This window comes from Temnothorax americanus, unplaced genomic scaffold, assembly GCF_048541705.1.
Source record: "Temnothorax americanus isolate GAGA-0224 unplaced genomic scaffold, ASM4854170v1 Scaffold146, whole genome shotgun sequence".
Classification (NCBI taxonomy): Eukaryota; Metazoa; Arthropoda; class Insecta; order Hymenoptera; family Formicidae; genus Temnothorax; species Temnothorax americanus.
The window spans coordinates 101,553-173,641 of record NW_027509282.1 but is presented as its reverse complement, the minus strand read 5'-3'; the positions used below and the strand labels follow the sequence as shown (position 1 = coordinate 173,641).

The window sequence follows — 72,089 nt, the reverse complement described above, 5'->3', positions numbered from 1 at the left end:
ATACATGTTTTTTTTACAAGTTTGGAGCCGTCCCCGCGCCAGCTGTTAGCGAAACTAGCTGACTGACGGTAGACTATTGATATACAACCGATACATGACCTAATGTTAAAATATCAGCCTTTCTAAAACTGTTGCAGTTTTGGTCCCTCAGCTCTCGGACTATAAGCACCCGACACGTCGAGAAACGCAGCCAGTGTGTACTCACCCGAAGATATAGAGGCACGGATATCCGACACAATCTTAACTAGATTGTCTGCGCACGACTTCCCCCTGCGGAAACCGTTCTGAGATGGGTTAAATTTATATGCATTTTCCGCCCACCATATGAGGCGCTCGTTTATCATGCGTTCACACAGCTTGCCGACACAAGACGATAAGGATATCGGACGAACCTTCTCTTTTCCAGGCTTGTCGATGAAAACCACTTGGTAATGGAGCCAATCTTCAGGCAGCGAATCCGAGAGCCAAATACAGTTAAACAGCGCCAACAAGCATTTAAGGGCTGTGTCAGACAGTTCTTTGATCATCCTATATTCGATTCCATCCAGCCCCGGGACAGAGTTTTTCTTTATCATCTAGATGGCTCTGTCCAATTCCGATCTCCGGAACGGGGAATTCAGGGAATCATCCCCGCACTCAATGTTGAACGGCGTCGGATCTGATCCTGCAAAAGGAGGGGCCAGCTTGTCGATAGACCTCCTTATTTCCTCCTCTCTGTTCTTGACTCTCTAGGTATTCCATCAAACATTATTCCTAGCGTTTTTTAAGATCCTGATGGTATTCCAAACGTAAGTTAGGCTAGTGAACCGGTTGATTCCAGCACAGAATTCTTCAAAACATGTCTTTTTTTGGCAGCAATCGTTCTTCTGACCAGTGCACATGATCGTTTATAACTATCCAATGTACTAAGAGATTTATGGCGCTTAAACGCAGAAAACGCCTTTTTTCTATCTTGGATGGCCTTGTCGCAATCCACATCCCACTATCTATGTTGGACTTTATGCTTTTTCGCCTTGACATCAGAGGACTCCGGTGTCTTGCTTCTGCCGGATGCATGGTCGATCGACGATCTGAGGATATCAATATAACGCCTGTAGTATGCATCGACATCCTCGGGAAAGCGGTCAATGAAAGGAAGAAGTTCCTTTTTAATAGCCTTGTCAACGAATTTAGAAAACATTTGCCAGTTCGTCTTCTTTGACGTAATTCTATTAGTAATTTTTCTATAAGACTGAGGTTCACTATCCACTGTAAAAGAGATGGGATAGTGGTCGCTATCCCAGGCATCTTCCTGTTGTTCATATTCGGCCTTGTCCATGAAACCCGCCGTACCAAAGGCCAGATCAATGTTAGAGTCCCGTTGTCCTCTCGTGCCAATCCTTGACTTGGTGTCTGTATTAATACAGAAGTAGCCTCTGTCCAGCAGTGTATCATGTAGGGCTTCGCCACTAGGCGTAGAAAGGTCACAATTCCAAGTAGCGTTGTGGGCATTAAAGTCGCCCAATATGATCGACTCCAGAGTATCCGGGACTTGGTCCGCAACCACACCGATGTCTGCCTCAGTGAAGTCCCCTCGTGGGTGCCTATACACCGCCATAATGTTACAGTTGTTATCCAAGTTCTTTGTCCTGATGCCAACAATATCATAGCCGTAAAAAATATCCTCCGATAATGGTATAGCATCGAACTCGATGCCCTTTCGCACTGAGATCGATGCACCTTCGCTGTTCAACACATTCCTGCTTTGAATTGTCTTGTAACCTGGAAAGTATATACGTTTATCATCAGACCGTCTAGTCTCGGTCAATACAACAATGTCGTACTCCATAACACGTTTAGACAATTTATTGGCACTAGTCCCATAACCTCGACAGTTCCAAAGTAAAAGTCTGAAGGCTATGTAGAGGGGAGGAAAGACCTCCCTTCAAACTCAGACCGATTACCTGACTCACGAAGGAGTGAGGACCCACCCCTATCGCTCCATTTCTCCAACCACTCCTTCAACAATTTGAGGAGCGGAAATATTTCCATCATTCCGTCAGCGTTATCCTGCGGCACCTGTGATACATGATTGATTGATGGGGCATCCCCCGTTGGTTGTGTGGTAATAGCGTTCGACCAGGCCGCTCCATTTCTGGCCGACATGAATATGATACCATTTTTCTCCTTATTACCGTCACCTGCTTTAAGATCAAACTGTTTATAATAATCTTGAGTAGGGTTGTGTGGAGGAACCCGCCTCCTTTCCAAGCCCCTGTTGCGTTTTTTATATTCAAGGGGGTGAGATACTGTCGTCTCCGTGTTACGTCGATTGCCTTGATTTTCACTATTGTCGCGGGCCATCTCTGCATAAGAGGCCTTCCTCGGGGAGGGTAATCTCGGCCATAATCTCTCGCTCGTTCTAACATCCGCAGGGGGAGTAGGGCGGTCACCTCCCTCTACAATGCGTCTAGCACTGAAAAAAGATAAATTTTTATGAGCCATTACTATATTAATTTGTTTGTTTTTTTCAAACACCGGGCAGTTTCTAAAAGTCGATTTGTGGGGGCCGCCACAATTGCGACACTTGAGAGGTTTCTCGCATTGGCCGTGTGATTTGTCACCACATGCGATACAATAGGGCTCACTTTTGCAGGATATTTTTGTATGTCCAAACCTGAAGCAGTTAAAACATTGTCTGGTCTGCGGAACGAAAGGCCTAACCTTTAAGCCCACACTATTGAAAAATATCTTCAGGTCTCTGATACCGACTCCCTTGAAGGTAACAATAATATTGTCCGTTACCGATAAGATAGTTTTCTTCTCAATACTGTCCCACTTGCGTCGGTACATACGCTCCAGACCGATAATACCCGTTTTATTTTGTATTACCGACCAAAGATCTTTGATGGAGGATGGCCAATCCGCGATGACGCCCTTAGTAATCATGGACCGTTGTTCCATAAACGCTTTCAGTTTGCTCGGGATCTTTTCTATTGCTTCTAGGGCCAGATTGGCCTCGAGATAGTCCGTAAATTCCGCTTCAGCTGAAAAAGTGGTTCAACATCTCCAGGGAGGAGGGGCAGATACGGATGCTCGCTAGATGCATCCATATTTTAATTAAGTTTTTCCCCTTTTTTGCAGACGTTTGATCGGGAGGTAGTTTAATTGTTATCTTTGCTTTGCCTAGAAAGCTGCTGTCGTATCTGGTTATCGTCGGGCGAAGTTGTTGCTGTGTACATTTTTTCAGCTTACCATCGTAAACAGAGTATGATTCTCTATTTTCGTCAATAACATTGGGCACGGCCGGGTCACGTGATCGGGCTTCTCGAACTTTCTCCTTGTTTCTAGAGTCGATATGCGAGGATACTGAGTCGTCAATATTTTTAGTGCTATTTACCGCGGCAGCTTTGTTTATAAAAAAATCGCTTGCACGGGTGTCAGTATTACTTGCTATATTACTATCCTCCGTATCCATCGCATCGTCTGAGGTTTCTGGCAGTGGTGTCCCTCGTCGACTCTCATCCTGTCCCACGGCGTCCACCGCTAAATCGCCATCCATAATTCTTTGGAAAGCCGAGTCGAGATCCTGCTCCGTTATATCGACTCTCATTCGCTTATTTGGTTTGCCCGGTATCTCATTTCCGGGAGCACGTGGGTTACCGAGCTTCGACAAAAGATCCGAAAGATCCGCCATGCAACACTTTCTCAATTCTACGAGAAAAATTTACTGCTCCCCCTCCGAAAAGGGAGCGCAAAGACTACAAACAAAAGAAAACGGCCTGAAAGCAGCAATCAATCTAGCACGGGAGGCGTAAGCAATTAAAATCACTATTGCGAAAAAAGATAGGTTCTACGATTTACTCGGGACAGAAGCGGAAACACGTCCGATCACCGTGGCTGCTCGAACCGAACTCCGGGGGTGAGATCGCGGTTACGCGAATAGGCTATGTCGTGCTCGCGACACGCCGCGTCCAATGGATTAATACCTTGATCGCCTCTCGCCAATCGTTCTTGTAAACGAGTTCCCGGACCGCAAAATTGATAGCTGGGAATGTGTAATTCGAACGGAAGTGCGTTTATCGCGCGATTTAACAGGCCTCCAACATTTTTTTTCGTTGACATTCGCCGCAATCCTTTATCATTGGCGAGGGACCGTCGATGTGCGTTCGCTGCCACGGTTGATTGTAATGTTCGTAACAGCGACGATATGCTTGAACCTCCAAATCCGCCTTAATATGTTCCGGAAGCTTGTCACACACGTAGTGGACGTGATCGCCGCACATTTGCAACAGAACGGCTTTCGGCACAAATTGCAGCTGTTCGGCGCTCAAACCGCGAATATCGGAAGGTCTCGACAGTAGGACGAACATCTTTGCTATTGAGCGATTCGCGGTTCCGCTCGCCTATAAATAGGCGTTCGAGTCAGCCAGAGAGTCGGCAGTGTGGAAAGAAATGAGATTCGTGTGACAACCGTTGGCGATTCGCGTGACCAATTGCGACGACAAATCACGGTCAATGGGGGGCAACGTGGAGAAACGCAAGCACGGTACGATCACAGTATATACAGTAGCGCAACTCTCTGTCGGCACCTTTGATGTTAGTGTTGGCCAAAATGGAGTGCGCATGCGCGAGATAAAGCAGTATTCTGTCTCACTTCTCTCTTCGTCATCTCTCTCTCTTTCCTACTCGTTTAGTCCACCTTTTTCAAAAAAGGTAAAAAAAGGGCGCCAAGTACACGCGTGGTTGTTACCTCGAAAAAAAAACCCAAGTGGTAGTATCATTAATTTTATTCAAAAATAAATAAAATCTATTCTAACCTAGGTAATAGTAGCTTTAATTTTTTCAAACAAAATTATTCAATTACAAAATTGTTACTTTATTTAATCCAAGTGATATCTACTTCGAAAAAGCCTAAATAACAAGTAGTATCTATTTAAAAAAAAAAAAAAAGTGAAATCTTTTAATACTGCGCCAATTACAAAGAGAATATATACCTAAAAAAAAAACCAAGTGGTATGTATCTTTGTATTCCTGAGAGTCTTTCTATCAACTCAAGTGGTAATATAATAGTTTTAATTCTCCTTGATAAAATTATAATATTACAAAGAATTATTTTAATCACAAAGAATTAAAGAGGTAACATTATAAAATAAAAATATTTAATTAAAATAAAATAAATAAATTTTTCTTGTAAAAAACTTGGCGCTGCTTTGTCCAAGGTCAACCTAGACAAACTTGCATAGGTGCATATAAGCATATGCATAAAGAGATGGATTGGTCTATTTCCTTTTGCACATATACATATAAACCAATTAATTTCTTATGTTTATGCGCTATGCAAATTTGTCTGGATAAGAGCCTCCGCACAAGACTCTCGTATGATATCGTAGCGTAACGTAACGTGGATTAACGCACAAGAAACGTATCGGTTAGAGCCTCCGCACAAAATTTTCGTATGGTAACGTAACGTAGATCAACGCACAAGAAACGTATTGACGTATAAAGGGTCATCTACAATGGCAGCAGGAGTATACAGTAAGACGTAAGCAGTAAGTTATTGACTAATGGGATTTTTACAATTCAAGAATAATCGACTGTGATTGGTCAATAGAATAGTTTACTGCTTACGTCTTATTGCATACTCCTGCTGCCATTGTAGACGACGCTTAACGCCGTAACTGATACGTTTCTTGTGCGTTGACCCACGTTTCGTTACACTACGTTGCCATACGAAAGTCTTGTGCAAAGGTTCTAAACCTTAAAAAAGCAGCGCCAAGTTTTTTACAAGAAAAATTTATTTATTTTATTTTAATTAAATATTTTTATTTTATAATGTTACCTCTTTAATTCTTTGTGATTAAAATAATTCTTTGTAATATTATAATTTTATCAAGGAGAATTAAAACTATTATATTACCACTTGGGTTGATAGAAAGACTCTCAGGAATACAAAGATACATACCACTGGGTTTTTTTTTAGGTATATATTCTCTTTGTAATTGGCGCAGTATTAAAAGATTTCACATTTTTTTTTTTTTTTTTTTTAATAGATACTACTTGTTATTTAGGCTTTTTCGAAGTAGATATCACTTGGATTAAATAAAGTAACAATTTTGTAATTTAATAATTTTGTTTAAAAAAATTAAAGCTACTATTACCTAGGTTAGAATAGATTTTATTTATTTTTGAATAAAATTAATGATACTACCACTTGGGTTTTTTTTCGAGGTAACAACCACGCGTGTACTTGGCGCCCTTTTTTTACCTTTTTTGAAAAAGGTAATTTTGTACTGATATCATGCGTTTTGTAGTGTTACGCATCCTCTTCTAAAAAGGGCATGTCATCTATACGATCTATCGAATCTATCGAAATATTGTTGTCGCTTTTCCGCTTTTCTCGTCCTGCTGCCAAGAGATCATCCTATAAATACTAAATAAATTATATACATGTATAATATAAATATAAATAATTTTAATTACACACACACACACACACACACACACACACACACACACACACACACACACACACACACACACTACGTTTACGCGAACGTTACTTCTGTAGTAACTTACGATAATTCCTTCGCGTAAACGGGATTTTGTAGTAACTTACGATAATTTACTCCGCGTAAACGAGTGAATTATCGTAGTTACTACAGAAGTAACACTCGTAAACGAGTACCCCAAAACCCCCCAAAAACACACACACACACACACACCCCACACAACACACACACACACACCAACCCCCCCCACACAAACCCCACACACACACACACACACCCACACAAACACACACACACACACCCCCCCACACACACACACACACACACANACACCACAACCCCAACCCCACACACCCCCCAAACCCCCCAAAACACACACACCCACACACACCACAACCACACCCAAACACACACACACAACCCCCCACACCACACAACCACACACCCCCACACACGGAACCCAAAAACCCACACACCCCACCCCCACACCACATCACCCCAAACAACACACCCAACACCCACCACTCCCCAACTCCCCACCCACACCCCCCCACACCCCCACACCCACCACACCCCTCAAACCCCCCAAAAACCACAACCCCCCCCCTCACACCCCCCCTCACCCTCACAACCCAACCCCCACCCCCCACACTCCCTCCCCCCCCTCACACTCACACTCCCTCCACCCCCCAACACTCCACCCAAATCACACTCACACTCCCCCACTCCCCCCCCCCACTCACATCCAAAAAAAAATTTTTTCCCCCCCTCCCTCCCCCTAACCCCCCCCCCCCCCCCCCCTCACACTCCCCCCCACTCCCCTCCCCCCTCCCCCCCCTCCCCCCCTTCCCCTCCCCACCCCCAGCCCCCCTCCCCCCCCCCTCCCTCCCCTCCCCCTCCCCCTCCCCCTCCCCCCCCCCCCTCCCCCCCACCCCCTTCCCCCCCCCCCTCCCCCCTCCCCCTCCCCCTCCCCCCACCCCTCCCCCCAACCACCCCCCAAAAAAAAACTCCCCCTCCCCCTCCCCCCCCTCCCCCTCCCCCTCCCCCTCCCCCCCCCCTCCCCCTCCCCCTCCCTCTCCCGCTCCCTCCCCCTCCCCCTCCCCCTCCCCAAAAAACCCCCCCCTCCCCTTGCCCCCCCCTCCCCCCTCCCCTCCCCCTCCCCCCTCCCCCCCCCCCCCCCCCCTCTCCCCCCCTCTCCCCCCCCTCCCCCCCCCCTCCTCCCCTCCCCCTCCCCCTACTCCCCCCCCCCCTCCCTCTCCCCCCCCCTCCCTCTCCCTCTCCCCCCTCCCCCTCCCCCCCCCCCTCCCCCTCCCCCTCCCCTCCCCCCCTCCCCCTCCCCTCCCCCTCCCCCCTCCCCTCCACCCCCCTCCCTCCCCCTCCCCCTCCCCTCCCCCCTACCCCCCCTCCCCCTCCCCCTCCCCCTCCCCCCTCCCCCTCCCCCCTCCCTTCCCCCTCCCCCCCCACCCTCCCGCCCCCCCCTCCCCCCCCCCTCCCCCTCCCCCTCCCCCCCCCCCCACCCGATCCCGCTCCCCCTCCCCCTCCCCCCCCCCTCCCAATCCCCCCCCCCCCCCCCTCCCCCTCCCCCACTCCCCCTCCACTCCCCCCCAGCCTCCCCCCTCCCCCGCCCTCCCCCCCCTAACCCCCACCTCCCCCTCCCCCTCCCCTCCCCCCCCCCTCCCCCCCCCCGCCTCCTCCCCCTCCCCCCCCCTCCCCCCGACCCCCCCCCCCCCCCTCCCCCTCCCCTCCCCCCTCCCCTGCCCCCCAACCCTTCCCACCTCCCCCCTGCCCCCTCCCCCCTCCCCCCCCCCCCCCCCCCCCCCCTCCCCCCCCTCCCCCCTCCCCCTCCTGTGCCTCCCCCCCCCTCCCCCCCCCTCCCCCCCCCCCTCTCCCTCCCCCCCCCCCTCTTCCCCCCCTCCCTCCCCCTGTCCCCCCCCCCCCTTCCCCTCTCCCCCCCCCCCCCCCCCCCTAACCCACCCCCCCCCTCCCCCCCCCCTCCCCCCCCCCCCCCCCTCCCCCCCGTCCCCCCCCCCCCCTCCCCCTCCCCCTCCCCCCCCCCCCGTCCAACCCCCCTCCCCCTCCCCCCTCCCCCCCCCTTCCCACCTCCCGCACCCCCTCCCCCTCCCCCTCCCTACCCTCCCCTCCCCCCCCCTCCCCCCCTCCCCCCCCCCCTCCCCCCCTCCCCTCCCCCCCCCTCCCCCCTCCCCCCCCCCCCCCCCCTCCCCCTCCCCCCCCCCTCCCCTCCCCCCTTCCCCCCCCCCCCCCCCTCCCTCCCTCCCCCTCCCCCTCCCCCCCCCCCCCCCCCCCCCTCCCCCCCCTTCCCTCCCCCCCCCCCTTCCCCCCCCCCTCCCCGCCCCCTTCCTCCCCGCCTCCCCCTCCCCCTCCCCCTCCCCCCCCCCTCCCCCCCCCCTCCCCCCCCCCTCCCCCCCTCCCCCCTCCCCCCCCCCCTCCCCCACCCCTTCCCCCCCCTCCCCCCCCCCCGCCCCCTCCCACACCCCCGATCCCTCCCCCCTCCCCCTTCCCCCCACTCCCCACCCCCCTTCCCTCCCTCCCCCCCCCTCCCCCCTCCCTCTCCCCCCTCCCCCCCCCCCCCCCCCCCCCCCCCCCCTCCCCCCCCTCCCCCCCCCCCCTCCCCCTCACCTTCACCTCCTTCCGCCCCCTCCCCCTCCCCCCCCCCTTCCCCCCCTCCCCCCCATCCCCCCCCCCCCCCCCCCCTCCCCCCCCCTCCCCCCCCCCCCCCTCCCCCCCCCCCCCTCCCCACCCCCCCACTCCTCCCCCCACCTCCACCCCCTCCCCCCCCCCCCCACCCCCCCCCCTCCCCCTCCCCCCCACACACCCGGGGCCCCCAACTCCCCTCCCCCACCCCACCCCCCCCGTCCCCCCCCACCCCCCTCACCCCCTCACCCCCCTCCCCTCCCCCCCCCCCCCCCCCACCGGCATCCCCCACCCCCTCCCCCCCCCCCCCCCCCCCCACACTCCCCCACTCCCACCCCCCTCCCAAATCCCCCCCCTCCCCCTCCCCCCCCCCCTCCCCCCCCCCCCCCCTCCCTCCCCCCCTCCCCCCCCCCCCCCCCCCCACCCCCTCCCCCCCCCCGCCCCGCCCCCCCCCCCACCCCCTCCCCCCCCACCCCACCCCCCCCCCCCTCACCGAGTGCGAGGTCCCGCTTTCGGCCCCTTTCCCCCTTCCCCCCCAAAATTTTCCTCCCCGCCCTTTTACCCCCCCCCCCCTCCTCCCCCCCCCTTCCCCCCTACCCCCCCCCCCCCCCCCCCCCCTCCCTCCCCCCCCCTCCCTCCCCCCCCCATCCACCTCCCCTCCCCCCCCCTCCCCCCCCCCCCTCCCCCTCCCCCTCCCCCCCTCCCCCTACCCCCCCTCCCCCCTATTCCCCCCCCCCCTCCCCCCCCTCCCCCCCCCCCCTCCCCCCCCCCCCCCCCTCCCCCCCCCCTCACCCCCCCCCCCCCCTCCCCCCCCCCCCCCCTCCCCCCCCCCCCCCCTCCCCCTCCCCTCCCCCTCCCCCCCCCCCCCTCCCCCTCCCCCCCCTCCCCTTTCCCCCCCCCCCCCCCCCCCCCCCCCCCACCCCCCCCCCCCCCCCCCCCCCCCCCCCCCCCCCCCCCCCCCCCCCACACAAACACACCACCCAAAAAAAAAAAACCCCCAAAAAAAACCCAACCCCCAAAAAAAAAAAAAACAACACCCAAAAACAAAAACAAAACAAACAAAAAAATAAAAAAAAACAAAAACACAAAAAAAAAAAACAAAACCACAACAACACAACCCCCCCCCCACAACACCAACCCCAAAATCAAACACAAATAACCCCCAAACAACAAAAAACACAACAATTACATCACATTTAAAACACCCCAAAACCCACACCACCAATACAAAACACCCCCCCCCACAACCCAACCCACACACACCACACACACCAAAAAAAACCACCACCACACACACACCCCAAAATAAAACACACCACCCCATTTTTCCACACCAAAAAAACCACACCACAAACCCCCACACAAAAAAAAAAGACCCAAAAATCAAACCCCAACACAAACCACAAAACCCCCACCAAACCAAACCCAACCCCAACCCCCCAAAAAACACCCCCCCCCCACCCAACACAAAACCCCAAAAAAAAAACCACCAAACAACCCACAAAAAAAAAACCCCAATTTCAGAAATGATTTGACAGCTTGGTATGAATAGAAGGTTAAGATTAAGGTTATCTTTAAATTACGGCGATCGTAATTTCTTAAGTTCACGTTACGTTACTTCGCGTCCGTCGCGTCCCGTTACGTTAAATTCATCGTAATCCCGGCATAAATTATCGTAAGTTACTACAGAAGTAACGCTCGCGTAAACATACAGTTTGACAACTTTTACAAGGCATATACGTACGTGTTTGCACGATTTTATAGATACACTTTCCTTCTTAAAGATCTTTCGGCATCAGCTCTTTACGGTCAATACTTATATATATTTCACTATCTGTCACAACGCGGCAACGGTCACGACTATCACACACTTACACTTATTCTTTTCTAGGTTGTAAAAAACTGTCACGCACTGCGACAGTGCACGAGTGCACTCTCGTGTCAAAAATGGGAAAGTGACACACCAGCCGCCATTTTTGTCCGACGTGGACGTTTCTTAAAAAAAAATTTTCCACATTTGGTCTTTGCATTGCAATATCTTCGCTCGTAGGGCACGTAACGAAAAAAAAGACTCTTATTTATAAATCAAACCCCAAGCTATCGATCGAACCTACTTAGAAGTTGATCCGTTCACTCGTTATTGAGATCTCAAAATCTCGGATACTCGCAACTCATGCGTTCGCGTAAAAGAGACACGGTGCGTCTCGCTTCGCGCGTACTTGGCGCGAGACACTACCGTGTCTCTTGATATTGAAATTAATTTAACGCAGTTGGCGCGAGATACAACCGTGTCTGTTAGTTTCAATAAAAATTATGCAGAATTATTATTAACATGTACAATGTCATGCAATGCGCGCGTAAAAAAATGAAAGAAATTAAAATATTAAAAAATATTACATATATAATAGATGAATCCGTTAATGATGCAAAATAATGATATATAAAATACTAATATATGAAATATTATACTAATAATAACAGTATGTTATATATATAAATAAATAAATAAATAAATATATATATATATATATATATATATATATATATATATTATATGATAAGTCAGGAATAAATGTAAAATATAAGTATATAACATATATAATATATAGAATAATTTTCTCGCATAAAAGTATACACACAAAGAAAAATTATGTAAACATTTTAAATTAATATAACACTTTTTAGATTAAATGTATACATTTATATATTTTTATAAAATATGTCACATTTTACAATATATTATTTATTAAATATATTATACATTTTGTGTGTGTGTGTGTGTAGTAATAAACTCAATTTTTTAATGATACAATAATATGTGGTCAATATATATTGATAAAATTTTTACATTTTATTTTATAACATATATGTAGATAAATTTTTACAAATAATAAATATATATTATTGAAAACTTTACTGATAATGCTAAGCTATTGCACAAAAAAAATTGCATTAATAATATTACAAACTTATTAATATTAAAAACTAAATATATGTATAATTCGCGCATTGTAATACTAATAATACATAAACTTCTTCAGCTTCTTTTCACCAACCTCTCTCATCTATCTGTATCTCAGCTACTCGATCCACCTCGATACAAATCGAAAAGAGAGACAGACAAAAAGCAAAAATAATATAACAATAGTAATAATAAATATAAATATAAGAATATGTAATTACATAAATACTTATAAAAACAAGGCTAGATACAGATATAAAGTGGAGATCAAAAAGGATTTTTCTATAAATGTAGAATATTTATAAGTTTTATATTTTTCCTCTTATACTTTTTTTCTTACTATCTCCCGAAAGCATACGCAAAAATAATTTGATAAAAAATATTTTAGGAAAATGCGGACACGGCGGTTCAAAAATTATATTTTGCACAAGCTGAAATAAGTAACTGCCAATATTTTTCTGAAAACAATTTTTTTCAAAATTTGTCACAAATATTTCTTCTAACTTATGTAAGTATATATAAACAGAAATCATCGCTTGCTACATTTAAGCTCCCGAACATGTTTGTTTTATTGTTTTCATAAGCTCGAAATGAAGAATATAACGTTAATTGTATCATCAAAAGTAGCCTTGCTTTTATTCACATAATCTATACATGTATCACACGAATGTATTTCTAAACATTTTTTTATTAGGTACCCACATACATATTTAAATGCATTTTTTTCTGGCAGATCCATTGTATAATAATTATGATTTGGGATGTCTAAAATTGTACGCGTTGAAGATGGAACAGATTCAGATACGGTAGATGAAGTAGAATTTGGTGTCCCAATTAGACTTAACATATCATCTTTATCTGGAGTACAATTTTGCGTATCTGGATGTTTCAGAAATGTTATACTGAACAGTTTTTTGAAAGCGCGTGAAAATTTTATAGGTGTTGGATTTAAAGAATTACCACCCTGTTGTCTAATCGAACCAAAAAAATTTTCTCTTATATATATATACGTATATATATTTTTCATTTGACACATCTTGTGGTTTCTTCTTGTACAGTGTCCCTTTTTTTTTTTTTTTTTTTTTTTAACGTGGTGGAAATCTTCAACTACTGGCCCCCCCCCGAACCCGCGGAGGCAACCAGTCACAGGAGCAACCAGTCACAGGGACAACCAGTCACGGAGGCCGTAAAAAGCCTCCGATCGGGGAGCGTCCCTGATCGGGGAGCGCCCCTGATTGGGGAGCGCCTCCGCCATCGTCGGGAACACCAGTAGCCCCTCCGGAGAGGGGAAGACACCCTGCCCCCGGGGTGGGACAGGGTAGTGCCGGATTCTACGGAGAGCAGAGACCCGAAGGTCCCGCCATTTCTCCGCGACCTACCGGCTAAAACCACCACGAGTGACCCTCACTGTACTGTACCGGGGGGACCCCGGGAAACGACCTGATCCTTCCGTGGGCCCCCCCGTACGTCGCCCTTTTAGGCAATCAAATCTAATTTGTGACGAATGGGTGTCACCACGCCCATCCGCCACCCCCCCTTCCGGAGTTGCTCGACATCTGAGCAGCGGCCGGGTGGATATCCCCGTCCACCCGACCGCCCCCCGGGTAAGGGGAGGAGGAGGCAACAAAAGACGAGGGGCAACAAACAAGGGTGGTTCCTTGGGACGTTGTAGGGCTCGGCCGCGATCCCCAGACCACACCCGCGCTCCGCCATTGTCTGGCAGAAAAGATCCTGAGCCGCGCGGGCGTGGTTGAGGTTCGCTTGGAGGACCGGCCAGGCCATTACATACGGCCCACCGAAGAGTCCTCCAGCTCATCCCACCCAACTGAGTCTTTGTTGTTTGCGGACTCCCATTCCGCATCCATATTCTGCGGAGATTCCCTCCCTGTTTCCACATCAGGTTGGGGGAGTACCGCCTCCTCTACTGCTACCTCCACCTCCATCTCTTCTGCGGGCCCCCCCTCCTGCGGTGCAACGCCTTCTCCCCAGACGATTTTGGGGGCGGCTTCGTCCTCCTCTCCTTCGGAAGTAGGTTGCTAGGACCGGCGACAAACTTCCCTTCATGGGAGACGGCGAAACCGGAGACCACCAGGTTCTCCACGACTTTTGGCTTTTGCCCGGACCCCGCCCTGGCCCTTGTTGCCTTTGGCGTAGTCACGGGCCCTTTGCCATTTGATTCCCTTCCCTTGACGTTCTTGCACCCTGTGCATCGCGGTCCCCCTATTCGGTGGTCGTGGGGCAAACCCTTACTTTCGCACACCACGCATTTAATGGGAGCGCCGCACTCCTTCGCCGTGTGCCCCTCAGCCCCGCACCTGATCTGTCCTGCTCATTGGGACATTTTGATCTAGTGTGCCCCATCTCCAGGCACTTATAGCACTGGAGTGGCCTCTTTTCCAGCAGGTCGACCTTGGCGTTCGACCACCCCAGTGCCACCACCCTTCTTTCCCTGGCTAGGGCATTCGCCGTCGCCAGTGGGCATTTGGCCACGACTGTGCACAGACCGTTGCCCATGCGTCTAACGGGCCCGACCGACACAGCCTCCAGTCCTGTCTTCCCTTTCGTGGCGAGGATCTCTCTAATCTCTTCTTCCTTCACCGAGTCCTCGAACCCACTTAGCCGGATGTCCGCCGTCATGGTGGGGCGACTCACCCGGACTCCCTCCTTCCCTGCCAAGACCTCGGACATTTTAGCCGCCAGGGTATCTGCCTTTTGGGCATTCCCCTGGCCCGAGATCTCCAGGCTCAAAGCGCCGGTAGCTGTTCGCCTGACATTTGGGGCTTTGGCTATCCCTACCTCTTCCAGGGCTATTCTGCTCCTCACTAAACCCATGCATTCGGAGTATTCTCCCTCTGGGCATGTGAGGATGACAGCCGCTGTCCTGGGAACCCGCCTCCTCCTTGTTTCCTTCCCTTTCTGGGCGGGGGGCTGAGAGAGCGGCTTCCTTACCGGCTCAGCCTTCTTCTCCCGAGTCCCTTCCCTCTTCTTTTTCCTCCCAACCACCATAGCCCACGTGTCTCCCGTAGGCTCTTCCACCTTGGTTGTGTCCTTGCCCCCTAGTACCTGGGACCGCGTTTCCTTCGCGGCTCCCGTGGGAATTGGGGCGGGGATAGCCTTCTTCCCCCCTTGTACCTGCGGCTGCGTTTGCTTTTTGGCAGTCGCAGCCGACGTGGGAACGGGGGCGGAAAAAGGAGCCGTCTGTCGCCTTGGTACCTGTGGCTGTGGTTTTTTCGCAGCCGATGTGGGAACGGGCGACAATTTCTTCTTCCCCTTCCTTTTCTTCTTTTTCCCTCCCTCGCCTTCCGTCCCCGTCCGCTTAACGAGCGGTATCTTCGCAACCTCCATCGTCGTCGTCGTTAGTTGCGACTGAGGTTGCGGTTGGGACTGCGGTCGGGACTGAGATGAGTTAAGAGCAAGAATCTCGTTCACCTTTCTCTTTAGAAACTCTATCTCTCTGTCCCTGTCGTCCCCTTTGTCCTGAATCGGGTCCTTTGCAGGCAGCGCCGGGTCCAGGATTTTCTTCTTGCCTAACAGCACAGGCCTCACGGCTGCCGGCATGCCCTCCTCCTCCACCTGAGCCAGAACTCTCTCCCTCGAGCTCTCCTCCTCAACTACTTCCATTTCCACCTCCTCGACCAGCTCCCCCACCTCGTTGGGCGGGTTCTCGTCCGAAGAAGAGGAGGTCGACAAGTCTCGCAGCTTCATCCTCTTTGTTGCGATTCCCTTCCTCCTCTCGCGCAAGTCAAAGGTTCCCTCTTTCCTTTCCATCTGAGACTTCAGCCTCTCCAGGTCTTCTTTGAGAGCCTCCATCTCCCTTAGCTGCTGCGCCTTGCTTTCGTGGAGAGCCACCAACTCCTTTTCCTGTTGTACGACTCTCTCGCGCAACTCCTCTATCTCATCGTCCCTATGGGAGCCTCCCATCCTTTCGGCCAACAAGGTTATCGCGGCCTTTATTCTCGCCGCCGATTTGTTAAGTTGGCCCCTCATTGGACCCTGCAGCGCTGATGATTTCTCCATGACCTTGTCTACGCCGTTCACTGCCTCTACAATAATAGACGACAGTGCACTGCTCGGCTCGTCACGGAACCTCTCCATCGCTGTCTTCTCCACCTTCTTCCTCCCGGCCGAGAGAGTGGCTGCCACACTCTCGTCGTGAAGCTCCCTAAGACTCTGCACTTGGTCGAGTATTTGTTTCTGCGCCTCGCGCAACATCTTGAGGTAACGAACTCCCGTAGTAGGTTTTCGGCCTCTTCCTCCCTCTTTTCCTACATCCTCCAGAACTGGGGCTTTGATGTCTCCCAAGGTCCTAGCCATAGTCTTCTTGGTCTCTCTGACCAAGGACCTGGCCTCCATGACTATTTCTCTGGGGAGGTCTCTGCTCTCCTCATCCTTCTCCTCCTCGCTCGAGATATAGGTGACTCCTTCCGATGGCTCCTCTTCCATCGGCTCATCACCCGTCAGCTCACCCTCCACTGAATCGTGCTCTACCGCTTCGGTATCCTCGGAGTCAGTATCGGCAACTTTCTTTTTTGCCTCCCCTTTTCCTCGACCTCGACCGGCCATCCGCGTCCGAGTCGGAGTGTGAATCCTTCGCTCTGCTGCGGGGTTTCCTCCTCTCTTCCTGGCCTCGGTCCCCCTTGCTTTTCTTTACACACGCTGGTGCAGAAGAGCAGCCCGGCTTGACCGTGCGCTCCGCGCGCTCCTTGCTATTCCTTCTCGAGGAACTCCGACTCTCTTCCGTATCACGAGCGATCTTCACTACGCTCGCCTCTGATATATTTTTAAGCCCATCGTTTGTTGACGACGGAGGAAAACTGGGACTGTATTTCCCTTCCGCCGGGTCCTGGGGGTCCGAATTCCCTGAGCCGGTAAACGTTTTTCCTTTAAGGGGCATTTTCCATAAAGGTTGTGTTGGTTTCTTTTCGGGGTGTCCTTCCCCTAGGCTGGTTGGCCTCGCCCGCCTCACGAGTCCAGCCCACCCGAGCCCTCGGGTATCCCCGGGTTCGCCACACCCGTATCGAGAGCGCCCCCCGAAGGTCCCTAGGGACCCCCAGAGACCGCCCCCGACCCCTGAGGCACCGTCCGCCGATCGACGCCAACGCGAGCACCCCGCCACCCCCGCCCGCGCGCAACAGGGGGTGGCCGGCCGAGAAACCTCGATCCCAGCCCCGGCCGAAGCAAGCTCGATCCCGGTCCCCGCCACGCACGAACGGGAACACCGGAGCACCCACGCCACCGCCGACCCAACGGACTCCGTACTCGTCACCGGCCCTTACGTCCGGTGACATCCGCCGACCCCGACCTGGGAATATGTCCCAGCGGCCCGGCGGGTCTCCCACCCAGGCAGCCCGACCCCGGCCTCCGATTACGTCGGAGCGGCTCGGGACTGCCCTCCGCACCAGGGGAACCGTGGGATCACATCCCTGGTGTGCAATCCCCTGATGCGGGCCTACCCCCCAACCCAACCCAGCACCACGTACTGGGCGGATGAGAGGCGGTTATCTCCTCTCCTAGAAGAGGAGATCTTCGTACTCCCATTGGAAGGGCGATCTAGACCCGCAGCGCAACAGCCCGGGTTGCCCCGGACCGCCACGCTCCCGCCAAGGCGGGGCGCAGGCCTTTTGACCCCCCGACCAAGGGAGTACGGTCGACTCTACCCCACCCCGAAAGAGGGAAAGACCCCAGGCCATACACCCTGCCGGAGCACCGGCGTGCAATGGGTGCATGGCCCAACCCCGGGAGTGGGGTGACGTGGGGCGGGAAGAATCCCACCCCCCTCCGGGCCGGACGGCCGCCGGACCGGGCCATTGCCCGAGAGATCCGACGACCGCCATCAGCCCAGAGGGAGGCAGGGTATCACCCATCCCACCTCTCTCCCCATGGAACCAGTCTCCCCCTCGAGCCTGCCGGAGCACCGGCGTGCAATGGCCGAGAGGGAGCCCCCCAATCCCCTTGGTTTTTTATCGAGGTTTTCCTTCCTCTAGGCCGGTGGGAGAAGTAGAAACCTCTCCCTCACGGTCCCGGCCGACCGGGTGTACAGTGTCCCTTGACATGTGTTGTTCAATGCTCAAAGCGTAGCACTCATCATTGTCCATTATTGTGCTTCTGGAAAAAAGTTGATTTGAGTTATGTGTTAATTTAAATTTAATTTTTCTAATATTTTTATAATAAATGCAAAAATAGCTTACATATTATTATTTTCATTTTCCATTGATAACTACATCTGTTGATACTGTAGAAGCTGTAGTACTGCTGTAAAATAATATATTTTTAATTATTTTATATTACTATCAAAAATATTTTTAAGTATCAAAACTAGATTTTTCCAAATAAAGAGTAATTAAAACTAATATAAATAAAAACTTACTTATTACTGGTAAACTCTAAACATCTTGTTGGTACAGCATCTGGATGAAGGCGAGCTCGACTTTTGACGATTTTATACTGATTTTCTTCAAAATGTACATGGCACAATCGACAATTGTGGTGAGCATACTCGGGGCCTTTTGGTATTAAATTCAATCTTCTGCATGCTTGAATCCATGCCAACCACCTGTGTATGTCAGAATAATTAATTAAATTACGCAAATAATGAAATAATGATGTAAACAATTATTAAAATAGTATTGTACCTATTATGTTCTTTTGGAAAAAAGAAGTGTCGTTTTTCCACATTTATGGTGCTCTACATCCTGTCACTGCACACCAATGACTTTCTTTTTTAACGCCTTTAATAGTTTTTTCCATTTTCTAATTTCTTCTCGTAGCAAAAAATCTGAAACAAAGCTAAGATCAAAGTGCTCTCAAAGAAAAGGAAACCTGTATAAAATTTATACAGGTTAACTTTCCTTTCTATACTTCCAATACACAAATCAAATCACAATCACTTCACAAATCTCTTCACAATCACACGCTTTACAATCACACAATTTACACAATTTTTTTCCGACTTTTATCAAGTCACTCTATAGCTGTCTATAGCACTTTAACGCCTTAGGGTTGGTTTATAATAGCCGTAACCGTTGATTTAAGCCGTAATCTTTAAGAAATTGACCAATCACAGTCGAATGTGAGAAGAATAATCGACTGTAATTGGTCAATTTCTTAAAGATTACGGCTTAAATCAACGGTTACGGCTATTATAAACCAACCCTTAGGCATTTAAATGTGTCTCTAAATCCGTTAGAAAAGGAAAAACAGTAAGAAGAAAAGAGACAGAAATAGTGCTTTATTTTGCGCATGCGCAATCCGTTTTGGCCAACACGAAATCAGAGGAGTTGCGCTACTGTATATACTGTGGTACGATGTTACCGACTACTATACGCGCGATCATTTGCGGCCCCTCGAATTGCGGTAAAACCAACGTCTTGATAAGCTTGGTGGAAAGTCCGCACGGTGTACGTTTCGAAAACGTGTACGTATACTCGAAATCGCTGCAACAGCCGAAATATCGATATTTGGAGAATTTGTTGACATCGATCGACGAAATCGGCTATTTTACGTTCTCCAATAACAGTGACGTCATTCCACCGAGCGATGCACGTCCAAACTCGATCTTCGTCTTCGATGACGTGGCGTGCGATAAGCAAGACGTTGTGAGAGAGTATTTCTCAATGGGCAGGCACTCGAGCGTCGACTCCTTCTATCTCTGTCAGACGTACGCGAGAATACCTAAACATCTGATACGGGACAACGCGAATCTGCTGATCCTGTTCAAACAGGATAGTACCAATTTGAAACACGTGTACAACGATCACGTGAATACCGACATGTCGTACGATAAATTTTGCTCGTTGTGCCACGATTGTTGGCAACAAAAGTACAGATTCGTAGTGATAGACAAGGACAGCGCGCTTTCGAACGGCCGATACAGAAAAGGATTTAACGTGTTCGCGATACCGTAAAAGCGATCAGTCGTTGCCGATACCTCGTCGGAGGTGAAACATTAGCGTTATTACAGAGAGAGATCGACACTCTGTTTTTTTTTCCGTGATGGCTGCGATCGACGAAAGCGAGAATATTTGCGAACGCGAGAAAGTCGTGAAAGAGATTGCAAAGACGAGTAATTCGATTCGCAAGAAACTTCGCGTTTTGAAGACCGAGTTGGACACGCACTTTAAACCTCTCATCGGGCCGTTGAAAAAGATCGTTGACAACTCGAGCTTGATCGCGGTGAAAAAAGAAGAGCCGACGGAGAGCGACGCTGACGCGAAAATCGAACCGCTATCCGTTCAACAGCGCGGGGAGGAGGAGGAGGATGCTACACCGAAGAGAAAGAAGAAACGATTAGACTCCTAGCCGGATCTGTCATCGACACCGTGTAAATCTGATCAATCGAAACGACCGATAACCTCTACACCGATAACCTCTACACCGACGCGAACCGTGCAACGTACAAGTCTCGAATTTCTTGAAACCGCGAAAGTTTTCGAAACCACGTCGTTTCAAGACGACCGTTCATAATCGGTTGCAAACGTCGGAGGGTCGAAAATGGTTTATAGAATCGTTGGAAGATCACTTGGGTCCACTGAGCCGAATTTACATCGCAGATGTTTTGGGCGCCTGTCCAACGATGGACATAGCGTACGGCGTTTATCTCGGCAATAATAGATTGATACTCGGTAATAAAAGTTTTGACGTGGACAAAGCGGATAACATTTATATCGACGGCATACGATACGCCGGCACACTCGGTATTTACGAGTTGATCTTCAAAAAAATACCCGATGACACGATCTACACGGAGGACGATAAGATCAAGTACAGGAGCATACTGTTGGCAACGAGTGCTCATAAATACAAGCATGATCTTCTCGGGCGACTAAAGGGCAACGTGGGATTCAAGTATCGATTTGTAATCTCACCGTTGATGTCTACCGAATCCAAGAAGAAAAAATCCGGAAAGGGATTATCCATGCCTCGCGCGATGACGCTAACCGACAATAAGATCGACTACGTGCACTGGGACGACCCCAACGAGCTGGTGGATCGTCTGCGATTGCTCGACGCTTCGCGTCAAGCTGGCAACAATGCCCACGACAACGAGATCATGTCGATCATCGAAGAACTTCGCGAAGCCGGGCTTATTATAAATTAAACCATGCGACGGCGATCCGTTCAATCAGCGTCGAAATGCCGATCAACCAATTTGGATTGTTCGAGCACAGCGGAGGCGCGACGAATGCCATTTCGTACCATCGGTGGAGCGGATTAATGAGAAATTTCGTTTGCAATAACGCTCTGTGCCGCGCCGCCACGGACTTTGACGCAAAGTCGCGCAAGATTTGTCGCGTAGCGCAACCTGAGACTGACGGCGACGCAGTTAACAAACTGTACGTTGATCAATTCTTTAAAATGTTGAACAATCAACGAAAAGAATCAGACGAGAAGCTGACTGCGTTCGAGAAGGATCTGCAAGCGTTACGGACTGCGATAAACAAACTTCGCCATTCGACTACCGTTGAATCGGACGCGACAACGAACAACAACAACAACAATGGACAAACGGTTCAGCAGAAACGACTATCAAAAGGCGTCGAGAGAAGAGAAGCAACGGTTCATTAACGACGGCGAGGAACAGCAACGAACGACTCGAGAACGGTTGTCGGACGGCTGTCTAGCGGTTCAAGAACGGTTGTTGGACGGTTGTCAAACGGTTCGAAAACAGCTTAAAAACGATTACGAGCGGTTTAGAAACGGCTGCAAACTACGCGGAGACAGGAAAGGCTACAAACGGCTAGAGAACGTCGACGACAACAACGACGAATGGAAATAAACGGCTAACAAACGGCTAACGAGCAGTTATAAATGACAACAAAAACATGACATCGCTAAAATCCGACGGACGTAAAAATATCGAGATGCAACGACTCGTCGAGGGACTGCACGCTCCGGCGAGAAGAAATTTTCCCCGAAGACACGTCATAGTGCGAGGTTACGATGACCTGTGGCAAGCTGACATCGTCGAGATGCGTCCGTACTCACGTTTCAACGGAGGCTACCACTACATACCTACCGTCATCGATGTGTTGAGGAAGCACGCGTGGGCCGTGCCACTCAAGGGTAAAGGCGGAAGCGAAACAGCTAACGCTGTCGCAGAGATCATTCGACACAGTGGGAGGTGCCCTAGTAACCTACAAACCGATATGGGAAAGGAATTTTACAACACCGACGTGCAACGTCTCGTGAGGAAACACGGCATCAATCATTATTCCACATATTCGGTATTGAAGGCATCGGTCGTCGAGCGATTCTGTTTGAAATCAACATGTAAAGAGAGAGAGATTGTGTTGGTGCAGCCATCTATGGCGTTCATCTTGCGGTAGGTCGGAGCGCTCGAATGTGTGTGTGTGCGCTCCAAAACAGGGCCCAACCGTTCGAGAGCGGCCGAGCGCGGGCTTCCCGCGCGCTTGCGTGAGCATGTTAGGAGGGGCGTGCAGCCCGGGCGAGCGAGCAGCGAGCATTCGTCTCCCAGATATCGTGCGTGATACATCGTGCGTTATACATAAATTCGAGTCGCATAATTGCATCATCTTTTCGCAGTTAAGTCGTAAAGTATTTGAGATCTGCCTATTCGTGTACGATAAATAAGATAATTGTGAAACATACACGGATCGGAAAAGGACAACAACGATCGTCATTGAGAGGAAGCCAGCGAGATACATCCTGGCGAGCCATGCCGGCACGTAGACGGTTTGAGGAAGGCAGCCATTTTCTGGAACGTTCGAGAGAACCTTTCGGCATGAGATAAAACGCCCTTTCGAAGTCCTGGATAAACGAGGCTTTGACTTGGTATTTTCGAGATATACTCGTGTATGAACTTCTTACGTGATGTTATCATGAAACTAAAGGTAACCTGTTTAAATACTTTTTAGAGTTAACGTTAGATATCGTCTATCGTTACGAGAGTGGAAACGTTAGATATCGTCTACCGTTACGAGAGTGGAAACGTTGGATTTCTTCTAACGTTGCGAGAGTGAGAATCTCTCCTCTCAAGGTTACCCTTTGAGCTGACAAAATCTATCTTCTCAATGTTACCTTTTGAATTAACAATTCGCATAAATCACGAGAGCAAGCAAAAGGAAAACTTCCTCGTCTTTTGAAAAGAGATTAAAAGTTTATTTCGAGTCTAATTGTAACACTGAGTTCAGTCTAAAGTATATTAAATAATTAATCCTTCGGTTGCAACCATTTTAGTTACAAGGAAAACGTTTATTTCTTTCTTTCATACGATTGTTTCATTGTAATTGATTCTGTCATATTCTTTATCGTCTATTACTTTAATTTGCGGACATTCGTTACACTTACTTGTATTACGTACTAAATGAGAATGCGTTCTTTGCGAAATATATAGATCGTTCCTGGCATTGTAATAACACTATCGAATAACCGTTTCCGTGCGTTGCTATATAAGTTCTTATTCAATTACTTTATAATCTTCTAATAAATATCTTGCGAATTATTAGTTATCTAGTATTACGTTCATGCTGTGGTGAATTAATGTGTCAATCAAAGACTGCCTAGTACAAGATTTAGTCTAGTAAATTCAGTGAGAAACTTATCGCTTATGTTTCTGTTGTTGCTCATGTCATGTATATAGCTTATGTTGTAGTAATCGCTCATGATATAGTATAATGCTTTGCCGAGATTTAGACACTTATTTGGTAATACTCAATCAGCATTAACATTACAAATAACATTACTGAATAGACTGATGATAGTAATTCGTTATTTAAAATAAAAGATTGATGCATTATTTCCCAGATTATATAAATTCAATCTGAAGTGATATTCTTGTATTAATTGATTTATGTTTATGTTTCAAACGATCCTTTCTTTAGAGAAGAACAACTAATATTAAGCTTGACTACGTCAAGAGAAATTATACGAAAATCTACTATGACAATTCTTCTTGCAAGGAAGATTTTATATGATAAAGAAATACCTCAGTAAAACCTCCAAGTATATTATGATACATATTTAAAGAAAGGACTGTTCTATAATAACCATTTATTTGTTTTTTTTATGCATTTGAGACATTTATTGTACTTATATTATATTTTTATATTACTGATGTATAATTTTGTTCACGAATACTGGGAAGGTTTTAGGGCAGTTTTCCTTCTCCTATGCAACAAATGTTGGTATTCTTTGTATAGTTCTGCCCACTTCAAACTTTTGATTTGAATTACATATAAATCACGAAACGCAATCTCTCTTTTAGTAAACGGATTCTTTTCATTTGTTCTTTCCTCATTTGACTCTTGAGATCAAGCTTGTGCGCGAGCTTGTGCAAACAGATTCAATATATTTATTTATTAATATTCTTTCCAATACTGTGTAATATAACACTCACAATACGTTACTACATACAATCATACGTTATACTATACTATACATACGTTATACTGTACATACATTATACTATACATAGGTTATACTGTACATACATTATACTATACATACGTTATACTATACATACGTTATATAATACATACGTTACAAAGGTATTTGATAATGTCCCCACGGCAACGTATCGGTCGAATTAGGTATAATATATTGCTTGTCGTCGTACGGACTCAGAGCAATTTTTGTTTCGGATACGGTGTACACCTCGTGTAATCGTCGAACGTTATCAACCTGGCTACGACGCTGCTCTTAACACCTTTCGCTTTTTTACAGTCTTTCTTACCGTCCACTCGCAAGGCATACATCTTCGCCCCGAGTACGACAAATTCGGTCATGATCGCACCGTTGTTTTCATCTTTCATTAAACCCGGAACTTCTTTATTGGCGAGTGGGATACCGTACGCGTTGTTGATCGCGTAATCGCTCGTGTCAAATTTAGCGATATCACGTTTCATGTTCTTGTACACATCCTCGCACTCAACGTGATATATCAGACTGTCCGTATCGGTGTACATAATTCTACACTTGTCGCGATACAGGGGAGACATGTACTCGTGATGAAATTCGTACAAACAGACTTTCGATATGTCGAGGATGCACATGCCGACGTAAATAGGTTTGTTAAATTTAACCTCGAGTTTTCGCAGTTCAACGGCTATCAGATTTTCCGAAAAAACGCTCCTGCTGTGAAAATTTGGTTTCGAGATCAGTGCCTCCGCGCTGTATCTACCCTCCCACTTTGTTAATAATTTTACATCAACGTGATTTTGAACGTTCTCCATCGTTTTCCCAAAAACCGCGTTGTTCATCAATTTATACAGATTTTGCTCGAAATCGTTTTTGGCCAATGTTCTAAATTTTGTATTAAGTTCGATGTAATTGCGGAGCCATGGAGATTGAGCGAATTGTAATACGCGATGAATTTTTGTGATGCGAAGACCGTGGCGCGTGCATTGCTGTAGGTTGCGGTATTGTATGACATAACGCTTCTTATCGTACAGCGTAGCGAGAAGTTTGTCCTGCCGTTTATCGGGTGGTTTATTGCGCGTCGGACAGAACGGTAAAGTCGGCGTGCGCGTCGTGTTTATTCTGCGGATACTCTAGATCGACTTCGAGAATGTAACCCGTGGGCGAATCCAAAGCGATAGCGCTAAACTCGAAATTCGAGACGTCTTCGACCCATCAAAAGTCTGCATAAGACAATGATTGACACATTGCCCAGCTGTACAAGTTGTTTACGTCGAAATACATCAGGTACGATGATGTTTTCGATGTATCGTAAGATTGCATGTACCTGTTATTGGCCAGCGCGTATCTGTTTGAACATTGACTCAAACCGCCGCAAATACCGCGTTCGATGAACATGACCATGTCAATGTCCGTGAACAGTTCGAAATTGATACCCGTATGCTTCAACATAGCGTCCCACGTAAACCCCGGTAGAGTGTAATAATACAATACGCCGGATCGAGTCCATAACTCGCGACGCAGCTATCGCGAAAATTTTCAAAGATATCGGCCAACAGCAAGACATCGATCTTTAGATACAGATCGCTGTAGTCACCGAGCGTTTGAATGGAGCGAACCGCTGCCAGACGTTGACGGCGTGCGCGTAATCGCTCTCGGATACGGTGTCGCCTGTCAATGAACTGTAAAACGAGTCGCGCGATGGTAAACACGCATCCTCCAACTTTTCGACGCAGTCAATGTACTCGTACAAAAAGACACTTTTTCGCATCAATAATTCGAAATCTTGGTCGGATAACGCGGAAAATTTTGAACGTATAATTTTTAACTTATTCTTATCGAGGAAGGATGCGCTAATTTTTCAAGACTCGTGCTAAGAAATTTGTACGAGTCGATAAATCTTAATTTGATGCAATTTTGTTGTTTTTATTTTCAGTGCTTTTGACGTTCTTCGTAAACGAAATATAATTTTCCTTCTTGATTGGGAATAATTCTACGCGTCCTTCGTACGGGGTGGTAATTTCTTTTATAATAAAATAAGAATCATAACCCGATAAATTATAAAATACTATGGGAATGAAGTGAGAATTTTTATAATTTAAGTTACAATTAGAATGCGCGGGACCTCGATAATTGCCGGTCAAGTGACAGTGATCGCGTACGCGCACGTCGTCTGGCTCGAACGGTTTTTCGCACACGTGACAGTGCGTTGCGCTGTTAAACTTTTTCCACTCGTCTCGCGTGAAATCCGCCATGGGTATATTATCGGACAAGATGTTCTTTACGTCGTGTGCTAAACGTCTTAGTTTCTCGGCGAACCACGCGACGCAATCCTTATCGCGACGAAATCGATACGCGGATAACGAGTCGTCGTACGAGCACCGCACGTAGTATCCTATGCTAAATACCTGGTGATGTTAAGACCTGAACGTGGACGTTGTCGGATCCGCATCCGTCTTCTCGAGGGTACATTCCAGGTCGGTGTATACGACATATGGAAGTCGTTCCTTCCTGCTGTGATTTTTGAAACTCAGCCACTTGTCGTCCTCGCTCGGTAGTCGGATGGCACAGTTGTTTATCTCTCGGCAGTCTACACCGTGGGCTTCCAATTTCTCGCTCGAATGAAAATAATGTAAACATCTGCAAAAAGAAAAACACAATTTTGTAATTTATTAAATAAAAAATAAAATATTTTATAATTTTATTAAATGGAGTATAAGTACTCACCAATCGCAAAAGTATTTCCGACCATTGTACCTGCTCAATTGCGAACTCACGAGGCGGGATATATTTTTTATCCACGCGAAATGTCCCACGTCGTCTCGCGGGTCCAGCACGTACAGCAGATTTACGTGCTTTTCTCTCTTCCGGTCGGTGAACCGTATCGGGAGAACGGTTGGCGTCTTCTCTTCCTTGATGGTATACACATTGATGGATATATTGTTGTGATTTTCAAAATTTTTAATCTGTTTCAAAGTCATTGGAAACGCAATGTCTTGTAAATTTAATATATTTTTGTAATTAGGGTACGAGGATTCCCGATATGTATGATCCTTGACAGGATACAGCGCGGCGACCACTGACCACGCGAAGCACGCATTGTCCATAGAATGCACGCGTTGATCACAACTTTTTTCAATTTAATTTTTTCCGGTAAATTTTGATGTAACATCCCGCGCGCAAAGGATTGTACTTGTTCACGTTCACTGTCAAATTGAGTATACGCGACAACGCTCATCCGCTATCGCGTTCCTGAAACTCCTCGAGTTTTGCTAATGTGGGCTCGATAACGTGTAGCTTGTACCACTCGCGCAGATCGGACAAACGAAAGAGTTCACAGTTACTCGTGTTGAAACTTTTATTGTCACGTTTGTCACCCGTCACAAACTCGCCGTTGAACACGGTGTTTATCTTTACACTTGCGTGTGTTTGCACGACGTTTTACACATGATCGAACACGATGACTTCGGCATCTTCGAGAAATTTTCGCGGTTTGATGTAATTGATATTTATCACTGCACCAGTCAATACACGCCATTCGAACGCAGCATCGATCTTTCGCCAAACGAGTCTTTCCGCGTTTTCGTTACCGCTACTATTGCCCGCCGCGTGCTCACCACCGATATGTACGAACCGTCTCTGTAATAGAGTCTTTGCACTATCGAGTTGCGCGATTCTTGCCACTAAAGATGATCTGTTTCCGACAGTCTGAGAGCCGTCTGAGACCCGCGGACGTTTGGAACGGCAAGTCTTCTTCAAGCTCCTCAATAAACTTCTCGCATCGCTGTTCCCATGCAAGATATTCGTCAAGGTAGCGATTTGGTTGGATCCTTCCACCAGGTCGCGTTCCGTTTTATCGAGATGTTCCATGTTTTGTTTTTTAATACTGTCTTTTTTTAAATCACGTCACATTCTTCGATGGAGCACTTGCACGTGACTCGATCGCACGCTGAACAATATCGTTTGCAATATTGAACGACATAGTGCGCAGACATAAGCGGATAAGGAAAGAAGTAGGGGGTATTAAAATGATTAAGCTCCCAATTATCAATATCATCACGGTCACGTTCGAAGGTTCTTTGAAGCATCAATAGATGATTAGGATTATTGAGGTCATAGTACATATACATATGTGCCGAATTGTTCATCACCAATAATTCAACGTACTTCCCAATACGTGTATGAATCTTAATGTACACTTCTTCTTTTCAATTCGTTCTTTTCAATTATCCGTTCCATGTTGCTAGTCACTGTCGTCCGTTAACTCGCGATCCATATCTGCATTATTGTCATCTTGCTATACTTTTTTCTAATTGATGTATCGACGCGTAGACTTTCAAATCACAGACTGTGATTTTGACTCGCTTCATTCTTTCTTATATACTTTTTCTATTGTTTTTTCCTCTCGTTCCAACTTGAGCATCGCGTATCGTTTCTTCTGTTTTAGTGCATACACTGCACAAAAACAATATCGCCCATAGAAATTGAGTCGCATTGCTGTCTAGTGTTTATAAAATCTAGCAGCCTGTCGTCGGCGCTCGTCTTTGTAACCCGCAACGGTTAAGCCGTAAAGTTTTTTGATTGAGTACCTACGTCGCGCGACCATCGATGCTGGGCCATCCGCAGTGCGAGATGATATCTGTTTATAAATTCTGTCATCGACGTTTGTCGATACTCATAGAAATTGAGTCGCGTTGCCGCGCTTATCCCGTCTAGTGTTTATAGAATCTAGCAGCCTGTCATCGGCGCTCGCCTTTGTAACGCGCGACGCCATAACCGAATGGCGCCGCGAAACATCGATAAGCGGCTCTTCCTACAGTTCCTACGAAGAAAAGTAAAAAGGACCGCGGTGTCACGCTAGTCGCAGGTCATAAATTATAGCCGCCTGCCATAGGCGCTCGCTCGCATTTGAAGTGTGAAATGACATCTGTTTATAAATACTATCGGCCGAACATCGACGCGAGGTGGCATTTGTTTATCGAACATGTCCCGACGCGCTCGCCTGATTCCCCCCCCCCTAGAACCTCCTCTATCTCGAAGCCCTTCCCCCTTCCCCCCCCCTCACCAACCATATGGCGGGAACGCAGATCACCCCCCCTCCCCCCCTCTCGGATGACGGCGGCGCTAGAGTCCTCCCCCCCCAGCAGACTCTTCGACCGCGAGTCCTTCCCCCCGCCCCTCACCTCCCCTGAGATCCCCGGCCTAGAATTCTTATTTTTATGCCTACTAGTAATATCTCGCGTCGCGGGGCAGAGCGACGCTTTTTTCTGCCAGATTCGGTTGTTTTACGCAAAAACGCGTCGATTAAGCCTAAGTTCAACGAAATCGGTGAGGAGGCCCAAATTCTTCAGATTTACCTAATATATTTAGTATTATAAAAAATAAATAAATGCATAAAAAGTAATAATAGAGTAATATATGTTAAATCATGTTAATTATTATTAAAATTATATAAAATATTACTTTAAATGATTATTTAATATTAGATAAAAATTATTAATAAACTCAAGACAGAACAAGACAAGACGAGATTTTTGCTACAAATATTTATCAAGACCAAGACAAGATTAAAATTTCCAAAATTTTCAATAGCAATACAATATTTTTATAAATATTGTCTTGTCTTGGTCTCATGCAACCCTCTTATAATATTATAGTAAATAAGATATAATGCAATGTAAAGTACATTGCATTATACTTTTATGTCACAACATTTAATTATATTTATTTATATGCCGCACATAATGTTTATAAAAATTTAGATATAATATTGTTGCGCCCGTGCTCTGACACCCGTTACAAGGCGGCGAGTTGCGAAGCGTCCCTGACGACCAGCTGTTATGGATTTATCGATTGACTGTTTTTCAGTTGTTATTGTTCCAAGCCTCCGTCTCCGAGCGAACGTGACGACTCGATTCTGTATTTATTCCGTTTGCTCTAATAAACGAGTCTTTCCTATTTTAATATTGTGTCTCCTCATTGACCGCGAGTGCCGGTTGCGCGAGCGAGTGAGAGAACGAGCGGTGAGACGTGAACGCGAACTCGGCGAGCGCAACATTTTTGGGGGCTCATTCGGGATTGGACGAGCGACCGCGGAACAGGAGAGCGACAGAGATTCAAACGGACGGAATGGCCTCATCGGCGCCTTCTTCGAGGAAGCGAGCACGAGTGGGGACACCGCAGCCGGACACCCCGGAGGTGACGTCGTTAGCGGCGACTCTGCAGACCGTCATCGAAGAAGTGCGGCAGCTGCGCGAAGAACAAGCGCGGAGGGAGGCGCAACATACGGAGGAGCTGCGACGTCGGGACGAGAGGCAAGCGGAGGAGCTGCGGCGCCGGGACAAGGAGCTACAACGTCTCCGTTCTTTACAGCTAAGTCCTACCATAAATAGAGCGACCGAAGAAACGCGGAGTTCGGGGGTGCGTTCTGCGTTTCCCGGGGCGGGTGATTAGCGCGCGGGTACGTCGACTTATGGCGTGTTTCCGGTAGTGAGCGGTACGCGAGCGTTTCCAGCGGCTTGTACCGCATTTCCGGGAGCAAATGACGCGCGCGTGGAGCTGGGCTTTAAACTTAAGCCCGACGTTTACGATGGGTCGGTCCTGCTGCGAGAGTTTTTCTCTCAATTTGAGATCATCGCGCGTGCGAATCAGTGTAGTGACGTGTCGAGAACTATTGCGTTGGCCTCGTGCTTAAAAGGGAAAGCGCGCTCGATTCTAGATTCGGTCGAGAATATCGGGAGCTTGGAGTACGCGGAATTAAAGTCAAAGCTGGAATAGGGTCGTTGCACAAATTTTTTTTTTCTCTGAAACTTTTTTTTTATACTAAATTAAGGGTGATAAATATGAATATGACATTGGAAACAAAATTTAATACTTCAGAAATTAATTATAATTTATTAAAAATGCTAAAATATACGAATTTAACCACGTGACTTAAACGAGTTCTGATTGGACGGCTGCATCGTGACGTCAAATGCTGGTAGACGATCGAGCCGTACGGTATGAGACTGACGGTGGACGTCGAACTTACCAAAATACCAGTATATTTGTGTACGCAGATATTTTAATTGTTTGCATTTAAATATACTACAAAATAAGTGATTCGCAGTGTAATTGTGTATAAGTGTAATCGTGAATCACGGCACAGCCAGGTTTCGTCAAAGCTCAGTCGGATAATTTACCACGTGTGGATGTGGTAATGATTTCAGATTTCTTTGCAAACAATCCAACACTCAATATTGCTGAATCTCGAGGAGTTAAAGTACATAGGTACGTGAATCTTTAAGTACCGTATTTGTTATATAAACATTCATTAGTTATAACTGTTTAGATTAATAATTAGGAACTCAAAAATATAGGTTAGTAAGACTATGTCAGGCACAACGGTTAGTGCTAATAATTTTTACAATCTCCAGCTTATTCGAACTATATTTAAATTAATGTACAATCAAAAATCTATAGACAATTTTATTAGAACAATTAATTCTAACCTTACTTTTTATTGCACCTGTCAAATAGCTCTGACATATCCTGTGCTCAATAATTTTTTAAACATTTAATCATATATTATTTTATTTTTTAGAGCAAGTCAGGAAAGGTATGGTGATGAAGCAATTGGATATGTAGAGATATGTCGTCAAAAAAGAATGTGTATCATTCGTGCTAAAATATGTCCTGAACACAAAGTCCGGAACAAGGCATATGCGGTCGAATTAATAATCGATGAAAGAAAAAATGAAATTAAAGGTGTGCAATGCTTTGATTGTGCAGCTTCTTTAGGTAAAATTTACTTTTACACAAAATTTGTCTAAAAATATTATGTTAAAATTATGTAAAGCAGAGTATTTGTTTGTTGCTCTAACATCATCGCGGAAGATTTTAGCTATGCTGTGTAAAGAATGTAGATTCCATTACCGCATTGATTTATTATAGTAACTACTTTTTTGCTAGAAACAAGTTATGATAATATAATATTTTTTTATGAATATTATTAACAAAAGATATTTTTATGAATAGTATAAATAATGATCTAGCCGGCGACAAAAATAGACTAAAATGAAAGTGAAACATTTGGCATTTCTATAATTTGAATAAAATGAAGAAATTTGTTATTAATTATTCTCGTGTTAATTATATAACTAGATATAAATAATTATTTTATATTTATTATAACTAATATTAAATAAACTTTAACATTTTTTATTCCAAATTATTGATAGTTCTCCAGGCGATGAAATAGTGAACCAATCATCTTGAATTTTATTCATGTTATTATATAAGTTGCTTCAAATGTGTACGGTGATTTTAGGTGGTTGCAAGCATGCCATAGCATTTTTAATGTGGGCACATCGAAGAAGCGAAGAGCCTGCTCCAACATCTGTAGCATGCTATTGGAAGCGTCCCACAATGTCTTCAATAGGAACATCACTAAAATTTGTAACTGCGAAGCAAATATGAACAACCTACAGTGTTAAATACAAATTTTTTGGAAGATCTCATTGAAATAGCTAAAGCAAAAAAACTTGACAGTCAAATCACGCGTCATTTTATATATAATTATGACGATTCTTTAAAATCATTATCATTACATTTTCTTCTTTTAAAATATTGTAACAAGAGTGATCGAGATAAAAGAAATGTTGCTGACTTTTTACTTTTTGCAAAGCAACATATGAACCCGAATTTATGCTTTGAAGCTACGAAAGCTACAAAAGAGCAAAGTTCCTGTCCGCTATGGTATGAACTACGGTATGGAAGGATTACAGCTTCGACCATATATGAAGCTGCAAACTGTAAAACTACAAACGGTTCATACGTTGAAAGAGTTATAGGTGCAGTAAAATTAATAGAGACTGAAGCAATGAGACGAGGAAAAAATCTTGAACGAGAAGTTTTACAGGCAGTCGAGAAAAAGTTGGGAACGAAATTTTACCCAACTGGTTTAATATTGTTGCCTGATTACCCTATATTCGGAGCCTCTCCTGATTCTTACACAAAAGATTATATCGTTGAAGTTAAATGCCCATTAACCGAAAAATCTGAAGACAGATATATATGTAAAGACGGATCAATAGCAAAGAAGTTTTATTCCCAAATGCAAATTCAAATGATGTTTGCCAATCGAACTAAAGGTTTATTTTGCGTGGCAAAATTTGATTTTGAGACATCCAAAGAAGTAAAACTCGTGTGGGTGGATTATGATTCCGATTACACTAAAAATATAATATCCAATTCATTAAAATTCTGGGGAAAAAATATTTTTCCATTACTTTTAGAATCTGTACAAAAATAGAAAAAAAATGTGTATTGTAGTATGCTAATTGGGAATAAAATAATTAAAATATTGCGTTATAAAATTCATTTTAATACTTTCTTCTTACTGATTTATAATTGGTTGTTGTAAATTAATAAGTGCTGCTGCAATGATAATAATATCATCAGTTGTACTAATGGCTTCATGATGAATGCAGGAATGAGGTTGAAGAAAATTAAATTCTCTTAATCTTCTTATTACTCGTTCAATATGTATTCGCAAACTTGCAATCCTTTTAGTTTGCATCACTTCTGCTTTTGATGGTTTAACGGAACTTGCGACGCTGGGAGGTCTAATCAATACACATTCTTTTTGTGTTATTAAATGCTCGATATGTTTAAATCCACGATCTGCCATAATTCCGCATCTTGGAGGTATTACATCTAAGTAGCCACAATTTTCCACGATTAACGCATCTGTTGTTCTTCCTCCATAACCGCAAAAAATATAATTAATCATTCCATCTGGTGTCGAAGATATTAAATATTTTAAGGTATTACATTTTTTGTAATCTGACCACGTTAGAGCTTGATGTACTGCATTAGTAGGTTTTTGAATTTCTATTTCTAGACAATCAATTATAGACTGTACATTACTATATCTTGCTCGAAATGATATAGGAAGTAAAAACTGTATAGTATCTTTTTTTTTGGCCAAAAAGTAAGAGACTTTAAACAATTTGCTATTAATGGGACAGACTTATTAAAAATTCTATTTGCATGACTAGCAGACATGCCAAACTCATCGCCTAAGCGAGAAAATGTATCATTCATTTTAATTTTAGTTAGTGTTAAATATATGTCTGTATGAACTAAACCTGTCTTGTTGTGCAAAAAATCTATGACATATAGAAACTGCTCTGGAATACCTATATACATTTTAGGTTTTTTTTTTATAATAGAAAGCTTTAATTTTTTCGTAATATCGTCTGATTCCGTTTTATGCGTTTTTAATTCTTCACTCGTGTATTCTTCTGAAGGAAAATATTCATCGGTACTCTTCAAAGTATCCTCACTTATCGATGTAATATTATCGATAGTATCATTAGTAATATTACTGCTGGATTTATCAATACTACTTTTTTCCGCGTTTATGTATTGCTTAATAGGAGAACAGGCCATGTCTTTACTTATGGGTTTGCAAAGAATAGCTTTACTTCTGAAATGTGGCTTCGCTTGTATACCGACATCTATAAATCGAATTTCTAAATTATTCCTTTCATCAATATCCATATTTTCTTGTATTAAAGCATCATCAGTAGTATCCATCACTGTTTGAGAAAAACATCCTGCATCTATTTCATCAGCCACTGTTTTCTCTGATACTTCCTTTTCCATATCCTGCAGAATTTGTATTCTTTTTCGTTTTGCAGCTCCCGGTCTCATATCAGCTTTATCGCTAGTATTCTGTCTATCCTTCTGACAATCGAAAATATGTGGAACCGTGTCTTTTTTCAATTGAATTCGTCCTCCCATTATTTTAAATCTACAATAATTGTCTATATCTTCCTGTAACTAATATGTAATAAATATGTAAAAAATATATAAAATGTATAAATATGTAAAATATATAAATATGTAAAAAATATATAAAATATATTTTTATATTTATTAAAATTTATTTATATTTATTAATTTAATAAAATAAGAATACATTTAAATTGTAAATATTTAAAGATATTCTTCTTTAATTTAATATAACCTAAAAAATTAAATGTAATGTTCAAATAATCGGATATACAAAATGTGTCCTTTATAAATATCATTTTGATTGTGTATATTATTATTATGTATATTCTATATAAGTCATGAATATAGCTGCTTTCCTTTTAGTAACACAAGTCGACACAAGTATCGTTCTATCTTTGTATTCATTGAATGCCAAGAAGGATAGAACGATGTTTGTGTCAACTTGTGTTACTAAAAGAAAAGCAGCCTATATCATAATTACATTAAAATGATCTTCACAACAGAACAAGCAACTTGTTGGTGGATCCGCTACATCATCACGTCTAGCCATTTTCATCCATGTCTTTCGATGTTTTATATCACGTGGCATTGTTAAAAATATTTTATTTGGTGTTTTGATACTCGTATTAGTACACTTAGGTACAAAACACCACTTATACGACTCCTTCTTTTTTGAATTAATAGCGATATTCTCCATATTTCGGCCAACTAAATGTCATTGAACAGCATATCATTCGTGTATGCTGTACGGTCGACGAAACGCCAGCAGACTGCGTGCTGCGTGCGTACCAGCATGTGACGTCACATAGTAAGCGCGCGAAGAAGGTACCGTTTCAAACGGTTTTAATTTTCGTTTTATTATAACTCAGTCAATTATTAATATTTTTTGAAAAAAATTTTCCCACAATTTGTTACGGAAAAGTCTTTCAGATATTAAAATAAAATTTTTTTATGCAACGACCCTATTACGCTTTGGGGAGAGACACCTCTCTCAGAATTATTATTCGCTTTTCATAAATCGAAAGCAGAAATACGGAGAGGATTTCGCGTCACTCGGTTCTGAGTTAAGCCCGGTCTACATAGGCCGCAGTTCGCAAAACGCAAGCACACACACAGTCTACATGTCAAACTAACCTCTTTGTTAGATTGACATGTAGACTGTGAGTGTGTCTTGCGTTTTGCGAACTGCGGCCTATGTAGACCGGGCTTTAGAGAGACTTGCCCGTCTAGCGTATCCCGAGTGCTCTTACGCGGTCCGAGATAAAGTCGCGTGCTCGCAATTTATTTCGGCATTTTCGGACGGCTTTGTAAAGAGAACTTTACAATTGAAAGGAATTACCTCTTTAAAGTTAGCGGTAGAAAGGGCGAAAGCTGTTAAAGCCATTCACGGGGAAAATTTTGGAGGTTTCGAGAAAAGAAAAAAGAATTTTGGTAAGCGTTTCGAAAAAGAAGAAAAGAAGGATGACGAGCATGGTAAAATCGAGGAAAAGAAGGAGGAAAATGGCCGCAAGGGTTTCTCGCGTAATAACCGGTACCGTGCTTCCTCTAATAAGGAATGCTGGCTTTGTGGAAAAGTCGGACATTTCCGGGCGGAATGTCCTAGTAACACGAAAAAGGGAAACGCGGATTAGTTACTCTCGGCGGGGGGAGAGTGACCTGCGCGAACAAAACCTCGGATGTAGAGATACGTTCCGTTAGCGATAATAAGTGTAATTCTTTAAATTTTTGTTTCAAGGGGAAGTTAGATGGAAAGGATTGTAATTTTAAAATTGACACGGGTTCCGATGTCTCCATTTTAAGCAGGAAGTTCCTTGAGGAGACTAAAAGAAAAATTCGGGTTGAAAATTGTTTTCTACGATATCCTACCGGAGAAAAGGTCCCTGTGGAGTTCAAAGTTGAGGTTGTAGTTCAAATCGGGGAATTTTCGGAAAAGGTTTCGATGTTCGTGGCTGAAATAAGTGACGAATGTTTGTTAGAAGGAGACTTCTTGAAAATCGTAAATTTAGGGAGAATTTTTTATTCAGTTTTTAGAAAAATAAAGCTGAGTGATGGAAAAGTTTTGAATTGCTCTCGGGTAAAAAATTTTTCTGAAAATGTCGCCCCTTTTTTAAGGGAACTATATGAAAAAAATTCTGAGAATCTAGATAAAGAACAGAAGAAAGTTTTTGCTGAATTTTTAAATAAATTCCAGGATGTCTTTTCCGAAAACGTAATTGCGGGCAATTGTGAAATTGTTAATCATGAGATTAACTTAGAGGAAGGAACTACTCCAATTAAACAAACTCCCCGACGTATTCCTTTTTGTATGCGAAAGGAAGTCGACGAAATTATTGAGGAGATGAGAAAACAGGGTGTGATCGAGGAGTCTTATAGCCCTTGGATTTCACCGGCTGTCCTTGTAAGGAAGAAAGATGGTTCGATTCGTTTTTGCGTTGATTTTCGGGAGGTAAACAAAGTGACTAAAAAGGATTCTTATCCTTTGTCCAGGATAGATGATATCTTAGATCAGTTATCAGGTTACAGTTGGTTTTCTACTCTTGATCTTAAGAGCGGTTACTGGCAAATTAAGATCCGTCCGGAGGATCGCGAAAAAACAGCTTTTTCTATTGGAAAGGGACTTTGGCAATTTACAGTAATGCCATTTGGATTGTGCAACGCCCCTGCCACATTTCAGCGATTAATGGAAAAGGTCCTACGAAAATTACTATCGAAGATTTGTTTATTATACTTGGACGACGTAATCGTTTTTGGTAAAAGTTTCGAAGAGATGATTAAGAATTTGGAGGAAGTATTTTCTCAGTTACGTTTAGCCAATTTGAAAATTAATCCGAAAAAATGTGTGCTTTTTCAAAAAAAGGGTTAGATATTTGGGACATGTAGTTTCGGCAGAAGGCGTTGCTACGGATCCCGAAAAGATTGCTGCCGTGAAAGATTGGAAGATTCCTCATTCTAAGAAACTGTTGCGCAGTTTTCTCGGTTTTTGTTCTTATTACCGAAAATTCGTGAAAGATTTTTCTTCCATTGCCAAACCCCTTTTTACATTGACTGGAAATCAAGTTAAATTTATTTGGGGAAACGAATGTCAAAATTCTTTTGATAATTTGAAACAGGCGTTGACGTCTCCCCCATTACTTTCTTTCCCGAAAGGGAAGGGTGAGTTCGTGCTAGACACGGACGCCTCTAACATCGGTATCGGTACGGTGTTATCGCAGATTCAGGACGGGCAGGAAAAGGTTATTGCGTATTTCAGCCGTGTATTAAGTAAGACGGAAAAGAATTATTGTGTTACTCGACGAGAATTACTTGCAATAGTGAATTCGGTCAAATCTTTCCGACATTATCTTTTGGGTCAAAAGTTTATTATCCGTACAGATCATGCTTCCTTTAAATGGCTCATGTCCTTTAAAGATTTAGAAGGACAACTAGCTCGCTGGCTGGAAAAGCTTCAGCAGTTTGACTTCGAAAATGTCTACCGAAAGGGACTTTTGCACAGAAACGCCGACGGTCTATCCAGGCGTCAGTGTGAAGAAAACGGCTGTATATTTTGCAAAAGAATAGAGGAGAGAAATGTTGAGGCGTTGAAAAAGACAGTCGCACAGATAGTTTTAGAGGGAAAAACTTTGAAAGATTGGAGAAAGCAGCAGCAGGAGGATCAGAGTATCGCAATAATTTATCGAGGTAAAGAGCTGGGGGAACGTCCGACTCGTTCTGAGATCTACGAAAGAGACGTCTCGGCGCAGATTTATCTGTCTTATTGGGATGCTCTTGTTTTGAAAAATGGCGTTCTCTATAAGAGGTGGGAAGCCCCTAATTTGAGATCTAGGATTTATCAACTCGTGGTGCCACGAAGTCGAATTAAACAAATTCTGGAGGAGGCACACGATTCTTCGTCAGGGGGGCATTTTGGAGTAAACAAGACTCTTGAGAAAATCCGGAAACGATTTTACTGGGCAACCTGTAAACGAGACGTGGAGGACTGGTGTAGGTCTTGCGAGGTCTGTGTTGCAAAGAAGGGCCCCTCGGGGAAGGGAAAGTCTCCGTTGCAGATCTTCAATGTAGGGGTTCCTTTCGAAAGGGTCCAGATGGACATACTTGGTCCTCTTCCTTTGACTAAATCTGGAAACAAGTATTTGTTAGTAATTGTAGATTGCTTCACTAAGTGGGTGGAAGCATTTCCTTTAAAAAATATCAGGGCGAGAATAGTAGCCGAAACTTTTATTGGTCAGTTTGTTTCTCGACATGGAGTTCTCTCTGAAGTCCATACGGATCAGGGGAGGAATTTTGAGTCAAGGCTTTTCGCGGAGGTAGTGAAACTTCTCGGAATTAGAAAAACCAGGACTACCGCCTTGCATCCTCAGTCAGATGGTCAAGTCGAAAGACAGCATCAGACAATTATAAACTACTTAGCTAAGTATATCTCTGAAAATCAGAAGGATTGGGATCAGTGGATTCCCTTATTTCTTTTGGCTTATAGGTCTTCGAAGCATGAGGTCACCGGAGTGATTCCTACAGAGATGTGTTGTGCTCGAGATCTTAGGCTACTCTTGAACCTGTTACAAGAAAGCCCTCCGGTTCTTCAGGAGGAAGAGTCTGGATCGGAAGGCGGGTTCGTCAAGAGATTGAGAAAAAAATTAGAGGGAATACATTCTGAGGTTAGAAAAAGGATGAAAATTAAGTCTTCTAGAATGAAAACCTGGTACGACCGAAGTACTAGGAAGAATCTTCCTCGCGAAGGACAGAGAGTATGATTTATAATCCTCGAAAGAAGAAGGGGAAAGCCCCGAAATTGCAGAGTAGTTGGGAAGGTCCTTTCTTAGTTGTGAAATGATTAAGTGATGTGGTTTTTTGTATCCAAAGAACGCCTAAGCACAAGAAAAAGGTAGTACATGCGGATAGGTTAGCTCCTTTTTCGGAAAGGACGGTGGAAAATTCGTAAAGAATCGGAACCCGGTAGTTTGTTTGAGAGTTTTCTTTTTATCAATGTTACTGCGTGTTATGTTACTGTTTTTGTTTAAGGTAAGTCTTCGTTCCTGGGGGATAGGAAGGGTTCCCTAAAGGATCCGAGACTCTTCTCTGAAGAAGCCGCCTGCCCACGGTTTTTGACCCATGGTTTTCCCGTGGGCCATAGGGCGAATGCCGGGCGGAGACTAGGGGAGCCCTGCGGGGCGCCGGGTCCATGGAAAGTTCCCCCCCCCCCCTTGTCCGAAGAACTCCAGAGCTGCGTCGGCGACTGCAAAGATGGAATAGGAGCGGCGCGAAGAAAGGAGATGGTCTTTCCTGCGAAGAATATTGGGAGGCGCCCGAGAGTAGGCTATGGAGGGAGTCTGGCCAGCTTTCTCTAAAGAAGAAGCTGAAAGGGGACTAGCCCGAAGAAGCGGATTGGGACTAGAAAGGATGAGGCCCGGTAACCCGTTGCAGCAGCTCGGGGTAGGGCGAGGACCATCCACGTGCCCTGGAATCCGCAGCAGGAAGAGCTGCTGGGACACTGCTCTCCAGGATTGTCGGGACGACAATCTTGAAGAGGGGGAGCAGTGTTGCGCCCGTGCTTTGACACCCGTTACAAGGCGGCGAGTTGCGAAGCATCCCTGACGACCAGCTGTTATGGATTTATCGATTGACTGTTTTTCAGTTGTTGTTGTTCCGAGCCTCCGTCTCCGAGCGAACGTGACGGCTCGATTCTGTATTTATTCCGTTTGCTCTAATAAACGAGTTTTTCTTATTTTAATATTGTGTCTCCTCATTGACCGCGAGTGCCGGTTGCGCGAGCGAGTGAGAGAACGAGCGGTGAGACGTGAACGCGAACTCGGCGAGCGCAACAATATATTAGATTTAAATATAATATATAGAGTTAGTAATGCTAGTATTAGATATATAGATAAATAGAAAGAGAGAGAGAGAGAGAGAGAGAGAGAGAGAGAGAAGGCTCTACTACAACTAAAATAAATAAATTTTAAATTGGTAATTAAACTATATAATAAATTCATATACGAATAAGTGAACGAAAATAATAGAAGTGATAAACAACTCAACCTATTTACGCAATGTTCAAAGTATTAATCGCATCGATTTTTTCATAATTTAATTACTCAAGATGACTAAGCATCTTTTAAGCGCTCTTTCAATATATATCATCAATAAATAAACAATTCCGTTTATATGTGACAATTAGTAAAGTTTTCAGAAGATACAAAAAACCCGGTAAAACATTTTTCATATATAAAAACATATTTAAATATATATAATCATATCATATTATATAAAATATTATATAAAATATTTCCATATATGCCTGTTTTTTTCTTGTATAATCTCTGTTCGTATGTACAAGAAAAATAATAAGAAAAAGAATTAGAAAATAATTAAAAGGATAATTTTTGCATTTTTTTTGGCATCAACTTGCCGACAAATGCGGACTCAGTTGTCACAATTCTGACAGCAGCACATATTATGTTGTCAGCAACATGCCAGCAACAATGTAGATGCGTTGCTATCTGGGTATTAGCAATACATATATCCAATGTTGCCTGCGTGTTGCTTCAAATATTGAATTAAGGTGCGAATTCATGGGACGCTCGTTTCAGCGTATCGCGAGATCACGTGATTTCGATCTGACGCTAGCGTCAAGCAAAGAAAGCTGGATTTTCTCAGCTTTAAGCGTCAACGCCAAAGCAGCGCAAAAACGCCGAAATTTTGACGCTGTTTTCCTTTTCATGAATTTCAATTGACGCCGGCGTCAATTGTGGTCATGCGACTTTCTTGCCGCTGAAAATGAGCGTCAGCATGAAAAGGCACCTTTACTCGAAATCAATTGAAGCAAATGTACGGCAAGTTGCCAGCATTATAAATCACAGGTTTGCGCGATTTTGCTCAGACACGCTTTGCTATCTGGGTATATGTAACTTCCTTCAATAAACATTGAAATAAACATTATTTATCTGTAAATAATATGTGGCCAAAAACCTAATTGGCCCAAACCTTGTAGAATGATGATATGGAAAAATCAAAGTCAAAAAGGGTCGGTATCACAGTCTCCGATTAACGTGATCCTCCGATTAAACTCACTCTGCATCTCTTTCTAACTGTCCCCCTAGAAAGAGACGAAGAGTGAGTTTAATCGGAGGATCACGTTAATCGGAGACTGTGATACCGGCCAAAAAGTGCATTTACAGAAAAATATCACATACTACACTAACGTCCCCTTTTAGAAAGAGACGAGTGAGTTAACCTAAGGTTAAAATAGTTAACTGACGTTTGTGGAATTAGGTCTAAGTCGGTCACTCATTCGAGTAGTAAAGGCCCAGACACATAGAAAAACTCAAGTAGTAATAAGACGTTAGCAGTAAACAAATCAGCCAATCACAGTCAAGAACTTAAGACAAAACGTAAGCAGTAGCTAGCGAATCCATACCGTCGATTTCTTTACTGCTTAAGTTTTTCTATGTGCTCGGGCCTAACCCGCGCCTAAACGATGCTTTACCTCGATGATCGAACGAACTAATGGTGATCCTTTGACACTGCGATATGACGTTTCCTTCTTGCTTATACTTGTATATAACACATCTTTATAGTGTTCAAAAATCTTGTAATAATATGCAATGACAATTGACATACAATGGATATTAATAACATTAATTAATATTAATTAATATACTAATATTATCTAATATTAATATAAGATTGATGCCGATTTGTATATTTAAAACAATATAATATTATAATATTGTTACGTCCTCCGGACGTTCTCTCACGAATTACTCGCACACTCTCACATTCCCGGAACGCGCCCGAAAAGAATAAAAGCTCTTAAGGTAATACTGAGTTTTAATATGATAATCCAGTACAAAAGAACAATGCAATATAATATGAAATATCCGCAAATGCTCATTGGCCTCGAAAGCGTCTGCACGATGCGTCAGCTAAACCAAATCTGTCATGGAGCCTAAAAAAATTTATACAAGCACAGTAACAACTGTGCCGCAATCAACACGTACAACTACGTCTATTAAAATAGAACATATATGGAGGAGGCATTGAACATCGAGTCTGTGTCCGACATCGTGCGAGAGAGAAACGTTAATTGTGCGAGAAAGAAAGGTAGTGAAGCCTAATCGTACGCAATGCGCATACGCAATAGGCATCCATTCATCCATTCATTCATTCATCCATTCATCCATTCATCCATTCATCCATTCATCCATTCATCCATTCATTCATTTATTTATTAAATCTATTTATCCATTCACCCATTTATCCATTCATCCATCCATTCATTCATTTATTTATTAAATCCATTCATCTATTTACCCATTTATTCATTCACCATTCATCAATTCACCCATTCACCCATTCATCCATTCATCCATTCATTCATTTATTCATTTATTTATTTATTTATTAAATCCATTCACCCATTCATCCATTCATCCATTCATCCGTTTATCCATTCATCCATTCACCCATTCATCCATTCATCCATCCATTCATTTATTCATTCATTTATTTATTTATTAAATCCATTCACTTATTCATCTATTCATCCATTCATCCATTCATCCATTTATCCATTCATCCATTCATTCATTCATCCATTCATCCATTCATTCATTTATTTATTAAATCCATTAATCCATTCACCCATTCATCCATTCATCCATTCATTCATTCACCAATTCATCCATTCATCTATTCATCAATCCATTCATTCATTTATTTATTTATTTACTTATTAAATCTATTCACCCATTCATCCATTCATCCATTCATCCATTTATCTATTCATCCATTTATTCATTTATCCATTCATCCATTCATTTATTTATTTATTTATTAAATCCATTCATCCATTCACCCATTTATTCATTCATCCATTCATCCATTCATCCATTCATCCATTCATCCATTCATCCATTCATTCATTCATTTATGTATTTATTAAATCCATTCATCCATTTATTCATTTATTTATTTATTTATGAAATTGCGAAAACCCTTAGCTTACATCGAGAAATCTTTCAAAAACTATATAATAAAGTATATTTTCCTTTAATACTTTTCGAGAACAAACCCATATCGAAAAATTAACCACGAAAACATTTAGCTTACATCGAAAGAGCTTTCAAAAACTATATAATAAAGTATATTTTTTTAAAATACTTTTCGAGAAAAAGAAAACGTTACATGAAAACGTTGCATGAAAACGTTGCATGAAAACGTTGCATGAACACAGTAACAACTGTGCCGCAAACACGTAGAACTACGTCTAATGCACAGTAACAACTGTGCCGCAAACACGTAGAACTACGTCTAATGCACAGTAACAACTGTGCCGCAAACACGTAGAACTACGTCTAATGCACAGTAACAACTGTGCCGCAAACACGTAGAACTACGTCTAATGCACAGTAACAACTGTGCCGCAAACACGTAGAACTATGTCTACTGTCATTATAGGACATATCTAACTGAAACAGTAACAAATGTGCCGCACAACAACAACGTAGATCTACATCAACTGTCACTATTTCAGGGTAAAGTATTCAGCGAGTGAAAGTAGACGTAGGGCTACGTCAACTGTCACTATTATTTCGCGAAAGACAGTTAGTTGTTTATGCAGATTACTCACTCCACGATTGCTCTTATTCACTCACTATTATTTCGCGAAAGTTGACGTAGCCCTACGTCTACTTTCACTCGCTGAATACTTTACCCTGAAATAGTGACAGTTGATGTAGTTCTACGTTGTTGTTGTGCGGCACATTTGTTACTGTTTCAGTTAGATATGTCCTATAATGACAGTAGACATAGTTCTACGTGTTTGCGGCACAGTTGTTACTGTGCATTAGACGTAGTTCTACGTGTTTGCGGCACAGTTGTTACTGTGCATTAGACGTAGTTCTACGTGTTTGCAACACAGTTGTTACTGTGCATTAGACGTAGTTCTACGTGTTTGCGGCACAGTTGTTACTGTGCTTGTTTAATTTTTTTACTCTTAGTTTAATAATAATTTTTAATTTAAATATATATATTTTTATTTTTACAAAGTTTTAATTTTTCAACGTGAATTTTTTAATATCCGTAAATTTTGAGATATTGGGCCTTTTTTTTTTTTTTTTTTTTTTTTTTTGGGGGGGGAAAATGCCTAATGCATACCCTAGGGCCGGTCCCTAGGGTTATGCCGGGCTTGCACCGGCTAAAAACCTCCCCCGGCCCCCACCCTCGGTATAAACCAATCGCAGAATGCATTTCTGTCGAATGTATGTGTTTTCTTACTCTCTGATATTAATATAAATTTATTTTCTGTATTTCCTGTTCTTGATAATCCTACATATAATTGTCCATGCAAAAAACAATCTTTACGCAAATCTATTCTTTACGCAATCTATCAATTTTAATTTTCTCCATTGCAATGTTAACTACAAGTCGGCTCTCCGCGTTACATGCACGAAAACTCTAAACAAAATGTTTCAAATATATTATTTTTTAAATTGATATTAATGCTGATTCTAAATTAATATTAGTAGAATTTCAATGCGTATTATCATCGTTTTTAGTAGTTATTGCTATTATTGGCTTGTGATAAGAGAAGTAAGAAATATATCTATAGCAACTTAAGTTATCTACATGTCTCGTATACAAGATCCTCCCATTGTTGTCGGATTCTTTTCGCCATACCTTTTCATATTCCTGTGCAGGCTTGCCTCCGTTTTTCGTCGGGCTTCGTTTTTTCGTATATTGCAACCCACCTCCTCTTCACCATCTTTACGTTTTAAACTGGGTTTCCATTTGAAAACCTTCAATGTTCAAACTCGTTCACATCATCATTGTTCAACCATGTTTCATTCAAAGCTAGCAAATTGATATTCTGTAAACGTGTCCTCTTCTAACTCATCACTGTGTGGCTCTCAAACTCTGAACATTATAGCTCATATTGAATTAATAGCATTACTACCAAAATTGTTTAGGCTTCTCGGCAAACAGTTTGTGCAGTTTATCGTTTCCCAACACGTTGGCAATTCGTTCCTGCGGTCTATTATCCTGTGGCGAGTTTATTCTCTTTATATGGTAAACTTTAATAATCTTGTATTGTTCGTCGATCAATCCGTTGAAATAGATTGTAAAACTCGCGACAGAGCGACATACACGAGCTGTTGATCTTGACTCTTGTGATAATTGTAAATGATTTCGTTAAATGTACCTCCTTGTGATTTGTGGATAGTCATTGCGCATGCCGGTGACAACGGAAATTGTATTCGTTTACATTTAATTTTTGTTGTAATGGAGATGGTTGGATGTCTCTTTGTTATTGGAGTCCACTCATTAGACAACACTCCTGATTTGCTGACAACCAACGGTCTAGATTTTATTCTCAACTTCGCTCCAATGTCATTATTTTCAAATTTAAGCCACACTCTGTTGAGTTTCGTCTCGTCTTCTTCGTCGTATTCCAAATATTTTATTTCACCAATTGCGCCATTCACTATTCCATCTTCTACGTCAATATTACTGTTTACCATAAACGGCTTGTTTACGCATAGTTTTAACATGTATGGCAATCCACCGCACTCAGTGACACTCAATTTGTACAGCTTCTTCTTTGCACTATCCAACTCTTGGTCGCTACAATAACCTTTTATGTCATTGCATTCGCTAATATACGTCGATTCTATTACTTCAACATTATATTTCTCAACCTCGCAATTGCGATGGTAGAGGCGTATGGCCCCTGGAACATGTTCGTTACACCATTCCACTGTTCTGAAACGACTCTCCAACAACTTTGTCTCATCATCTTTCAATCTTTCTCCGTTACCGATCTTGGTAAGTATTGTGGAAAAGACTACATCGCTTTGTCTCATTACTTTTGTTAATGCATAGAAGTTAAGCGATTGCCAAAGAGCAGCACTGTTTAGAGAATTTCTTAATGTTTTAAATATTGGTGTAGCATTTACAGGTGGAAGTTGTCTAAGATCACCACAGAAGATGACATTCATTCCGCCGAATGAATCATCAAAGTTTCCCGTGATGTCGCACATTCTACTGTGTATCTTATCAAGTATGTCGGCACCTATCATGCTCACTTCGTCAATGATCACAACTCTGACACCCGTAAATGCGTTGCGTTGCGATACGTTTGTATTGTCTCTCTATTCAATCCTGCGTTAATTCGTCTTGATATTGCTATCCTAAAAGCAGAATGAACGGTCGTTCCTCCTATCGCTACTGCTGCTTTACCTGTTGAAGCACATGCCACGTACGCATTGGTTCTTGTAGTATGTGTTTGAGCAAATCTATTTGTCACTTCTTTAGCCAAGTTTAGAGTGAATGTTTTTCCACTACCTGCGACACCAGTAAAAAACACTTGCACGTTTTTGTCTCCATTTATCAATGCATTCAGCAAGGTAAGCAGGAAGTCTCGTTGTTCTGGATTGGTCATGCGCATCTTCTCACAAAACTCCTCTGTTGTCAAAACGTTAGTGCGCTGTCGCACAACTGCCGTCAAATTCCCAAAATTAATGTTGTTAATGTCATCGTTATTGGCATCGGTAGTGGCCATCGTTTGTACACCAAGCTCTTGTCTTGCGTCAATCTCATCACACTCTTCCTGTAGACCCTCAAATAATCTATTATACTCTTCAATATATTTATTTATGTCAACCTGTTGATATTCTTCAAACTTTCTCATAATAGCTTCACGGTGTTTGTCGAACAGCTGTAGATACTTCATATGATCAGTAATTTCAATGTGCTCACATCTAAATGGAACGAACAACGTAACCATTTCTCGTTTGTATTCTGACATTTTTTCAGCCATGTCATAATTGCTGTAGCGCAGGATTCTAGCATGTTGTCTCCTTCTATAATCTTTATTATTGTTTTTTATTACATACCATGCAGCAAAGTCTGCCAAACAAATATCCTCCAATTGCCTCGGTCGTTGTTCGTACTTTTGTAACACATTCAAAGTCCAGACGTCTGTCGAATCATCGTCTAACTCTTCCATATCCATCTGTTTCTTCTTCTTGTATGATTTTACACGTTCGCTTGCCCACATAGTAGGAACGAAGATCACCTCTCTACTTGCTTTAGACATGGATTGTCTCAACAAGTACCAAGCTGCCTCCTGGCAAGACATTTCTACTGTATTCAATAAATTGATGCACACTTTCTTCATTAATCCAATAAAATCTTGATCGGGATGTTCTGTCTGTAATTCAATTAGTTGTTTATGCAGATTACTCACTCCACGATTGCTCTTATTCACATACTCCACAACGTATGCTGCGCACGAGTATTCATCAATAATGAACTGCAAGTCCATGTTTGAGTTAAGCACATTAGCTATCCATGGATTGAAAGTGTTTGTCCACAATTCGTTCATGTTTCTTTTATAAATAACTGTTGCTTTGCGTATTGAAGCTCTGATCACATCCAAGTAGTATTTCATTGTTATCTTGTTATCTTCCAGAAACTCATCGAGTGTATTGTAAGATTTCTCGTTCAGTTTTTTATTTAATTTGATAGCTCTCTTTTTCAACGCATCTCTGCGACCATCGTTTTTAGTAATGGGTAGCAAGATACGTATTCGATCCATAGGCCAATATTACCATATTGAAGCAAGGTTGCTTAATATACCTATTGAAGCGACACTTATTATCATTTTTTTTATAAGATGTGAACGTATGTTTGTGCACTTGATTAGCGTATGTTTCTTGCAAATCTGTGGCTGACACTGAACACAAGTCTGTAATAAGTTGGATGGTTTTGGGCATATTCTCTGATATAACTTCTTTTGGATCGTTATCTAACCATACCAAGATGTGAGCGTGTGGACTCCCTCGATTTTGAAACTCTATACGTTTAAAGAAGTCCACAACTCGATACTTTCCAAAAGGATTATACAGCTTTTGGGATGATATAATGCGCATAATTACATTGACAATTTTATTAAAATATATGCAGCATGTTACAGGATCTTCATTTACAAGACTAGCCCGTTGTAACGCTCGTAATTCATTCATTGGGTCATTAAGTTCAACACCGTTACCTTCTCTACTTAATTTATACAGTATCTTAAGAAGGTGAGGCCAACGTATCTCATTAGCACTAATTGTCAGAAACATTGTTGGTTTGCCAATTTGTCTAATCATAGCAAACAAATCTTTTTTACGTGTATTCCAATATTGCATTGAATTAGGTATTGACTTCAGAAATGCGAGATTTTTCTCAACGCACTCATCGATGAATGTTTTATCTTCGATCATTCGTCGAGTAATGTTCTCTGCAGCGGCATGAACTTTAAAAGTTGAATGCAATCCCTCCTTTACTCTCAATCGTAAAATTTTTACAGCCATATAAAGTATATGCTGTGGAGTCACACCGCGTCTGTCTCTTCGTCTAATTTCGCTATTGGCCATGCTGAATGTTGTTGCTCTGATACCCTCTTTATAAATTCTTGGATGACCGTAATATATTGCAGGAAATGATAATTCTTCTGCATACATATCGTAAATGACACTTAATGGCATTTTGTTTTGTCCTGGTGCAATGTCTAAATATTTACTTTCGTTCCATAGCATTGTATGTTGATGTCCCAGCAATAATTCTATATCATTATCACTATCAATTATTTCTATTGTGTCGTCATCATTCCCGCTGTCACATGCTTTACTCGTACTTGGTCGATGTACATTATCGATATTCATATCACGTTCATTAGAACAAATTTTGTATTGTTTATACAAAGGTGTTGTTACCATGTAACGTAGCCATTCTTTAACAGTTCGTTTCTTAACTTGTCCACTCAAATACGACGATTTATGTATAATATGTTTTTTTATATTCACATTAATTACGTAATCATCGTCAAGTTGTCGTGGTAACTGCTTAACCATGTTATCGACTTCTACCGGAACATTACTCACCTGTCCTATTATTTTATAGGTACCGCTTTCGTATCGTAGTCGACGTATTTGCATAAACGGTAGTCTTGGTGATATGAAACGCTCTGTAATTGGATCCAACGGCGGTAAATTTGGCGGATGATCTGGATATTTATAGCCATTTGATTTGCTCAGCGTAGGAATTTTCCCTGATGACAATGAAATGACTGTCTACATGTTGAACAAATTTTAAAGTCTTTTATACGATCATGCTCCTCGCTGAAGTCTCGTTCTAGAATATCTATATGTTTCTGATAAACTTTAGGTAAATCTTGTTTATACCATATCCGGTCACACACATCACATACGTGTCCAAAATCGTTCCTCAAAAACAATTTTTCAAATTCATTAGTTGCCTGGATATAAATTTCATGATAATTTTCTGGCCTAATATACTCTTGTGATTCATTGACATCAATCTCCATCTGTTCTGGATTATTAGACTCTTTTTGAAAATTTGAAGTAGAAGGTTGTGGGTCTAAATTCGAAATAGATATATCAATTTCCTTTTGAGTCGAACTCTGCTTAAATTCATCTTGGCGAAATGACTTTTTACGTTTCCTATGTTCGCGTGATCTTTCAGTTGATGACTTAGCACTCTCCTTTTGACGTTTCCTATGTTCGCGTGATCTTTCAGTTGATGACTTAGCATTCCTTTTCTTCTCTCAAGCTGTTTCTTTGATTTTCGTCGGTTCTTAAAGTAATTTTCTCTCGATTTTCTCGGCATTTTTAAATTTCAATCTTAACTAATTCGTTGAATCTTTCCAAATTTTTCGCGGTAGTATAAAGTTTTTACCGTATTATATATATATAAAACGAAATACTTTTATTTTATATATATATATATATATATATATAATAAAAGTATTTCGTTTTTTATCCTCAATTCGAATGTAAAAGGAAACCGAAATTCGCAGAGATAATTTTTATTTTTAAGAAACTTACGTCTAGGAAAATAAAATTTTTCGGAAACTGCTCGATGAAAGATGCACAGAATGCTCGCAGGATAATCGCAGGATAAATGAGGTGCAGAATGTTTTCCAGTATGTTAAGTTTTTAATAATACGTGAAAGAACTCTAATAAATCGGGGACTGCTTGAGGAAAGTGTTTGCACTTTTTCCAAAAATCTGTTCCACGTTTCTCTTACTGCTATCACGATAAAACTGTATACAAAACGCATTTTATAATATCAGCAACTTTTTTAGTGTATATATATATATATATACACTAAATTTTATAAATATAAATTTTATTTTCCTAGACGTAAGTTTCTTAAAAATAAAAATTATCTCTGCGAATTTCGGTTTCCTTTATATATATATATATATATATATATATATATATATATATATATATATATTCGTAAGTATATACAATTATATTAATATATATATATATATATATATATATATATATATTAATATAATTGTATATACTTACGAATAAGTCGTGTTGAATGCTTCTCTTAATCCTTTATTTTTTTTTTATAATATTTTTTATAATACTTTACGTCAATACGAAATTAGCAATAACATGTCAAAAGCATGTCATAAAAGCACAGCTGTTTGGCGCTAATTTAATTTCAATCGATCAAAAATTCAATCTGTAGTAAACTTCATAGGTTGCAAGTTTCACATTTCATATGTCATTTAGTGAATTTCCAGATTATATCAATTTTTAATATATTTTTATGAGAAGCGAAAGAAGATAATTAAGTAATGAAAGAATATAAAATTTGTAAGTTAAAATTACATTTATCTATATACATATGTTTAAATTTAATATAAATATAAATTGAATAAAATTGATCTTTTAAAATTCTAGTATTTGATGACGGTTGTGACGAAATTTTAATAAACGCAGCATTAAATTTTGAAAACGAACAAGCGGAAAAACGAAAAGTGGAAGAAAAGCATAATTTGGATCACGAAAACGAACAAGTTGAAAAACGAAAAATGGAAGAAAAGCATAATTCGGATCACGGAAATAAAAAACCTAAAGAGGATTTCAAATAATATTGAACCTAATTTACAAACATTTGGGCTATAAGCATGTAAATTTCGTGAAATGAAATCTATTATGTTCTTCATTGAGACGTTTGGATTTATGTAAACAGACATCAATAAACATTTTTTATTGTCTATTTTCGCCTGTACTGCGCATATTTCTCCGTATTTGTCTGCATCCGCCAATTGTAATTCATTTTCGCCATCACCTTTCATTAGTACGTGAGGCCTTGCCATCGTTTCTGATTCGTTTTTTTTCGTATATTTCAACCCCACCTGCTCTCACATCTTTACGTTTATACTGGGTTATCCATTTGAAACCTTCAATGTTCAATGGTTCATCATTGTTCAACCAGTTTTCATTCAAAGCTAGCAAATCGATATTCTGTAAAGAAATTTTACTAAACTTTCAAACGCTACTATATCGAAACGGTAAGAAATAGAGAGTTCGGTCTGGATTTATCATAAATGGGACTTCTTAACCTTTAAAATGAGATGTTATTGATTATTCTACGATTATTAGTTTCGAAGATATAAACGTTCAAAGTGTGACATATTTTCGTTGCATCTACAAGAAATTTTGCTAAACTTTCAAACGCTACTATATCGAAACGGTAAGAAATAGAGAGTTGGGTCTGGATTTATCATAAATGGGACTTCTTAAGCTTTAAAATGAGATGTTATTAATTATTCTACGATTATTAGTTTCGAAGATCTAAACATTTAAAGTATGACATATTTTCGTTGCATCTACAAGAAATTTTGCTAAACTTTCAAACGCTACTATATCGAAACGGTAAGAAATAGAGAGTTGGGTCTGGATTTATCATAAATGGGACTTCTTAACCTTTAAAATGAGATGTTATTGATTATTCTACGATTATTAGTTTCGAAGATCTAAACGTTCAAAGTGTGACATATTTTCGTTGCATCTACAAGAAATTTTGCTAAACTTTCAAACGCTACTATATTGAAACGGTAAAAAATAGAGAGTTCGGTCTGGATTTATCATAAATGGGACTTCTTAAGCTTTAAAATGAGATGTTATTAATTATTCTACGATTATTAGTTTCGAAGATCTAAACATTTAAAGTATGACATATTTTCGTTGCATCTACAAGAAATTTTGCTAAACTTTCAAACGCTACTATATCGAAACGGTAAGAAATAGAGAGTTGGGTCTGGATTTATCATAAATGGGACTTCTTAAGCTTTAAAATGAGATGTTATTAATTATTCTACGATTATTAGTTTCGAAGATCTAAACATTTAAAGTATGACATATTTTCGTTGCATCTACAAGAAATTTTGCTAAACTTTCAAACGCTACTATATCGAAACGGTAAGAAATAGAGAGTTCGGNCTGGATTTATCATAAATGGGACTTCTTAACCTTTAAAATGAGATGTTATTGATTATTCTACGATTATAAGTTTCGAAGATATAAACGTTCAAAGTGTGACATATTTTCGTTGCATCTACAAGAAATTTTGCTAAACTTTCAAACGCTACTATATCGAAACGGTAAGAAATAGAGAGTTGGGTCTGGATTTATCATAAATGGGACTTCTTAAGCTTTAAAATGAGATGTTATTAATTATTCTACGATTATTAGTTTCGAAGATCTAAACATTTAAAGTATGACATATTTTCGTTGCATCTACAAGAAATTTTGCTAAACTTTCAAACGCTACTATATCGAAACGGTAAGAAATAGAGAGTTGGGTCTGGATTTATCATAAATGGGACTTCTTAACCTTTAAAATGAGATGTTATTGATTATTCTACGATTATTAGTTTCGAAGATCTAAACGTTCAAAGTGTGACATATTTTCGTTGCATCTACAAGAAATTTTGCTAAACTTTCAAACGCTACTATATTGAAACGGTAAAAAATAGAGAGTTCGGTCTGGATTTATCATAAATGGGACTTCTTAACCTTTAAAATGAGATGTTATTGATTATTCTACGATTATTAGTTTCGAAGATCTAAACGTTCAAAGTGTGACATATTTTCGTTGCATCTACAAGAAATTTTGCTAAACTTTCAAACGCTACTATATTGAAACGGTAAAAAATAGAGAGTTCGGTCTGGATTTATCATAAATGGGACTTCTTAAGCTTTAAAATGAGATGTTATTAATTATTCTACGATTATTAGTTTCGAAGATCTAAACATTTAAAGTATGACATATTTTCGTTGCATCTACAAGAAATTTTGCTAAACTTTCAAACGCTACTATATCGAAACGGTAAGAAATAGAGAGTTGGGTCTGGATTTATCATAAATGGGACTTCTTAAGCTTTAAAATGAGATGTTATTAATTATTCTACGATTATTAGTTTCGAAGATCTAAACATTTAAAGTATGACATATTTTCGTTGCATCTACAAGAAATTTTGCTAAACTTTCAAACGCTACTATATCGAAACGGTAAGAAATAGAGAGTTGGGTCTGGATTTATCATAAATGGGACTTCTTAACCTTTAAAATGAGATGTTATTGATTATTCTACGATTATTAGTTTCGAAGATCTAAACGTTCAAAGTGTGACATATTTTCGTTGCATCTACAAGAAATTTTACTAAACTTTCAAACGCTACTATATCGAAACGGTAAGAAATAGAGAGTTCGGTCTGGATTTATCATAAATGGGACTTCTTAACCTTTAAAATGAGATGTTATTGATTATTCTACGATTATAAGTTTCGAAGATATAAACGTTCAAAGTGTGACATATTTTCGTTGCATCGTTGCATCCGAGGGTACCCCCCTTACCGCGGAGAAAGACGTAGTTCTACGTCAAAACATTGCAAGAAAACGTTGCAGTCGTACCCCCATACCGCCCGAGAAAGACGTAGTTCTACGTCAAAACAACGACAGGGCGGTTGTCAATAAACAACCCCCTTAACGATGAAGCTCCACGATGACACTCAAGGGATGATATTCAGGAGATGAAAGACCAGGGACGTAACACTGCCCCCCTCCATCAAGATTGTCGTCCCGACAATTGAAAACAAGGGGCATCCATTGTTAATCCAAAGTTCTGTGCTCCGATGTCGACTTCATGACTCCCGCAAATATCCCTGTTCTACCCTGGGCTCCTGCCACAGGTTACCGAACAATCCGCGATTCTGGATCTCGTCGTACATCCGCACAAATTGTCGATTCCAGGGCAACGACGAGTCTTCCTGCCCTACCCTGGGCTGCCGCCGCAAATTACCGAGCGATTCCGTCAATTTGGACCTAATCGACTTCCAGAGTCCCTCGAAGACAAGTCCCGGTCTCCCTACGTCCTCCGGTTCAGACAAGGGGGGGGTATCCTCCGTGGACCCATCGTCCCTCATGGACTCCCCAAGTCCCTGTCTCGGCATTTGCCCAAAGTCCCGCGGGAAAACTACGGATCAAAAAAACCGCGGGCGAGACAGTCTTCTTAAAGTAGAAGATATCCAACAAAATTCTATCCAACAAGGTGTGACTCGTCGTTCAGCCAATCCGCTATCTTCAGGAAAACGTTTTCCTCAAGGCAAACCTCTCCTTAGATCGAAAGTCTCCTAAGACGAAAAAATAAATTGCGCAGTAACTACTTAATTTATTTACATTTAAATTAAAATATATCCCTCCCGAATTTTAAAGAAAAATAGCCCTCCGGGCTCCAATCTTCTTTATTAGTTTTCTAAACTTCTCTCGAGAAAAGAAGCTAATCTATCTGAATGTACAATTTTCCTCCTATGTCTAGACGATCTCTCTATACAAAACACCACGTCACTAAGTTTTTTCACTATCCGGAATGGACCTTCCCAACTTCCTTGTAACTTTAAAGCTTTCCCTTTAATTCTTCAAGGATTATAAAACCAAACTTTCTGTCCTACCTCAAAAAGAATTCTTCTGGCACCACGATCATAACGAAGCTTCATCTGAGAAGATTTCAGATTCATTCGCTCTCTAACTAAAAAATAGATTTCCTCTAATTTTTCCTTTAAATTTCTTATAAAATTCCTTCCCAAAAGTCCTTTTTCAACAGATTCAGGATTTCCCCGCAAAAGATCCACCGGTAACCTAAGTTCCCTACCAAAATATAACTCTGCCGGAGTCACGCCAGTGGTTTCATGCTTTAAAGATCTGTAAGCTAAAAGAAACATGGGAATCCACCGATCCCAGTCCTTTTGATCCTCTGACGCGTATTTCGCCAAGAAATTTGAAATAGTCTGATGCTGACGTTCTACTTGTCCGTCAGATTGAGGATGAAGGGCGGTGGTTCTAGTCTTCTTTATCCCGAGTAATGTTATTAATTCTGAGAAAAATTGTGATTCAAAGTTCTTCCCTTGATCGGTGTAAACTTCACTTGGAATTCCATGCCTTGAGATAAATTGATTAACAAAGACTTCAGCGACCGTTTTAGCTCTGATATTTTTAATAGGAAAAGCCTCCACCCATTTAGTGAAGCAATCTACGATAACAAGCAAATATCTGTTTCCGGATCTTGTCAAAGGAAGAGGACCAAGTATGTCCATCTGTGTTCTTTCTAATGGAGCTCCAACATTATAAATTTGTAGAGGAGATTTCCCTTTTCCTGAAGGACCTTTCTTCGAAACACAGATTTTACAGGTTTTGCACCATTCCTCAACATCCTGTTTGCAGGTTGCCCAGAAGAATCGTTTTCGAATTTTTCCTAAAGTCTTATTGACTCCGAAATGTCCTCCTGCTGGAGAATCATGCGTCTCCTCTAATATCTCTTTTATTCGTACTCGAGGAACCACAAATTGGAGAAAACTTGATTTTAAATTTGGAGCTTCCCATTTTTTATAGAGAATCCCATTTTTCACAATCAAAGAATCCCAATACGACCAATATATTAGAGTTGAAATATCTTCTCCGACTATTTCTGAGCGTGGGGGACGAATTGCCGTCTCCTTGGCACGAAGAATAAATAAAATGCTTAGGATCCTGTCGTTGCATTTCACGCCAATTTTCCAAATTTTCACCTTCGAACACGATACGAGAAATTATTTGTTCCTTCTCTTCCAAATTTTTCCTTTCCACTTTTGCACAATATTGACAATTGTTCGATTCACAAAGTCTTCTAGACAATCCGTCAGCATTATTGTGAGAAATCCCTTTACGATAGATAATCTCAAACTCGTATTGCTGTAATCTTTCCATCTGTTTGAAACGTACAAGTTTGCTCAGGAACCTGAGCTCTAGAATTATAGAAAAGGGAACGATACTTTTCTTGTTGTTACGTCGGTAAAGAGATTGTGTATTTTCGTGGCAGTTATGTTATAATCAGCGAATTTATCGGAATAAAATGTTTTACAAAGAACACATAGCATAAACACAAAATCAGATAATGTTGAATTATCCTTGCATAATCCTTTCTCCTGTTTCACGACAAGAAGTTAATCTCTTATAAAGATTAAGTTTAAGAAAACAGAAGTTTGTTATTTTTGCATCTCAACCAGAGAAAATAACTAAGTGATTTCAATCTTTGTTTCTGTTTCAAGAAAGAATCATGTAAGTTAAACATATGATTCAAAACGCATGTTACATAAATATAGCAATATTATACAAAGCATACATAAATTGAAGTACTGTGTCCATTGAGAATTTGTCGATAATAATTCATATATATATATATATATATATATATATATATCTCACTTAACGAGTAAGCAAATGAACATATGCAAAGTAAAGCATTCGAGATAATATTTAGGCTTATATAATTATTGTGTGAGATTCTGTAACTTCAATATATTGCTCTTTCTTTCTATCAATTGACACAGCAACTTACGTGGTAATTCAAGTTATATAAGTATTTCGAGTAATAGTATATATAATTCGATAATTGAAAAGCGAACTCAATTAAATGATAATTAACTTTTCATGAGTAATACGGTGCTTCGTAAACGTTAATAGCTGGCAAATAGCCACGGGGCGAATCGTAATATTCTTTAAGATAATACCAATTATGCGTGAAGATTCGAGTCACGCATGCATCGAGAACGTAAGTTAAATTATTACACATCGAGAATCAATGACTTTATCCGCGGGTTGCAACCATTTAAAATGACTTTTAATTCGACTGAGCTCAGACCGATAATTAATTCCGGAATATTTAAGCAGCAATATAGCCTTTCTGCGAGGATGTAATCCGTCGCCATGTGCTTTCTCGAACTTTGTAATCAGAAGATCGTTATTTATGATAGAACGTTGCGTTCATCATAATCCGCTTGAGAATTGCCGATCAATCTCATAAGTGATCTCTGAGTTACACGAGTTCAATTTGTTACCTGAAAGCATCCGCCGTAGTTATCTCTGGATAGGATGGTCATTGACCAAAACCGTGCGGGCCTGTGCGCTGGTAATAATTTTACCGTGTGCATTAATACGGATATATAAGAATAAAATGATAGACATCTTATCGATATTTATATGACTTAACCGAACCGATACATCTATTGTTTCTTATCAGGATTTTCTGACATACAACTTATCATCTTCTTTATGGCAGCAAATCGGTTCGTTTTCTATCGTATATTAATGATATAAATTGAATCGTTTGAAAACCTTCTACTTTGTATATATTTGTATAAAGTTAAAACGATAGACATCTCGTCGATATTTATACGATTTAACCGAACCGATACATCTATCGTTTCTTATCAGGATTTTCCGACATATAACTTATCATTTTCTGTACGGCAGCAAATTGGTTCGTTTTCTATCGTATATTAATGATATAAATTGAATCGTTTGAAAACCTTCTACTTTGCATATGTTTTTATAAGGTTAAAACGATAGACATCTCGTCGATATTTATACGACTTAACCGAACCGACACAGCTATCGTTTCTTATCAGGATTTTCCGACATACAACTTATCATCTTCTGTACGGCAGCAAATCGGTTCGTTTTCTATCGTATATTAATGATATAAATTGAATCGTTTGAAAACCTTCTACTTTGTATATATTTGTATAAAGTTAAAACGATAGACATCTCGTCGATATTTATACGATTTAACCGAACCGATACATCTATCGTTTCTTATCAGGATTTTCCGACATATAACTTATCATTTTCTGTACGGCAGCAAATTGGTTCGTTTTCTATCGTATATTAATGATATAAATTGAATCGTTTGAAAACCTTCTACTTTGCATATGTTTTTATAAGGTTAAAACGATAGACATCTCGTCGATATTTATACGACTTAACCGAACCGACACATCTATCGTTTCTTATCAGGATTTTCCGACATACAACTTATCATCTTCGAAAACAAAGTTCGTCGAAGTATTTTTATGTGTGTGTGTGTGTGTGTGTGTGTGTGTGTGTGTGTGTGTGTGTGTGTGATTTGTTATTAAGATTAAAATAATAAAATATTTTATTTGTATTTTAGTGCAATTTTAAATAAGACGTTTCTAATGTAAATGTTGTTTTTATTTCTCTAATAACCGTGAAAATTTTGGCCTTTGGCTTCCTGGTGCTGTTGTCGCAAAGGTGGAAGCTTAATTATTTCAAAAAAAAATGCAGTTCTTTCTTTATCATAGAAAGATCTCTGATACGGTTTATTTTTCTTTTACACGGTTATAATCCGGTGGCATGCAAAGTAGCAAACATCTAAAGATGTTCTGACTGATATATAGCTGAGAAATTTCAAATTTTTCCAATTTTTTTCTGACAGGGCATCGTAAATAAACGGTTCACTATTAACCATATTAAAAAGACAATTATAGCTACTTTAATACCATTAAAAATTATAGAAACCGATGCACCACTAATAAGAAATTTAGGATGCAAGCCCATGTGTATTGTATCGAGAATTTCTTATAGAGTATCGTGAATAAACGAAACTTCAATTATGTTAAAAACTGATTGAGACCGATATAAAGGTAATAAGAAATTTCCGATAGAATCCCAAGTATTTTGCAACGTGAGTTTCTGATAAAATACCGTAAATAAATGATTCACTAATTATATTAAAAACGATAGAAACTGAGATATATAGCTGATAAGATATTTACAATTAGGATTCCAAGTATTTTGTAACGTGAGTTTCTGATAGAGTACCGTAAATAAACGATTCACTAACCATATTAAAAACGATAAAAACTGATGTATAGTTGATAAGACATTTACGATAATATCCCAAGTATTTTGTAACGTGAGTTTCTGATAGAGTACCGTAAATAAACGATTCACTAACCGTATTAAAAACGATAAGAAATTTTTTTATCGTTTTCTATCGGAGATGGTTACCAGGGGAGGAAAAAGAGGTTTTCTTTTGAAGAATGGGCTAAAATTAGGAATCATAAAAGTTGGTAATATTGCTGTGGATCTTCAAAAAACTTGTGGGTTTGATGCCATCATCCATATATTGCAATTTGGTGCACTTTATGATTCTCGATATCATGTTTCTATACAGTCATCGAATAATCGCGCATTAAAATTTGTATGCAAATTTATGAAGATGGGCCCAACTATGGAAATACTTCGTGAACGCATTGTCTTTTTAAATGAATTTTATCCGATTGTAAAAGATCCTGAAGCTCCATCTATCAAACCGCACAAGTTGATTGCAGAAGACTCGATTACTCAGATATGGAAGAATCTCTTTTGTTGTTCCGAACCGACTGAGCCAAGTGCAATTAGATCGTCTAAATGTAATAATCCGGAATGTGTATCGCCATTACCAATGGATGTTGCATACTTTGAAGCAAATATCAAAATGATAAATACCAAAGGTATTCAAGCATTGCAAGATGCTGTCTTATTCAATAAAAATGATTACCAGGGTAAGTGCCGACAAAAAAAATGCCCAGGAACAGTTACTGAAACGACTCGTTCAAATTTCCACATCTTTATTGATTTGGATACGAGGACACATCGTAAGAAAACACATGGTCTCAAATACCAGTTAGCAGATGTTCCAATTACACTGAATTTTATAAAACAGTACCGGTATGTTTAGTAATATACATATAGATATCGCTTATTATGTATCGTTTTATTTACTTATTAAACATAAAAAACTGTATTGTTTTCAGCTTGATAGGTGTCATCGAACACATTCCTGGTCACTTTATTGGCTACTGTCGAAAACCTTCAGGACGATGGCTGAAATGTGATGATATGCAATTAAATGTCGAAGGGTGTGACGAGACAACAGTAATTACACCGATTGGGGCCATTTATATCGCGCTATGAATCTGATGTGCAGTTGAATCTAACTGATTACCTTAGAAGAGTGCAATTATGTCTATATTATAGTCCGTAAATGTTTATTTTATTATAAAATAACAATTTGCTCAGTTCTTTCATTTTATTATTCACATCTTTAATTAAGATATTATTCTTAGTTATATTTATGTTAAATTGTGATGTGTATATAATTTGTGACCTAATTACTACTAGATAAAAACATTTTTTAAAGATTTTTTACATAAACGTTTAAGTACAAAAAGCAGTATAACGAAATATGTATTTTATATATATATATATATATATATATGTATGTATGTATGTATGGTATATGTATATGTATATACATACGATCAAGCTTAATCAAAATAAATATATAATTTACAATTATTTCGACAATTCGATTAACATGCAAAGGAACTTGTTATACATTGCCATAGAATCTATTAATCCTGTACTTATGCATTTATGATGCATTTATTACAAATAAGATAGTTCGCTTTTTTTTAAATCCATATATTTCATAGAGTAGAGTTTATACTTTATTTCCAGTGGCAATATTGTAATCGCAAAGCGCTTTAAAACACATTTAGAAATGTGCCATTGTTAAAAAATAAAATGGAATTTTCATCTTATACTCCTTGTATGTTCCTTTATTTAGTCAACATTATTTTAACAAAGGACAGCATTCCATATGGATTGGCCGCCGCTTCCCTATTATGAAAATTATCGCAGGATTGAGAATTACTCCGGGTTCCAATCTATAAATATATTAAAATCCGCAAGAAAGATGCAACAATTAGCGCTTTAATAATGAATCCATTTTGGGAAAGTGAACGTTTCTTTTATGCTTTAGCAGCACTTTCCACGTTCTCAGCTATGATTGAATGACTCGCAAACCATGGTGAAACTGTCCACCTATCGCACATGTAACTTGATTTTCAGATGAAATCATTATTTCCCAAACGTTTAAAACATTACAGACGTGTTTCCCAAATGATTTCACATCAATTTAAAAAGAAAAAAATTGGTTTTAAAATTATGTCTGCTAACTATACGCTCAATTAATTTTTATTAATTATAAATAAACTATTATTTCCTAAACTATGAAACTATATTCCTAAACTTGCCCAAATGATTCCCAAACTATTAAAATAATCAATAATAAGAAATATCAAATTTGTCTGCTAAATATATCGAGGTATGAGAGGCGCAATGACGGCGATTTTCTTGGGACGCTTTTGCAGGCCGTACAGTAGCGCCACACATCCACTTTCAGAAATTGGAACTACGAGTCACATCCACTTTTCGATGCTGTCGATGAGAATTTGGTTCATGTCCGTGCTATGTATACATCCATTTTTCGATATTGTCGGTCTTTGATGGTTTGTGTCGACACGATATTGTCGCCATTGTCAGTCTTTGGTGGTTTATGACAACACGAACCACCAAAGACCGACAATATCGAAAAGTGGATGTATACATAGCACGGACATGAACCAAATTCTCATCGACAGCATCGAAAAGTGGATGTGACTCGTAGTTCCAATTCCTGAAAGTGGATGTGTGGCGCTACTGTACGGCCTGCAAAAGCGTCCCAAGAAAATTGCCGTCATTGCGCCTCTCATCCATCTCTCTGAGTTAACCTATCTCGATCGATCAAGAGACACGGTAGTACGCGCGGAGCGAGACCGATCGTGTGACTCTTTATTACACGTCGCGAGGTAAGGTGCGACAACGCGCGCATACGCGCGTACGCGAAACGGCAGTAACACCGTAATCGTGCCGGCGATATACTGAATTGAATTGCTTCGTGCTTATTTAAAGATTTCGTATCCCTACTGTTAAGATATGCGCGAGTGGATGATTGACGAGGCGTGATTTTTGATAGCAAACTCACTAACAGCTTTATTATAATTTGTACAAGATAACGTGACTTGTATTGTAATGTAGTAACGTGTGGTCGTGTGGTATAAATCGCAAGGCGTTGCAAGCTTGAGCGCAGGGACCAATCTCAGGGAAAGGGAAGACGAGCCCCGGCCGCACTTCTGCCAACCAAGAGAAACTACTAGAATAAACCCCATCTATCTGGCGGGACCACAGTCCAATTTGAATTGCACATATCTCTACACTCCTCCTCAATTCAATGTAGGACTGAAACATACTTAAAAAAATAGACAAATAATTAGACATATAAATGACAGTTTAAAGTTGTGTTCTCAGTCTTCTGACGACGTTCTTCCGATGAGTCCCAGGCTTAGACGCAACTTCACATATTGGTCATTTGGTAGCGCCTTTGTCAGGATGTCGGCAAATTGATGTTTTGAGCAAAGGTAGTTGACATCTATAAGACCTTTTTCTGACAGATCTTGAATAAAGTTGTACTTGACATCGATGTGTTTAAGGCGTCGATGTCCCCGTTTTCGCAACAGGTGTATACATGATTGATTATCCTCGAAAATCTTCAGTGGTCTTGAGCAAGCAATTCCTAAATCTGCTAACAGATTCTTCAACCATAGTAACTCGGACGCAGCCATCGCCAGAGCGACGTATTCCGCTTCAGTTGATGATAGCGCGACCGATGTTTGCCTTCTCGTGACCCAGTGAACTGTGTGTCCGTATACCTTCATCAAGAAACCTGAAGTTGATTTCCTATCAGTTTCGCTGCCATAGTCCGCATCTGCATAGCAAAGTAGGGCTTCCTGTTCTCCTTTCCGAAAATGAAGTCCTAGGTTAAGTGTACCTTTAATGTATCTCAATACTCTTTTAAGTCCTTTCCACAGAGCCTCTGTCTGACAATTCTGATATCTGCTGTAATAATTTACGGATGCACTTAGATCTGGTCTCGTAGTCATCATCGCATACATCAAACATCCTATTAGCTCACGATACGGCCTTGATTCATCGCAAGATTCTTCTTCTTCATGTACTAAAGGTTTCAGTTCCATCGGCGTCTGGACTGGTTTGCATTCCTCCATATTGAATCTGCTTAACAGCCTGCGGAGGTAGAGCTTCTGGCTCAAAATAATTTCTCCATCAGATCTCGATATGGTGATCCCAAGAAATGAATGTAATTTACCTAGATCCGTCATGTAGAATCTGTTCTTCAGTGCTGACTTTATATCTTCAATCTTCTTCAGGTCATTTCCAGCTATTATTATATCATCAACGTACAAGAGAAGATAGATTGTAACGTTTCCAAATATTGCTATATAAAGACATTTATCTGTCTCCGATTGTGTAAAGCCGAGACTTTTTATATAAGTAAAATAATTTAAATCGACCTGACTGGCAATATATATAACGTCTTTCCGATATGAACATTGAAAAACTGTGAGCCAACTTGGTTTGTCGGATTCACACAGCACTTTTTTCAGATCAATATCGAGACATTATTAATTTTGACCATGGTTTTGGTCCCTTGATGTAATTTCTAAATTAAATAGTTTTTAATTTTATTGCGAAAAATATTACCCCAGCCAGGGTTTGAACCTGGAACCTCCCGTATACCGTGCGGGTGTCGTGCCAATTCGACCACTGGGGCTGTGGTAATATTTATCGCAATAACAACTGTAAGATGGAGCACCGATTACTAGGTCGACGGTGTATAATAAACTGTTTTATATAAGTGTCAAAAGCTTCGTTCCAAGCACGGGGGGCTTGCTTTAACCCGTACAAGGCTTTCTTCAGCTTACATACTTTACCCTTCTTACTCTTAATTCCTGGTGGTATCTTCATGTATATTTCTTCTTTTAATTCACCTTGTAAAAATGCATTTTTTTACATCCATCTGGTAGGCTTGTAAATCTTCTTCATTGATCACCGACAATAACGTCCTCACTGTTGTAAGTCGGGCAACTGGTGCGTATGTCTCTTCATAGTCATAGCCCTTCCGTTGAGCACATCCTTTGATAACCAATCGTGCTTTATGTCTGTAAAATTTCCCATCTTTGTCTCGCTTTATCTTGAAGATCCATTTGTTATTTATGAGACGTTTTCCTGGAGGTAATTCCGTTAACTCCCATGTATCATTCTTTATCAGAGAGTCTATCTCCTCCTCAACTGCACGTGTCCATTCTTGTTTGTCGTCACGCGTTTGAATTTCTTCATAGCTGCCTGGTACATTATCCACGAATGATTCAGCACTTAGTGCCAATATTGCATAGTCATTAAGATATAGTGGCTTTCTTGTTATTCTGCCGCTTCTTCTAACCGTTTCTTCTTCCTGTATCGAATCTTCCGTGTCAGTACTTTCTTCCGCGTGTTCTTCGTGCTCATCTACGTTTTTAGCTTTATCTAGGTTTGAATTAACAGTTCGACTGTTTTCTTCGTCCTCTTGAGTCTCTTCTTTGTTCATAATCTAATCTTCAGTGGTTGATCCATCAAATAAGAATCTTGTTTCGTCAAATATGACATCCTTTCCAAAGATGATTTTCCTATCTTCTGGACACCATAGCTTGTAGCCATTTTTGCAATAGCCAACCATGTAGCATTTCTTAGTCCTTGACTCGAACTTCCCTGCTATTATTTCCTTCGGGACACGCAGGAATGCAATGCACCCAAAAATCTTTAATTTCTTCACATTCGGTTTCTCATCAAACCACAGTGCCGCTGGTACTTTTCCATCTAATGCTGATGTGGGGTTCCGGTTGATCAAGTACACTACTGTCAAGACTGCTTCCGACCAAAACGATTTTCCGAGTTTCGAGTTGAGAATCATGCATCTTGCTTTTTCGATGATCGTGCGGTTCATCCTTTCCGCCACTCCATTTTGTTGCGGCGTATATCTTATTGTAAACTCGAATTGGATTCCTTTTTCCTCGAAGAAGCTCTTGATTTCTTTCGAAATATATTCGCGTCCGTTATCACAGCGGAAACGACTGATTTTTAAATTGAAGTGCGCGGTCGCCATTGCTTCGTAGATTTTAAGATATTTAAATACTTCCGATTTAGATTCCATCGTGTATGCCGCTGTGAAATGTGTGTAGTCGTCGATCAGGGTTAGCAGATATTTCTTTCCATCGTGAGATGTCGGATTAACAGGACCTACAAGGTCACTATGGATAAGTTGTAAAGGCCGCTTTGCACGAACGCGCTTCTGATCATGTGGTTGTCGTGTTTGTTTTCCTTCGATGCACGTGTCACATATTTCCATGCTTGATTTTGTCAGGTCCCCACTAATTCCTTCGACTTGTCCTTGAAGTTTCTTTACGCTCTCGCAGTTGAGGTGTCCTAATCTCTTGTGCCATAGCTTCAGATTTTCAGTCGGTGTGCAAGCGTTTGCTGAAATCAATTTTTGTCTAAAGCTCAGTGCATATAATTGCGTTTCACTTCTCGATGCCTCAGCAACAATACTTTTACCTTTTTGAATAATGCCTTTTCCATTTTTAAATATAACTTCAAAACCGTTCATCTCTAACTTACGTACTGACAGAAGATTGAATTTCAATCCTGGTACCGAAAGAACATTCTTGATTTTTATAGGAACTTCTTTTCTATTAACAATACTGACGACTTCGAGTTCTCCGACTTTATTTGCAAGTAGAAATGTTCCAGCCTTAGCGATGTTGATCTTCACAGGTTCATCGAGCTCTTCAACGTGAGTTAATGCAACGCTGCTGTTAACTAGGTGTTCCGTCGCTCCAGAATCCAGTAAATATTTAATTTCGTCTTCCGACTCGCCGCTGGTAGTCGCCGAGAAACAGAAATTTTCTTCATCCGCAGTCTTATCTTTAACCGCTACTTGAGCCTTGCCATTTCCGACGTTTTCGCGTTTTCCTTGAGGCTTCTTTCGACAGTCGGCTCTCTTGTGCCCATACTGACCACACTGATGGCAATTAAAGGGAAAAGGTTGTGTCTTGTTGAATTTATTCGTTCTCGAGTTCGCTCCTTTTCTTGATGATGAAAAAGCTGTCGCCGAAGGTATTTCAGTCTTGTTTTTTCTAATTCCGAAGCTCTTCCGCTTCGATTCCTCGTCCAAGAGTCTATTCTTGACAAAGCCTAGCGATAACTCGTCCTTTGAGAGGGTTTCAAGTGCAGTTACAACAGTGTCGTATTCAATCGGCATCGTTAACAGAAGATGGCACACAACGTCGGTTTCTTCCAGGGTAGCACCCGTTGAACGAAGTTCTCTAATCAATTTATCGAATTTTAAGAAATGATTTCCGAGCGTGTCGTTAGTCGCATTAAATTTCATGGTAAGAAGTGACTTACGAATGAGAAGCTGACTGGCAATACCTTTACGTTCGAAGGTTGCACACAAGGATGTCCATAAATTAAACGCAGTTTTCTTATCTTTCGCACATTCTAGATGACTGTCAGCAATTCTCTGAATAATTTGCGATTTGCACTTACGATCACGCTTTTCCAGTTGAACCAAATGCCTTTCCTTTTCCGTGCGCTGCTCTGCCGTATCTGAATCTAGAATTTTCACCTTATTCGTGTACGGCTCTTATATTATATTATATAGAGACAAAGATTAAATCCTGTTGCTCTCAACGTCTGCCTCTGCCTCGTCTACCCCAATGGTAATTGGGTGATGACAATTTATATAAGAAGGCCATGAACCTTTCTTCTTGGCGTCGTATCCCCGCGGCTCTGCCTCTTGGTCTGCGAACTGTAAAATAATAAAATTGTATAAGAAATTTTATGAATTAAATACATATAAAATGAATTAAATTTTTTATATATAACGAGAAGATATTTATTATTATTATTACATACCCAATGTCCAGTTCTATCTCTAAGTTTTGGATCTCCACAATTGAACGGAACTGACGAACTATGCAATATTTGTATATGTTTTCTATCTTCTGGTATACGTTGAATAAATTGAGGCAATTGAATTCGCCATGTTCCGACAGGTTCATAATCTGACCAACTTCGCAAAAGTGTATGGAAATGATCCATATGAGCGTCCGTAATCCATTTGCCTCGAATAATTATATTTTTTTCTTTACGTTTTAAAATTACTTTCTTTTTTAAATTCTGTTTGGATCGCTTTATAATAGCGCGATTGTTTAAATCCTGCTGCTCTGCACGAGATTCTGTAGCATAATTACTTTCAGAATGTGTCTTTGCACTTTTAGCAATTGCTTCAGTTTCTGTCGCTTTTATTATCGCTAATGGAAGTACTCTTTGAGAAATAGCACATTGTGAATCTTGAGCACGATTATTTGGTAAATTCTGTTTGCATCGTTGCTGCTTTGTAGCGCAATTTTTTAAATCCTGTTTTTCTGCCCGACATTCTTTGGCGCAATTACTTTTAAAATGTCTTTTCATACGTTGAGCAGTCGCTTTAGCCTCTCTATCTCTTATCACTGCTAATGGAAGTACCTTTTGAGGATTAGCACTTCGCAAATCCTGAGGAAAATGTTCCATAACATTATTTTCCAAAATTTGTACCAAATGTGAACGCATAAACGTATATTCATACTTTACTTTGTCAGGTTTAATATTGAATAACAATGAAGTAGCAAAAGCTATAGCAAAAACACCACAATCGCTACAGTTCGGTTGACGTTGCACATTAGGAAATTTGACGGGATGTTTTTTAAAGTCATGTGCTGGAAATAATTTTTCCAAGAATCGCTCATGATCTTTACACAATGTTTTATTATGTGAGGAATCATATACAAATATATTTTTTGTATCATAATAACAACACACCCAAAGTGACGAGCTACACAATATTTGAATGTGTTTTTTATCTTGTGATACAGGTTGAATCATATCAGGCAATTGTATTCCGACAGGTCTATAATCTGAACAACTTTGTAAAAGTCTATGGAAATGATCCATATGTATGTCCGTCAGCCGTTGCCTGATTCAAAAACGACTATAAAATGGTTAGATGTTAATCATCAGATACGACGTAGAAAAGTTAAAACTTATAAGGGAAGCTCTTGACGGAGATTCTACAAATATATTTTGTCCATCTATAATAGATGAACATTATTTACGGAGACCGAAAGAATTGGAATCTATGTTTTTATATGAGTTTGTACAGTGGTATGATATTTTGAAAAATAAACCACGAGGTAAAAATATTGAATACTACACGATGGAGAATGGTTATTATCTAAAACGGCGACAGCGTGGATGTCTTATTAATCACTATAAATATAATGTCAATACGCAGCCGGAAAATTAATTATTTCTTTTCATTACTGCTCATGTTTAAACCGTGGCGGAAAATAGAAGATCTTAAAGACGGATGTGATACATATACAGAAGCATTTCACAAGGAAAAGTTATATCTTACGGAAGCATTGCAATATCATGAAAAATTAGAGGAAGTGCAAAAAGCATTTGAAACTGCGAAGCAATTAGTTGAACAATATTTAGATAATTTGGAAAAACAGCATGAGTCTCAAGATGATCCCGATAATCCAATAGGTGTTCAAAATATTGAGGCTGGTGAAGCGATGCAAGATTTTAAGGATCTTGGTGACAAATTAAATCAGGAAATCAATGTATCTGAAATGATTTCAAATTTGAACGCAGATCAAAGAAGAATATTTAACAGAGTCATCAACGCCGTAAAGATATCGCCGGATGACGAACAATTTAAACAATTACTATTATACGTTAGCGGAGAAGGAGGTACTGGTAAAAGTTTCTTAATTAAAACAATTAAATGCTGGATAAAACAAAATCTCCACAAAGATACTGTTGTAACAGCACCTACTGGTATAGCGGCGTTTAATATCGATGCTTTAACAAATCACAGGCAATGGCAGTTACCTGTTGAACATGGTGATCAGTCTCCTAAGTATACACTATTAACTTTTTTAAAAAAAGGTAAAAAAAGGCGCCAAGTACACGTATAGTAGTGTATATGTTGTTACCTAAAAAAAAAGAAAGTGGTAGTATTATACCTCGAAAAAACCTAAGTAACAAGTGGTAGATCTTTATATCTCGAAAAATCTCGAAAAAATCTAAGCAATAGTAACTTTATTTCCGAAAAATTATAACCCAAGTGATACACGTCACAAAATTATGTTACCTTATCAAAAAGAAGAGTCGCGCTTCAAGTGATCTATTACAATTACAAAAAAGAAATGATATCTCTTTAAATTAGAGCGCCAATTACAGAGAGAACATGTATATTGCCTCAAAAAATAAATGTTGCACTACTTTGAAAAATCTTTACATTGTGTCAATTAGAAAAGAATGTATGATAACAATTTTATAAGATTAAAAAATTTTATTTAAATTTAACAAGGGAATACAAGATATTTAAATACAAAGTTTACATGTGTATTTTTTAATGGTCACAAAGAATTATAGAGGTAACAGTACAAAATACAAATATTTTATTAAAATATTTAATCCAACAAGGGAATACAATTTGTATTTAAATATAAAGTTTATATATGTATTTTTCGATAAAATAAAAGATTTAATCACAAAGAATTACAGAGGTAACAGTACAAAATAAAAATATTCTATTAAAATACATAAATTTTTCTTGTAAAAAAACTTGGCGCTGTTAGACCTCTTTTATATATATATATACATATATATATATATATACATATATATATATAAAAGAGGTCTAACAGCGCCAAGTTTTTTTACAAGAAAAATTTATGTATTTTAATAGAATATTTTTATTTTGTACTGTTACCTCTGTAATTCTTTGTGATTAAATCTTTTATTCTATTGAAAAATACATATATAAACTTTATATTTAAATACAAATTGTATTCCCTTGTTGGATTAAATATTTTAATAAAATATTTGTATTTTGTACTGTTACCTCTATAATTCTTTGTGACCATTAAAAAATACACATGTAAACTTTGTATTTAAATATCTTGTATTCCCTTGTTAAATTTAAATAAAATTTTTTAATCTTATAAAATTGTTATCATACATTCTTTTCTAATTGACACAATGTAAAGATTTTTCAAAGTAGTGCAACATTTATTTTTTGAGGCAATATACATGTTCTCTCTGTAATTGGCGCTCTAATTTAAAAAGATATCATTTCTTTTTTGTAATTGTAATAGATCACTTGAAGCGCGACTCTTCTTTTTGATAAGTGTTTAGGATTAAGGTAAAATCAGGTGGCAGGGCGCTGTCGCGAAAGTACTCGCCCCTGGCGCAAGCACAAACAACCCTCGGGCTTGACTCGACCTTATCCGAGATCACCCGCGTATCGCGCTACCGTTTCGACAGCGCGATTGCAAAACGCGCACGCGTATTCCGAAATATGTATACCGCGCAACGCGTTACATCGCGGATCGATGTGATTCGCCCTTCGTGAGGCCCATACCCCCGCCGAGGGTCTCCTATCGGGACGAAGGATAATCGATATCGATCCGCGCTCTCTTCTGTTCTCTGCCGCGACAAGAGACACATCGAGCCGGGCGTTCGCGACATTGTGCCTATCGGGAGTGGTCTCGACCGCCAGTGCGTGAAGTCCGTAATCAAGTTTCATCGCGAGCCGCATCCGTGAGATCGCCGCGTGGAACATCTCGAATCGCTCTTTCGCTCGTGCCGCGAAGAGTGAGCCGTTTTCCGACTGCGAGGAGTTCGGTATTGGGGAACGCGAGACGCCCTGTGCGAGGGTAGTTTCGAGCGTACAAGTGTTGTCGCGAGCGGCCTTAGTCGTCGCGCAATATCTCTCGTCAGACGAGATTGACGAGTTGTCGCCCGCAATCGAG

At 41.1% G+C, this 72,089-nt stretch overlaps 2 protein-coding genes, 1 long non-coding RNA gene and 1 pseudogene across 4 annotated transcripts; 2 read left to right on the top strand and 2 right to left on the bottom strand.

The window, feature by feature from the left end:
- The first annotated feature begins 30,609 nt into the window (after positions 1–30,609).
- LOC143894889 (uncharacterized) lies at positions 30,610–40,989 on the top strand (annotated as a pseudogene). The gene is made up of 4 exons (XR_013256198.1): positions 30,610–30,900; positions 31,616–31,749; positions 32,063–32,259; positions 32,789–40,989. The product of XR_013256198.1 is annotated as an uncharacterized LOC143894889 (transcript).
- On the bottom strand, positions 34,039–35,959 carry LOC143894887 (uncharacterized). The gene is made up of 3 exons (XM_077401560.1): positions 35,744–35,959; positions 34,611–35,307; positions 34,039–34,085 (listed from the first exon to the last, which is right to left on the bottom strand). The coding sequence occupies exons 1-3, from the start codon at positions 35,957–35,959 to the stop codon at positions 34,039–34,041; spliced, it is 960 nt and encodes a 319-aa protein (XP_077257686.1).
- Positions 40,990–46,355: 5,366 nt separating the features above from the next.
- LOC143894886 (uncharacterized) lies at positions 46,356–47,333 on the bottom strand. The gene has a single exon (XM_077401559.1). It carries the CDS (start codon positions 47,331–47,333, stop codon positions 46,356–46,358), a length of 978 nt encoding a protein of 325 aa, XP_077257685.1.
- An 8,511-nt stretch (positions 47,334–55,844) lies between these two features.
- On the top strand, positions 55,845–61,529 carry LOC143894884 (uncharacterized). Its single transcript, XR_013256197.1, has 2 exons — positions 55,845–61,176; positions 61,263–61,529. It is a non-coding gene; the product is annotated as an uncharacterized LOC143894884 (long non-coding RNA).
- The last annotated feature ends 10,560 nt before the right edge of the window (positions 61,530–72,089 follow it).

Bases quoted from the DNA above. Each gene is read 5' to 3' on its own strand.
- LOC143894886 (XM_077401559.1), bottom strand. From the start codon at position 47,333: ATGATAGGTGCCGACATACTTGATAAGATACACAGTAGAATGTGCGAC.
- LOC143894887 (XM_077401560.1), bottom strand. From the start codon at position 35,959: ATGGAGAATATCGCTATTAATTCAAAAAAGAAGGAGTCGTATAAGTGG. The intron at 35,308-35,743 runs GTAATTATGATA...ATTACATATTAG, and splicing joins GTTGTGAAGATCATTTTAAT to TTACAGGAAGATATAGACAA. The intron at 34,086-34,610 runs GTTTAGTTCATA...TGTATTGATTAG, and splicing joins TTTTTTGCACAACAAGACAG to ACCTCCCAGCGTCGCAAGTT.